Genomic DNA, 72,089 nt, shown 5'->3' on the forward strand with positions numbered 1-72,089 from the left:
GATACGCGACAGGGCCTGGAGGCTGAAGAGATGCGCCCACGGCAGGAAGAAAAAATTTGATGGTGAGGGCAGGCAAGATAGGCGTCTACGTTAGGAAACCATGGAGGTTTTGATATTACTGTAGAGTAAGTATAAAAGGCATTTTCCCCAAACTCACAGATTGTCTCTGTAGTGGTAATATCTAGTTAATATCAGAGTTTTGTGTCTCTTGCTATAAGTTTGTAAAATTTGCTTTCTGGATGCTTTCCTTTGCTCTCTTACTTAACCGCATTGTCTCTCTCACACACTACGTTTTTTTTCTCTGAGATGCTAAGCATTCCATGCCTTTCACCAAGTTGCACCATGTACGTATTTACTTTGTCTATTGACTCAATGTCTGGGTCGAGCCTAGAAGTGGATGTCTCTGTCACGAAGCTCTTGGTCCCCTTCCCTACTCGCCACCTGCCATCGTGTCCTGCCGATCCCCACTGACATCAGCTCCTAAAGCCACGCCATTCTGTCTTTATCCCAGTCAGGAGAGAAGAGTTAATGCCTTTACTTCCGGAACCCGCCTTGTTTAGGTAGAGAAAGGCTTTCTGGTTTCAGAACACCAGGAAAACAGTCTCTATAGAAAATAAAGAAAAAATATTTTCTAACATTCTTACTGTTTTAATTGCCTTAATCCAAATGATATCAATTTAAGACTCATTCCTTGGAGTGCCTGGGTGGCTCAGTCTGTTGAGCGTCTGACCCTTGATTTCAGTTCAGGTCATGGTCTCGTGGCTCATGAGATCGAGCCCCACGTCAGGCTCTGTACTGACAGCCTGGAGCCTGCTTTGGATTCTCTCTCTCTCTCTCTCTCTCTCCCTCTCTCTGCCCCTCCCCTGCTTGAATTCTTTCTCTCTCTCACAATAAATAAATAAACATTAAAAAAAAGACTCATTTTCTGACCTTTTAGAACATATGTAGGAAAAACTTTCTTTCTTTCTTTCTTTCTTTCTTTCTTTCTTTCTTTCTTTCTTTCATTCAAGCAAACTATATTTAAATGCTATGACTCTATTAAAAAATATGGTTGTCTCTCACTATTTAAAAAGAGCCACTTAAAATTAAAAAAAAACATACTATTTTGAGTGCATTAAAGTTTTATATAGTGAGATGATGTCTATATGATTTTGTTTACATACTAAAACTGTCCATGGCATCAGATGATGAAATGGTTAAAAGTGTTACACACGATTTTACTCATATATGTGCGTTTTTTGGTGATTATATGACAATACACAGCATTTTCAAAACAGCCTGAATTTAATAATAAAAGAGAAAACAATAGTTGTGTAGCACATATACAATGATCAGCTACTGATTTATTATTATTATTATTATTATTATTACTATTATTTTCAATGCTTTAGTTATCAGTACAGTATTGAGGTCTCTTTTTATAATGAGATTCCTATGGAAATAGTCACAATTGTTGCTGTGGAATGACTCCAGAAAGGAGACGGATCAGAGATCACTCTAGTGTTGTCAAGCCTATGACTTGAGTCAGTTCAGAGAAACTCGCTGCAAATGGGTCATTTATTGCCGGCCAGGGCATTCTTTGTCTTCCTTATCCTTTTATAGTCACACCCATCTTCTCTCTCCCTGGCCCCTCTCAGCAATTCCCAGTGACCACTGCCATTGAAACCATCGGAAGGGACGTGTGATGGAAACCATGGGGGCTTCTAGAGACAGGGAGCGCCTACTGCGTGCTGTCCAGGGGAGCTCCTCACACGTGCCAAGGGGAAACGAGGTTAAACCATTTTCTCTCACAATGACAAAGCAACGTGCCTTCATGAAAAGAGTCACCTTCTGGTATTAACCTGCACATTTCGAGAGCCATATTTGTATCCCGGAGGGCGGACAGAGAAACCTAAAGTATGAGTTTTACTTCCGTAATGTTTCCCCAATATAACAGTATATCTAATGTTTGATATATTGGTGAACTTAAATTTCCACAGCTTAAAATTGCTTGCAGAATTTAAAAAAGTATAGATTTAAATTGGATTTAAATCTTTAAAAAATACCATTCTTCAAGGTCTTCATATACCAATCATCAGTCCCTGGGGTCCTCAAAGAAACAAAATAATGATTATTTTTCAATGCACAGAGAGATTAGTTAGAAAGTTGGGAGTGCAACTACTTGGTTTATTAATCAATAACAATGTTGAAGAAACAAGATGCTTATAAGGGTGCAATGAATGTAATTCACCTCTTCAGGCACACTTATAAAAGTCAAATCGCTCACAGTTGGCATGCAGACATCCAGAATACGCTTCCTGGTTTCGTGTGGACTGAACTGATTCTTGACTCTCTTGCCCACACGCCAGGGTCTCTGCTCCGGCCAATATCTGTTCTGCTAAGCCTTTACATTCCCCAAATAAGAAAGATGTGTACTTTTAGGTATATTAAAAAAAAAAAAATCAGAGTCCTGAGATTGTGGCAATCAGATGAAAAACGGGATAAACTTGGGTGCCTGGGTGGCTCAGTCAGTTGAGCGACCGACTTGAGCTCAGGTCGTGATCTCATAGCTCATGAGTTCGAGCCCTGCGTTGGGCTCTGTGCTGACAGCTCAGAGCCTGGAACCTGCTTCGGATTCTGTGTCTCCCTCTCTCTCTGCCCCTTCCCTGCTCATGCGCGCGCTCTCTCTCTCTCTCTCTCTGTCAAAAATAAATAAACATTAAAAGATTAAAAAAACGGATAAACTTTAGGTATTTCCTATCAGAGTTAAAAAAAAGGGGGTCGGTAGTGGTTGAGATGTTGAAGAAAAGGGGCACGCTAGTGGCTGCTTAATAATTGCCAAAGTCATGTGAACAAGGACAATATTAACTGACTGACCATAAAGACGTCTTGCCAAGTACTATTTTACCCCGTTCACTTCTGATTCAATCCAAGTATCCGGATACAGCCCCCCTACTTTTCAAACGCTCCCTTTGCGTCGTTTTGTTTTTTATAAAAGACCTATGTTGATTCCTCTTGTCCCTCAGGGCAAGAAACCTGAAGAGAATTTTCATTTCTAGGGACAAAAAGGCTGAAAGGAGAGGAGAGTGCAATGTTGGTTCCGCGGCGAGCTGTCTTAGCGGCAGGTGCACCTGGCCCCGCCCACCTCCCCCAACCACACCCCGCGTCTCAGCCTCCAGCCCCAGGGCTCTGAGCCGGTGTCACAGCGTGATCTTGGTTCGGTCTGGACATGTCAGCAAGAGATGTCCGAAGCTATCAGATATATCTAAAAGAGCTGTTTTTTCTTCGCGGGACTCTGGGAAGGGTGGTGTCCGGGAATGTTGAAAAAGGTTTCCCTGTAAGTTCACGTCAATTGTTTCTTGCGTTGTGTCGTTTTGGCTCAAGGGAGGTTTCATAAGAACACTCTACTTTTGGACAGAGGCGGAGGGGGACCCGTATCTGGTTACCTATCTGTGAAAATCAGTAACGTGCTCAAAACTGGTCATCTGCTGACCTACTTCTTGCCAGCTCTCCCACTGCGATCCGCAGGTAGAGACTTGTCACAGTCTGACCCGCAGGCGTTTCCCGGTGGCTTGCTCCCCATCTTCGGGCCGGCTGCTACACGGGCCCCTGTCTTCTCCACATGTTGCCCCTGTAACCTAGCTTAGACGAATCCTTCAGGGTGGCGAGTCCAAATTCTGTTCCCTACACGTGCACCTTACACATTTCCAAGGTCCAGCCCACGTGCTTCCTCCCGCCTGAAATATTCACGGACACCGTTAGACAGAATATCGTCTTTCCCAACCGCTCCCGGCTCTCTCTCCGGGCCACTCGAATGCCTTATGGCATGTGCGGTTTTGCAACATCATTACTGATGGGCCCGTATTTCGCTATATGCTCCTCAAGGGCAGCGCCCGTAGATTCCTCCTAACACATGTGCCGTGCCTGTGGTGATGGGTCAGAATATTCTTGCTGAGTAAACGTGTTCCCACAAGTAATCATAATAATTCTCACGTGTGCGTGTTTTCATATATTAAACTAAGTATTTCCGCCTTCCCTGACGTTTTCCTAACACAGTTCCTGTAAACCTAAGACTATGAAAGCAGATCATGAAAACCGACCCAGAAGAAAACTCACACCTGTAAGGAACCTTACATATTACATTGTTCAATGTGAGTTATCCTTTCCCAGATGCAGAAGCGAAAGCTCAGAGAGGAACGGAAATTTGCCCAAGGCACTGAGAAATGTGAGACCCTTTTACGTCAAGAGCATATACTTACTCTCAAGGAAAATCCCAAGCTTCTGATTTAAAAGAACACGGATGGGGCGCCTGGGTGGCGCAGTCGGTTAAGCGTCCGACTTCAGCCAGGTCACGATCTTGCGGTCCGTGAGTTCGAGCCCCGCGTCAGGCTCTGGGCTGATGGCTCGGAGCCTGGAGCCTGTTTCCGATTCTGTGTCTCCCTCTCTCTCTGCCCCTCCCCCGTTCATGCTCTGTCTCTCTCTGTCCCAAAAATAAATAAATAAACGTTGAAAAAAAAATTTAAAAGAACATGGATAAATTAGGAGGATGTTATTATACAACCAAAGGTCCTTAAAAACAATGAGAAAAGAGAGAAGAAATCTGCAGACAGGCCCGTGTCTGGGGTCCCCATGGATTTAAGCACAAATGACAACCTGGTCTTCCTTCCTGGGCCACGGCCCCTCCTCTGACTCAGAGATCGGTGGACCCGAGGCCTCTCAGGTGTATCACCTGGGACCAGGGTCACAGGACCGACGGGCCACCCCGAGTCACTCCAGCTGATGCTCAGGAGAAACTTCCCGTCATCGTGTGAAGATTCAAGCAGGATTTGTGGGCCTGCCTGGGCCTTCTACTCGTTTGCAGTGGATTTCTGTAGTCTCGTAATTCTTTTTTTTTTTTTTTTTTTAATTTTTTTTTCCAACGTTTATTTATTTTTGGGACAGAGAGAGACAGAGCATGAATGGGGGAGGGGCAGAGAGAGAGGGAGACACAGAACCGGAAACAGGCTCCAGGCTCTGAGCCATCAGCCCAGAGCCTGACGCGGGGCTCGAACTCACGGACCGCGAGATCGTGACCTGGCTGAAGTCAGACGCTTAACCGACGGCGCCACCCAGGCGCCCCGTTGTAATTCTTCTCTGCAGGTTACACCTTTTGTATTGATGATATACTCACTATACACATCCAAATGCGGAGAGCTAGAGACCATGCGGAGATGTTTCTGGAAGCCCATCCACCAGACACTTAAACGTATTTGTGAACATGTATTCATGACTGCCAACAAGTCCCTGAACTGTAGGCAGGACCTGAAAATTGAGACAGGGAGGTTGAGTGCAGAGGCGTGGGAGAAAGCACACCCCCCTGGGTTGTGGGGGATGGACTCTGGAGTCAGGGTGAAGGATAAAGGCAGAAGGTGTGCAAGACCAAGGGGGGAAAGCGCAGTGACAGCAGGCACGGGAATCCCTGAAAACAAATACAGTCAGCCGTGACTTTCACCAAGGGCTGTCCTAAGCCCAGATATGAGCGACCGGCTCATTCAGTTTCAACCAGGATGTTTTACACAGATGCCTACTTTGCAGGTACACACTCATCAATTCAGGGGTCACAGATGATGGGGACTCACAGATGCCGAAACAGATGGCGTTGGAAGGCACGCGTCCCAAGTGTCCTGGTGCATGAAAGGCAGGTCTAGAAGAGAGGCCACGCCACCGCCCCTCCGCTGGCACGCTGTGTTAACCCCGGCCGCCCCTTGGCCACTTCAAGAGCCGAGCCAGATGGAAATTCAAACTATTGACACTCATTCACTTCCGCCTTCCGTCGACAAATGATTGTTGATTATCTACTTTGTGCCGGGTTCCATTTTAGGCGCAGGAGATGAAATGGTAAACCGAATGGAAACCAAAAAACAAAACCTCTGATATCATGGAGTCTGTGTCTTAGTAGGGGAGGAAGGCCCTAGACAGGTAACTCATGAGTCACTATCAGATAATGATCCGTTTGAATCTGAGAGCACTCTGGAGAATTACCCGAACTGTCTCCGGTGCACAGAGAAGAGATGGTGTTGGGGAGTCAAGGCACAGGCAGGAACCGTGTCTCCTGAGCTGTGAGTTTCCACTTAGATATTGATAATCACCTGCCTCCTTTTGCTTTGCTTTCAGAGAAACTGAGAGTTAAATGTGTGACTCAAATCCTGGATGCCCATCAAGGAGCCGACAGTACGGTTTGATGTATCAAACTCATTACAACATTGTTGGTTTTTTCCCCCCGCTTCAATTTCCTCTTTTTAATTTGATTTATTTAGAAAAATCCCCCACTCTCTAACGTTCATTGGTAAAAAAAAAAAAATTCATACTCCCTAGAAATTACTTATTGATGTTAGTTAGACATGGCCAACTTTAAATAGACAGTGTGGTTGCACATTTAAACGGGAAAACGGAAGGTACTTTGTAATTGAGGGAGTGTTTTTCGTATTCAATTTCCTTAAAAAGTCAGCACAGTCATAACCACCTTATTTTCTGCTTGCTTAACCAAAACTATGAATAAGCCCGATTCTGTGAGCGGGATCTGTTAAAACCTCCAAGAAACAGGTCAAGAGGGTATCGGGCTCAGTCTTTCCCATGGCAGAGCCCAGTGTTGCCAGATTCCTGGCTGATCCCATGTTGAACCACACGCTTTCTTCCCCTTGGAACCACCACGCTCTGATACCATAAGCTCACGCGTTGACACCGCTCTATTCCTCACATTGACCGTCTCCTCATGTGTGTGAGTTTGCTGGCCCTCTGCGCTTAGAATCAGGTCTACACCGAGTTACCAATCCTGACTTCCGAGGGACACCTTCAAATTCGGAAAGGTTGGTGGCTAAAATCAGCCTTAGAAAGGAAGGTCGCTGCCAAGGTCTTCTAGACTTTCTAAAGTAATGGAAATAGAAGTGATCTCTTGATCACCATTAACGTTACTATATTAAGGAGCCAGATGATGGAGCCTGAGAAGGATTCCGGCCAGTTAAAAGTATTTCTTACCCTGGCTATAAAATCACGTCCAGCTGGCAGAACATTCCCTACGGATCACAGGGAGGAACACAGAAGGTCCTTCCCTTCCACAAGATAAATCTGAAATGCCACAAATAACAAAACATAAGAAAGCACTGTAGAGTCGAGAGTAAAAAAAGTCCTCATTATTAAAGGTCTTTATCATCTAGGTAAAAGTTATGTAACTTTTAACTTATTTCAAAAGATGGTTAACCTTGGTTTCTTCACTGTGTAAGTCCATGTTACAACAGGTAGATACGAATGGAATTTAAATGTCAACCCAAAGCCCCCAGACACAGCATTTCCCATTTCACACTGACATTTGATTAAATCACACGGATGCACTGAGAGAGTAAACGATTCCCTTGAAGGATATTCGGCATGCTAACATTTTTGATTTGAAATATTAATTGTAACACACTGACTCATGATGGCGGAGATATTTGCCAACCCGACACGCAATGGTTTTCAAATTCTGATTTCAGAGGGACAATGACTAGAGGTAGGTCCTGAGACGGCATTCTGGAAACTCTTTAATTGACATTTCTGGGCACCGGGAAGAAAAATCTTAAGAGGTATGTGCAAGTAAGGGTGTTTCAAGTGGTAGATGAATCGTGTAATTAGGGAGATATCTGGAGGAAAATGTCAGTCTGTGGGGAAGTGTGTGAACGTGGTTAAGACGGAGAGAGAAACCGCATCGAAAAGGTGCCTGTTTGGCAAGAGAAATAATAACGATCTCAGAGGAAGCCCTGCTCTAAAAGCCTTGGCTCCCTGACTTCTCTACCTGGGCTGCGCGTTTCATTTAGGATTGTAGTTCCTTAGTTTGAGACAGAATCCAAAACACAGAAAGGGGAGATGAGGAACAGCGTGTACAGGGTTTAATTAAAGCCACTTAAGAAAGCAGAGAGCTAACACAGACCCTGTCTGGTTTTCCAACAACTTTAACCTCCCAACTGTCTCCCTAATGTATTATTAAGTTACATAATCAGTACATGTTCTTTCTGTAACACCAAGAGCGTCGCCGTACAGAAGGGAACATGCGCTGATGATGTGTATACACGTGAGTGTATGCTCACGTGGGTGTCCCTAGGTGATGGAAGGCTTTATTTCACCATGGAGATGTTCACATTGTGAGCCGTCACTCATGCTCCATTCCAGCTTTCTATCTGGTTCTATCTATGAATGTATTCATTCGAACATTCATTCGGTATTTTCAGATTCCTAGGGCTGCTGTGCTGGTTGGTGAGGGGCACATAAATACAGCACATTCACCTTCCTCACAGAGCTCACCATGCAGACAAGCGGACGTGTGTACAGAGGATCGAACAAGATGTCACAAGAGATGTGCTTGTGAGCACAGATCATGGAGGTCATTGCCTTAGCTGGTTTGTTACTGTAACAAAGTCTGAAAGACATTTATTTGTCACGGTTCTGGAGGTTGGCAGTCCAAGATCAGGTTGCCAGGGCGCTCAATGTCTGCTGAGGGTCCCCTTCTTGGTTCACAGACGGCCGCCTTCTGCTGTGTCCTCACAGTGGGGAAGGGAGGAGGGAGCTCTCTGGGGTCTTTCATAAGGGCACTAATTCCGTTCACGGGCCCGTAGTATTCCGCGCACAGCAGTCATCATGATAGACTTCCTGGATGAGATCATACTTACTTGGATTTTCAGAAAGGCAGCTTGGCATAATGGAAATAGCCAGGGTTTCATAGTCAGAGACCTGTGTTTAAGTCTACCTGTGAGTCATCTGACATTTGAGGAGAACATTCCTCTGAACCTTCTGTTCACATCTGTCCAGTGCAGAAGCACATATCCCTGAGTGGGGATGTGCACTCAGTGATTTGAATGTGTGACAGGAGAGGTAGAGGGCACGTGGGGAATTCTCAATAACGTGTCACAGAGTTAGCACTAATTATTATTCTAACAGGTAGAGGTTACCAGGTAGCAGGGGAGAAGGGAGAGAAAGAATGTTCTCGATGGAGGTAGCCGGCTATGCAAACCCTCAGATGTGAGAGAGAGTGGCATCTGAGCAAAAGGGCAAAGATTGAGCTATGCTGCCTTCCACTCAAGGGGGTGCTGGGCACAGGGCTGAGCCCTTACAGGGCAACCGGGCAGGGAGGGCCTTGCACAGCGCACCGGGGGAATAAAAGTTGCTGTGAAGACAGCAAGAAACCAATGAGAAAGTTGAAGAACAGAGTGGTGTTATCACACTTCTGTTTGAGAAGGATGCTCTGAGAGTTCAGTGTAGAGAATGGTGAACGTTGGTGAAGCCAGGTCTGGGACAACAATTAGGCGGTCGTGGGAGATGTGGAGAGGGCATCCGGGTCAGCATACCTGGAAAAAATCAGAGAGATACATCAGATACAGCAGAATTGCAAGGTGGGATATGGAGGGTGGTGGAGAAAGGAGATGGAGAAAGAGTCAAGAAGGACTCTTATGTCCAACTTGGCCCATGGCTGGAGCCCATGTCTGAATGGAAAAGAGACATCATGAGCAAGGGAAGAAGATTAATCCACTTTGGCACAGGTGGAGTTAGAGATGCTGTAGGATGTTCAGGTAACAGTACGTACACATCAGGAGCACGAGAGAGTGGTGTGATTATGAACAGAGACTCATGGATGGGCAGAGGGCACAGGGCAATTGCGATCCAAGGCGGGGCTGATACAGACTCATTTTGTTCCTACGATAGGATCTTCGGTGTGGCCACATTTGAATCCAAATAAAACTTATGTTGGAAGGGCACATTGCAGCAGACATCAGTTTGCGGTCACAAAACCGATTTGAGGCTACCATTGACGTTACCCGACAGGCTCCAAAGGAAGCTTTAGAACATTTAATATTTACCCTTTTTCATTCTGTGCCTAAACCACTTGCTTACGAAGGACCTATAATTGCTGAATTATCACTTTTTGGTCTGGAACCTCTCTTCTCATTAGTCATATTAAGTATATGACTATGCTTTTAATGTTGCTATTAGTAAAGAAGTATTTATTATGGAAAAATTCCACTTCCAAACCGTACAAGTAGAATAATAGATATGCAAATCTCTCGAAAAAGAGCTCAAGCCTCGTGTGTCTTGCGCTAAACCCCATACTTCTTACATTTGTGTTGGCTGCCTCCACCTTGCTTTGGTAGAGGAGGACTTGTAAATCAGAATCCATAGTTCCTTCCTGCCACTATGTATAAATGTGTATCTTAGTCTGGGTCATAAATTTGACTTTTATGTGTTTGATAACTGATAAAACAATTCACATATGACTCACAACTCTTGGAATATTTGGGCAATTGGTATTCCTGTCAGGCATTGGGTGAATGAGGAGAAACCCAGAGGAAGTAGTTAATGATCGCTGCCTATCAGTTCTTTTTTTGTTGTTATTAATGTTTATTTTTGAGAGACACACACACACACACACACACAGAGAGAGAGAGAGAGAGACAGTGTGAGCAGGGGAGGGGCAGAGAGAGAGGGAGATGAGAATCCGAAGCAGGCTCTGGGCTCTGGGCTGTCAGCACAGAGCCTGATGGGGGGCTCGAACCCACGAACAGTGAGACCTGCTCCGAAGTCAGATGCTTAACCAATCGAGGTGCCCAGGTGACCCTCTGCCTATCATTGCTAAAGCTTGGCAACACCATGTTCTGGGCCTGTGGCTTTAGAACACACATCATTTTACACGATTTAATTTTCCTCAACACAGTCACTGTATTTTTGAGAACACGAGAAAATAAACTGACGGATTGAATCTATCACCAATTATTGATAGACTGATTCTGTAAAGATCCCTTGGGATTTGCCAGCTGCTGAGATTCAGAGGCAGGTGGAAGCTTGTGCAGAAAATCCACACATGCCCACGGTCTTTGCTCGGGAGCACACTTCCTTACTGGATTGATGAGATGATCTCTATTGCAAGAGGTTCATTTTTCTAACTGACGAGGCATTGTGTTTTCAGTGTTAACGGGCTAGGTTGGCAATCTGGTTCTGCTATTAATTAACATAATAATTAAGAAGACAATATTTTAACTGTATCAGCTCGTGTCTCGCTTGAAAATATAGAACCTGAAACAATAATTTATTTCTAACAATAATTTCTACTACTAGAGAGTGATGTCTTCTAGTTGCGTGTAAATTAAAAAGCTGTTATCGCCAAGAGATGCGTGCACTATCATTGATCAGAGATGTCCATTGCTTTTACCAGTGGCTGGATTATGTCTCTCATGCCTTCATGGGTTTAGAGATCAGCGTTCTGGGTGAATAACACAAAGTCACCGTGCTGGAAGACGTCCATTTCTTCTGGGGCCAACACGACCAGGTACAGCTTACCAGATGTTGAATGGGAGCCCTAGCAGAGGAGTGGTAGACGACGCAGAAGGACAAGGCAGGAAATACCCCCTTTTGGCTCGATCATTCTGTTACTTATTCGTGCCACGTATGTATGTTGCCACTTTAATGTAGAAATACAGGGGGGCAATATTGGGATTCCTCAGTTTTTCTTTCAAACATTTATAGGAACTTTGACTTGAATTTAAAAATATAAAATAATGGCAGGCAAGTAAATGTTGTGTTACATTTTATTTTTATGAAAAATGAAATATCCTTTAAAGGCATTGGCATCTGGTAAACCCAGTGTCTGCTGGGTGTGGTCCCTGTGACGCAGTAGCCCTCAGAGTGTCATTTACACAAGCTCTATTACGGCACTTTTCAAACAGAAGCTCTTTGCCCCCCAGTGGATATTGGGCAATATGTGGGGACTTTGGGATCGCCCCAACTCGAGGCAAAGGTGTTGCTACCGGCCTCTAGTGGGTGGAGGCCACGGTTGCTCGAAACACCCTGCAGTCAACAGGACAGCCCCCCTCTCAACAAGGAATGGTCCATTCCAGAATGCCGATGTACTCTATGCACCATATCTTTGCAGGCAAATCACAGAGTTCACCCTTTGGACCTGTCCCTGTTAGAGTTTAAACGCAGAGCCCGGGAACCTGATAACAGGGGTAGAAATATGCCCCATCTTCCCAGGGCCATATTACGTACAATTTTCCATCTGGCTTCCATGCTGAGGCCCACAGAAGCCCTGAAGAATAGATTTATTGCAGCTTGTGCAGGACCTAGCCGTGGAGAGCTCCGCCTGAGTATTTATTGAATTTGGCACAGGCGCTCGTTTTTGTTGGATGTTTGCGTAGAGTTTTATTAATTCAACTTTTACCGTATTCCAATATTTTCGGTTAATATGGGAGTTTAAAATTCGTGGGCCATCTGCTTTAGATGCTGCAAGGTGTCTGCTACCAAAGATTTGGAAAGATGCAACGCAGGAGATGCGCAGGTTGTCTCAGGAAAATAAATAAAATAATTAAAACGCCGCACTTGCTATTGTCTAAATGAATTTTCAAAACGAATTTTCAATTTTTTGCTAACAAGCCGTGTGAGCATTTAAATCAACACAAAGTGCATTCTGACGCGTAATGTCTACAGAGAGAGGTCCGTATCTGTGTCCTCACATGCGTGCATTTCACAACAGCAAGAATACTTTTCGTTTAATATGGATTTCAGTAGCAATGTGGAGCACATAGGACATTTTAACTTGCTAAGACAAACGTTGACATAGAATCCTTGCACATGCATGTTCATTACAATTTACTGACACGTGTCAGAGATGTCTTTTTTGAGATGCGCTGATTTGGCGAATAAGCTTGAGGGGTGTCCTAGGGCTGGGACACGTGGCATTTGCATGGAGCTTTCTAAGACTCAAGAATTCTGGTAAACTCGGGTCATCTGCTCAAGTATTACTTCTACAGAGATTTCTCTGAAAGACCTTCTTAAACAGAACCCTTGGCCACTCTGTATCTGTCTCACTCTGCTTTTTTTCTTCTTCATTGCATTTGTTACTTCTAACATTGTATTCTAGACATGTTCCATTATTTTCTGTTGTCTTCCCCACTGCACATGTGCACACTCCCGGAGAACACATTTTATGTCCTATTAGCCATTGTCTCCTCAGAAGCTAAGGAGTGTCTGGCAGTAACTAAATGCTACAAGAAGTGTATTAAATACACTTTAGGGAGGGGCGCCTGGGAGGCTCAGTCGGGTGAGCATCCAATCCTTGGTTTCAGCTCAGGTCATGATCTCATGGTTCATGAGATAGAGCCCCAAGTTGGGCTCCAAGCTGAAGGCAGACCTTGCTTGAGATTCTCTCTCTCCCTGTCCCTCTGTCCCTCTCCCCAACTCGTGCTCTCTCTAAATGAAAAAAAAAAAGTAATAAAGGAAAGAAATAAATGAGATTAATTTAGGGGTACATGAGTGGCTCAGTCTGACTTTGGCTCGGGTCATGATCTCACAGTTTGTGAGTTCGAGCCCCACATCTGGGCTCACTGCTATCAGGAGAGAGCCTGCTTTGTATCTTCTGTCCCCTTGTCTCTCTGCTCCTCCTCTGGTCATGTGCACCCTCTCTGGCTCTCTCTCAAAAATAAACAATTATAAATAAATAAATAAATAAATAAATACATACATACATTTATTTTAGGGTGAAGCTTCACAATTTTTATATACACAAGCAATAATAATAATGTTTTAAGTACATCGACCACTTACTATGTGCCAGGCACATTGTGTCAAGTATCTCACTTAATGTCATCATGGCCCGCGGAGGAAGGTGATATTAGTAGCCCCAATTTGTAGATTATAGAACTGAAACTCGGTCAAGTTTAGTAATTTCCCCATCTAGAATGACCAAAAAGGGGCGCCTGAGTGGCTCAGTTGGTTGAGCGTCCGACTTTGGCTCAGGTCATGACCTCCTGGTTCGTGAGTTCGAGCCCTGCGTCGGGTTCTGTGCTGACAGCTCAGAGCCTGGAGCCTGTTTCGGATTCTGTGTCTCCCTCTCTCTCTGCCCCTCCCCTGTTCATGCTCTGTCTCTCTCTGTCTCAAAAATAAATAAATGTTAAAAAAAAATTTAGAACGACCAAAAAGAACGCAGGTAAGATTTGAACCAAATACTTTGATTCGGAAATCTGAGACTCTAACCATTTATGCAGTGAGGCTGACCATCAAGTTAGAGCTCAACTACATTTATCCACGTACTGGAGGTGGTAAAATGTTGCTTGCTTTTACAAAAATCATTTTATGAGTACTGTCCGAAGAATTTGCGATAATGACAATGCTCATGCGTTAGGATTTTATGTATCGTTTCTCTCTTTAAACATGACCAACTTAGCTCTGGTCACCAATGAGCTCTCAAATAATGCATCCTCCAAAGAAGCACACAAACACTGTGAGCTGCGTGTATGTGCATATATTTGACTTCGGAGTCATCCGACATGCTCCTTTCCGGAGCTTCTGTCTGAATTAGAGGCTCTGAAGGTGGGGCCTGTGTAATTCTGATCACACTCATTAAAACACTGGGTAAGGAGAAATTCTTGAAATGTTACACCAGTTGTACAGAAAGAGATCCAGCCGATACATGATTGTTTTATAATTCTATGATAAAATATATGGCATATTCCCTTCCAAACAATTTCGGGTCAGTGATCAATTTCGCCGATGCAAATCATTCTCTCTTGATAACGTCCTTTGTTACACTGCCCCTAGAAAGCCTGGCGATTCCAATAACACTGGCCTGAACTCTGCCTGTGTTGATGCTCAGTTGGATGCCACCAGTCCCACTGGTTTCTCATGATCGCAAGCCCATGACCTATGGGAAACCAGAACACTTTAGAGACTAGTAAAGTTAGTGTTATTTCTTCATTTAGCATCAGTCTAAGTTCGTTTGGATGTCATAGTATGTTTAGCATGCTGCAGATGTGACAAGATGGATGTTTAGAACTTGCTAGAACATTTTGACTTACATGCCTTGAAAGGTTCATTTAACCCCTTATTATTTTAATGATCTTTTAAATATTCACTAATTGACATTAAGATTTTAATCGCTGCCATCCCCACATGAATGCTTCATTGCTTTTTAAATTTGGAGGACTGTTGTTTCTTTGCAGTGTCTGGTTAGCTCAGTTTGGTACAAAAACTATCAAGGCCTCAAGTTTCAATCTGCGTCTTAGTTGCAACCAGTGATCTTCGGGATGTGATTTATTATTCACCATAAAACTGGGCAAGGGCAGAATAGCCAATGAGATTGGAAAAACTACGCAAAACATGTGCAGTGTGGATATTACAGTAATAGTGTATCCACAGTGAATATAGTAATGAATGAAATCAGTATAATATTATTGGACTGATGTTTCCATGGACTGTTGAAGTTAATCTTCCCAACTTCTTCAGTAATATACGTACTTTTCGGCACCTGAGGCTCAGTTGTCTCTCTTCACACAGCTTGCATGTGAATGGGGAAAAAATAATTGAAATTGTGCTGTGCATGTTTTCTGAAATCAATCCATTGGGGCCCTTATTATCTGAAAACTAATGCTTCACCAGAACAGATACATACTGACAAAAGTCCTTTCCCTTCCTACCTCTCTGTTTGCACAGCTCTTGGGAGTTTTTATTTCAGTCAGTGTTCACCTTTATTTATTAATCGCTTTTACCAAGTCATGTCGAAGGAGCTAAATACATAGTGGTTTGGTTAAAAGTTTATCTTTTTACAAAAGCAACTCCATTAGAAAAAAACAAAAACAAAAACAATGAGGCTACATGAGTTTTCTGCCTTATTCTCTGATTCCAAACTATTTTAAATGATTTTTATAATTATTATTAACTGCAGACCCAGTTGAAGCTAAAAAAGAAAAGGTGTGGGAATAAAGTTTTCAGAACTATCCAACTTGTCTCTTACTGTGGCAATAAATCTTACTAATTTAACCTAGAGGAAGATGATGTCATTTTAGGAATAATTTACATTTCTTTGATTATACCTCAAGCAAATGTTGTGCATATGTCAATGATTCTCAAAGTGATTTCCCCACTCGAGCCCTCCCACCAGGGGGAATATCCCTGAGATACTTTCAGAGGTCCTGTAAGATAGAAAGTATTTTCATAATGATACTAAAATGTACACCAAGACCCATAAAATACCTAGGAATAAACTTGACCAAAGAGGTCAAAAACATATACATTGAAAACTATGGAAAGATTATGAAAGGAATTAAAGAAAACACACAAAAAAATGGAACGACATTCCATGCTCATGGATTGGAGAACAAATATTGTTAAAATGTCGATACTACCCAAAGCGATCTATACATTCAATGCAATCCCTATCAAAATAACACCAACATTCTTCACAGAGCTAGAACAAACCATCCTAAAATTTGTATGGAACCAGAAAAGACCCTGAATCGCCAAAGAAATCCTGAAAAAGAAAACCAAAGCTGGAGGTATCGCAGTTCCAGACTTCAAACTATACTACAAAGCTGTAGTCATCAAGACAGTATGGTACTGGCACAGGAACAGACACTCAGATGAATGGAACAGAATAGAGAACCCAGAAATGGACCCACACACGTATGGCCAATTAATCTTTGACAAAACAGTAAAGAATATCCAATGGAAAAAGACAGTCTCTTCAGCAAATGGTGTTGGGAAAACTGGAGAGCGACATGCAGAAGAATGAACGTGGACCACATTCTTACAACATACACAAAAATAAACTCAAAATGGATGAAAGACCTCAATGTAAGACAGGAAGCCATCAAAATCCTCTAGGTGAAAGCCAGCAAAAACCTCTTTGACCTCAGCTGCAGCAACTTCTTACTCAACACGTCTCTGAGGCAAGGGACACAGAAGCAAAAATGAACTATTGGGACCTCGTCAAGGTAAAAATCTTCTGTAAGGTGAAGGAAACAATCAGCAAAACTAAAAGGCAACTGATAGAATGGGAGAAGATATTTGCAAATGACATATTGGATAAAAGTTAGTATCCAAAATCTATAAAGAACTCAATACCCCAGAAGCACATAATCTAGTGAAGAAATGGGCAAAAGACACATGAAAAAATGTTGAACATTGCTCATCATCAGGGAAATGCAAATCTAAACCACATGAGATAAGACCTCACACCACTCAGAATGGCTAAAATTCACAACTCCGTCAACAACAGATGTTGACAAGGATGCAGAGAAAGGGGAACTCTTTTCACTGCTGGTGGGAATGCAAACTGGTGTGGCCACTCTGGAAAACAGCATGGAGGTTCCTCAAAAAATTAAAAACAGAACTATCCTCGGACCCAGGAATTGCACTAGTAGAAATTTATCCAAAGGATACAGGAGTGCTGATTTGAAGGGGCACGTGCACCCCAGTGTTTATAGCAGCACTATCAACAATAGCCAAAGTATGGAAAGAGCCCAAATGTCCATTGACTGATGAATGAACAAAGAAGATGTCATGTACATATACAATGGAATATTGCTCGGTGATCACAAAGAATGAAATGTTGCCATTTGTGGGGCGCCTGGGTGGCGCAGTCGGTTAAGCGTCAGACTTCAGCCAGGTCACGATCTCGCGGTCCGTGAGTTCGAGCCCTGCGTCAGGCTCTGGGCTGATGGCTCAGAGCCTGGAGCCTGTTTCTGATTCTGTGTCTCCCTCTCTCTCTGCCCCTCCCCTGTTCATGCTCTGTCTCTCTCTGTTCCAAAAATAAATAAACGTTGAAAAAAAAATTTTTAAAAAGAAATGTTGCCATTTGCAACAATGTGGATGGAACTGGAGGGTACTATGCTAAGTGAAATAAGTTAGAGGAAGACAAATATATTATTCCACTTATATGTGGAATTTAAGAAACAAAACAAATGAGCATAAGGGAAGGGAAGCAAAAATAATATATGAACAGAGAGGGAGACAAACCATAAGAGACTTAAATACAGAGAATAAACAGGGTTGCTGGTGGGGTGTTGCATGGGGGGAAGGGCTCAAGGGGTGATGGGCGTTAAGGAGGACACTTGTTGGGATGAGCAATGGGGTTATATATAAGTGATGAATCACTAAATTCTATTCCTGAAATCATTATTGCACGGTATGTTAACTAACGGATTTAAATTAAAGCAATAATGATAAGAAATAAAATAAAACACATAATAAGATAAAATAAAATATAATTTGCCTGTTTCACTGTGTTGCTATTTGCTCTGGTGGGTGAAATTGCTAGCGCCTTAGTTAGAATCAAACTGTACTTTTCGCCATTTATTTTATTCACCTTCACGCACCAGGCAGAGAGGAAAAAACAAAGGAAAACACAGTTTGATGTAAGGATCTCCTTGAAGAAGCAGTATTGCATTTTCACACTGGAGATGTGTCTTGTTAATAGTCTATGTTACAAGGAGCGCCTGGGTGTCTCAGTCAGTTGAGCGTCCGGCTGTGGCTCAGGTCACGAACGCACTGATTATGGGTTTGGGCCCCGCATCGGGCTCTGTGCTGATGGCTCGGAGCCTGGAGCCTGCTTCGGAGTCTGTGTCTCCCTCTCTCTCTGTTGCTCCCCCGCTTTCTCTCTCTCAAAAATAAATAAAGATTGAAAAAAAAATTTAAAAAAAGTAGTCTATGTTGCGAAATGATGAGTATGCTTTTAGTATTTCTCCTGCATGACAAAATACAGTGTGATAAACGCTGAGCTTTCAAGTGAATAACTTGTATCTGTAATAATCTAAAATAATGTAAAGACAATTCAAAATGTAATATAGACATATGGATTGTGCACAAAGTTGATTGGTATGGTTTCTGATTCCACTTTGCAACCAGATATCAAACTACCACTTGCTGGGTTTTGGTATAGTATTAAGGAAGGATACCATCAATTATCGGAAAAGACCATTAAAATACTCCTCTTTTTCCACACCTTATTTGTGTAAGACAGGATCTTCTATATATGTTTAAAACACAATAGCATATAAAAACAAATTTAGTGGAGAAATAGATAGAAGAATCCATATATTTTCAATTAATCCAGGTACTAAAGTGATTTATAAAAACACGATAACGTATGCATGCTTGAAGTTGGAAATGATTTCTGGAAATAGCTGTCCTCTCATTAAAATAACATAAATCTCTCTCTCTCTTAATTTCCATGTCCTATAATGATAAACTGAGTTTATCTGCTTTCATATTACTGTTGTGACCCAAAAATTGCTTTATGGAGTATCAATCAACCAGAGAAGAAGAGACAGATGGACAGGATGTGCCATTTAAGGCCAGAGTACTTCAATACTTTAATATTATCTCCCCCACAAGGACAACCAAGAAGGCCCCAGGTTTCACAGGGGAATCTACAAGCTACTGGCTCCTCTTTAAGCCTGGGCTCCTGGATGATCGGGAGGAACAGAGTTTCCCGCCACATAATATGTGACACGCATTGTGAAGGAGAAGTAAACTTCCGTGCATTTAGCCACTAAAATCTGGGGGATCATTTGTTACTGCAGCATAATCTAAATTAACCTAACAATGCATTTCAGTGACATGGGACATGGGACCGAGTGGTGGCCTAGCTGGATAAGTTGAATGTGCTGAAGAGTTTGAAATAGAACAGTTAGTGATTCCTTTATGGCGGGCATGCCTAAAATGATAGGAATACACTTCTTGAGACTTTACAAGGCAATAAGTTGAATTTTTAGAAAAGGATGTATAGCTGATGAAACAAATGGGATGCAAGTTTCTTCTGGAACCTTCTGGCACGTGCAATTTGGGTGCAATGCTACAGGCTCAGACAGAACCGAGTGAGTCCTGGCATGACCATTCAATCACACGAACATGAGGAATTACTCAGTTTTCTCAGCTTCAGACCCTCTTTCAAATGCAAGTAAGACTTTGAAACCCCGGGGTTATTGGGAAGATGATAATAATAAATGAATGAGAACATCGAGAAGATCGTGTAGACTATGATGAACATTTAGAATTCATTATTAGTTTCTGTCTTGATAACCTTTACTCCAAACATATGACCACAAACTTTACCAAGAACTGTAATTATTTCTTACCAATTTGTAACAAAGTGCAATTTCAAGAGCCTGTTTGGTTAGGCACAAGCATGGGTACAATAATCTTTACACGTAAGATTAAACATTCGCTTCCATCTGCAAAGGAGTTTTGACCAAAACTTTATTTTTTTCTAGAAAACTTCCTCCTAAGCCACTCTTACAGCTGCTAGTTGTGCTGTGAGTTCATTTACAGCAGGTGGCCTTGAAATTTTTGGTTCTATTTCCCCTCAGAGCAAAATGTGTTGCTGTTTTTGTATTTCCCATCATTTGGAAAAGAAAACGTGTACTCAGATACCCGGATCCTTTGTTTCTGTTTCTTTGCATTGTCTGGATAAACAGCTCACTTCCTGCTTTCAGGGACCAAGCCCAGAGGAAAACAAGCTCCCACCATCAGCCAGCTCCACGGAACAATGGATCCGGGGAACAATGTCCCACCTGAATTAGGGAAATGTGGCCACCTGGAGTCTATCCCTTTGCGGGCATTGCTTCGCTACAGGATGTGCGTTCTGCCGCTCAGTGGGCTGGACAGAAATAAGACAGTAATGTCCTCTGAATCTTGATATCATGTCTGCTGTCCCCAGGAGGCAACTATACCTCAAGAGTTCCTTCTTCTGGGAAACGTAATAATGGTGATCTGCAGGACAATGGCATAAGTAAGCACGACTCATGTACGACACATGGCCCAGTAAGCCCATAGGAGACAAAATTGTCCTACTTTGAGGCAAAATTGTGGTTTTTTTCAGTCTCACTGAAAAGACTGCATTGTGCAAGGGCTTCTTGCTGAGAAGGAGAACATAGAACCTCAAGGCAAGCCGCTCAGGATGTGTTTGTAAGCAGAGTATGTACTTCTATGGCAGGGAAACTTGCGTTCCTACCTCGGGCCCGACGTCTACCAGATGCATGAAGTATCTCGAACAGTGTCTGGACAGAGGCTGAGGAGTGACCCAAAGAAAGAGGACCATTTGGTGGCCAAAGAGGGGACAGCAGATGGAACCTGGAGAGGTCGGGAGACAGATCAGGCTTTGACACTAAGAGGCTGCTAAGGTGAGCGTCAGATGACAAGAGGATGGGTCAGGAGGTCCCTGCAATGTGCCAAAGGTGTGTGCGAGGAGCTCTGGAGAGAAACGGAATGGAGGGGGGTGGCGGTTAGAGCCCCATTTTCAGATGTCTCTTGCTCTTCTGCCTAAAGATTTAGTTATTACCATATATCCATCCATTACCTTCCAGATTTATGTTGAGGACAACTTTTTACCTCTTTCCATGATTATGAAATAAAACGATTCTCTTGACACTTAGAATTAAAAGGGGCTTATTCAAGGGAGAAAGCTTTTCTTTTCTTCTTTTCTTTTCTTTTCTTCTTTTCAACATAATAACATTTTATAAGTAAATGAATAATAAAAGTATTATTTTTAACAGAAAATATTAAATATGGCATATTTTCTTTTTTTTAAATATGAAATTTATTGTCAAATTTGTTTCCATACAACACACAGTGCTCATTCTAACAGGTGCCCTCCTCAATGCCCATCACCCACCCTCCCCTCCCTCCCACCCCCCCATCAACCTTTAGTTTATTCTGTTTTTAAGAGTCTCTCATGGTTTGACTCTCTCCCTCTCTAACTTTTTTTTTCCTCCCTTCCCCTCCCCTATGGTCTTCCGTTAAGTTTCTCAGGATCCACATAAGAATGAAAACATATGGTATGTGTCTTTCTCTGTATGACTTATTTCACTTAGCATCACACTCTGTGGTTCCATCCACGTTGCTACAAAAGGCTATCAATGGCCAAATTATGGAAAGAGCCTAAATGTCCACCAACTGATGAACGGATAAAGAAATTGTGGTTTATATACACCATGGAATACTACTTGGCAATGAGAAAGAATGAAATATGGCCTTTTGTAGCAACGTGGAAAGCTTTTATTTCCAAAACATGCATGTGATATTAACTTTTGAAGGGAGCGGGGAGGGCGATGCCATTCGCGGAAGGGGCTCTAACGCTCAGGCACGTCAAGGAGACGTCATGCTGCCTGTGAGTGTGTGTAATTGGATGACAAGACAGGCAGCTTACTCGGACAAAATTGCCTGAAAGTTTATCCAGCAGCGTCTACTAGAAACAAGAATAATCTTCCAGCCAGATTCCTGAGCACTCACTATAGATTTTATTATTGATAATAACAATTATAACCCTAAACAGTTAGAGTTTGCCTGATGAGATCTTACATAGTTACAGATTTATTAGAATTCACACATCAACACAAATTTTACATGGGAACAATCAAACCATATGCAAGATGAATTACGATGTGCTGATGGGTTGAAGGACTCATGTAACTAGGACCTGGAATCCAGAGGAAGAAGAGATTTGAGCTTTTGCGCAGCGTTTGGCTTGAGAGAATAAGAATCTCTCAATTTTTTGAGAGATTTGGAGAGATTTTGAGAGATCTCAAAAATGTTGAGTGTTTGTGGACGGAGAAGCATGAAGGAAGGAAGGAGGGAAGGAAGGAAGGAACAAAGGAAGGAAGGAAGGAAGGAAGGAAGGAAGGAAGGAAGGAAGGTGGAAGGAAGGATTTGGCTCCGGAGAACCGGCATTGTGGGACTCACAGGGTTGCACCTGATCCGAAGCTGGGAGGGAGGTCCCATTAGAACGTACAGAGGTGTCTGGAGAAGGTCACAATGACGAGGGGATCACGTGGAGCAACGTTTCCGCGTCCTTCGGGGGAGCAGAAGGGCTCCCCGTGGGTCCTGTACGGCAGCCCAGAACAAAGGCAACTAACCCACGGAGTAAACGTGCGTGCCGCGGGAAATGTGTGTGAGGTGCCTCAGACTTTTTTTGAGTGGCTCTAGTTAACGACTCCTCTGATTTAATATGAGCTGTTAAAAAGAATCACTGCTTTTCGACCAAATTATCATACCCCTAAAAATGCTCGTCAGCCTGTCAGAGCCGTGCCTGCAGCTTGAACCCTCCGATGATTTAACTTTCCCTCAATATTCCGTCTTCTCGTCATAAAAGTGTAGATAAATAACTCAAGTGCAAACAGAAATTCTTTTACCTCTTTTCAGGGAGCTGCTCTGAGCGCCCAGGGCCCCTGTGCCCCTCAACTCTGCAGCACAGTTTAGCGTGAGGATATTGGCTGAAAACCCCAAGCATTCTGCACTAGCAGATGGGGCGTGTGGCCATTTTTGAAAAGGAACAAATGTATGCATTTAATTAGGAAGGGATTTGACAGGCTCCTTTCCTTTGGTTGCATAATTTTGGAGACAATTGGGATACAGTGCATTTTTTTTTCCCTCTCAAAGATAACACTACTGTAGCATTTTCCCATTTCTTCCTTTCTCCCCCCGATGTTTTTACATGCCTGCCTCAGTTTCGGAGCTCATAAATGATATTGTTTATGCGACTTTCTTTTTTTTTTTTTTTTCCCAAGATCTGTGGCAGAGACCGGTCGTGTCTGTGACTCTTCCGACAGGAGACCCACTTGGCATGCAGACACTTAATTTATGGCTGGCCGAGTGCTAACAGCAGCCTGCCTCTGAGACCCCGTGCCTCACCCCACCTTGAGCAGTTTGTCAAGGATGTTGTGAGGCCGAGGAAACGCACTCTTTTCAGGGGGCAGGTCTCAGCGCATTATGTGACTTTTACAGGGGATATTTTAGCGGTACAATCTTTGGCCTTGCAATATAGGAAGAACTGGGGACAAAGGAAACGCCCTTAATGTCAGCCCAGTTCTTGGTGTTGAGCAGCACAGGTTGTACAGGAATCTGTGTGAAGAGAAGGCGTACAGACCCCTTTTCGTGATGTCCTTCATCCACAAGGGGGTCGAACGACGAACCTCGGGCATAAACGTGCCTAAAGCAAGGATGCTTTTGACTCAGCTATTTATTTAATCTGCAAGACAGATACAATACCAACCCTATCCACAGGGCAACCTGAGAGTGGTTGATTGCGATAACATCTGTAGAAAGACTGGAGGCCCTAACATGTAGAGGGCGTTACGTGAGACTTTCACAGGCCCTGGGCTTGGAGGCGCTCTCAAAAGCGTGGGCAAGGCGACCTATCCCTGAAGGGCTACGACACCTGAACGGCACCTGACAGCCTGGGTCTTTTGTCTTCTCCGTGACCTGTCGTCATGTCTTCGTCTGTCCTTTGAAACCTGGCCCCTTATATGGGACGGAAAGGATGCATAGAGTTGAAACTGTGGGTGGGGCACAGACAGTAGATCTTGTGTGCGGGCTTTCCGGCTTCTTCCACATCGAGGGAGATGACAGAAAGGTCAAGGGAAAAATACTGCACACCCCGCTGACCCTGGAGAGTGAAGATAGGCGCATTACTTTGTGTGTTCATTGAACAAATACATATCGAGTAATTGCTCTCTGCCAGCCCCTTGCTCGATATGTTAGAGGGCAGGACAGATACCATTCAGCTCTTCTGAGGCACAGTGATCAGCACACATCTATAATAAAAGAGTAACATATCAAACGTACGTAATCGGGACTTTGGGGAGGAAAACAGGACAGCGTGAAAGGGAAAACACAAGATGTGGGTGGTGGGTGGTCAGGAGGACGTCCCGGGGATCGTAACGTTTAAAATGCGACCCGACGACATAAAAGGAGCCAGCCGGGAGAACACAGAGGGGGCCCTTTTTACACTGAAGGCACAGCACGTACCTAGGTCCCGAGTCGGGGGAGTGAGTCCCACTTCCGAGGAAACACGATGCCAAGTAAGCCATTCCAGAGGTCAGGTCACACGGTGTGTCCTTGGACATGTGAAGAAGTTTCTGTGTCTGTGGACGTGTACTGGAGGGTGACTGCTTGAAAACTGCGAGCGAGGCCGTTGGCTATGAAATTGAGAAGAAATGGATGGGTTTGAGGTTGGCACACACATGGCCAGTAGGACGTGTTGGAGTGAAGGAAAGAGGTTCCTCAGAAATACCTCCGAATGTTGAAGCAAATGTAGGGCAAATGCTTTGAGACTGGTGTGATTGCCCGAGACCAGGTATACTGTGGGGACAGGAGTTTTAAGACGTAAAAGCATGGAAGGATGCATTTAAGAGGGTAGAAATGAGGATTCAGTTTCAGATATTATAACTTTGAAAATCGGAGAGGCATATTGGTAAGATGTCCACTGGGCGCGGGATACGACCTCTAGAGTTGAATTTCGTCCGAGTGTGAGGTGTGCATTTTGGATCTGCCAGTACCTAAGTGGTATGTAAAATTATCCGAGGCCATAAAATAAGAGAAGCATGGAATGACAGGACGGAGCGGGAGAGGGTTCAAAATTCAACTGGCTTCCCAAGTCACTAGGAAAAATAGGAAGAGAAAACAAACAAACGAACAAAGGAGAGAACAGCCATAGGAATCAAAACCAGGAGTATGTGAAATCCTGAGCTCCAAGAACAGCGATTCAATCGGGAGAGATAGTCCAGTGCGTCAAAACTTCCTGAGAGAATAAACAAGAAGAAATGAAATGGCTTCAAAATATAATTTACTGGATTTGACAACATGTGAATGTCTAGTCACTTTGTCAAAAGCCATTTCAGGGGAGCCAGCAGTTAGAGGGAATAAGGAAATGGGAGGAATTGAGTAGAAAACCCACTTGAGAAGCATGAGGACAAAGTGGCTACGAATTGAGAAAAAGGGAGGTGGACATTTGGAAGGAGGGAGGTGGAGCGATGTAGTCATAGTGGATGGCACTGTGAGGCCGAAAGACAGTTGTCTGGGGGATTCCAGAACGTGTGCACGTGGGCTTATGCAGATGAGTCCCTCAGGAGCCAGAGGGCAAGCACGCAGGAGGAAGCACAGCGGTATCCTCAGCCTCCGTGGATGGATTGGCCATCCGTCAGCAGAAGGAAGAAGTCCGATGGGTGCAGCATGGGTAGATGGAGAGACGTCTAGAGCAGGGGTTTCCAAAATTCTCACTACCACGAACACCCTTTCATTTTCCCTACACAAGGCCCATCATTTAAAATATTCTATGTGCAACACTCACTTAGTTAATTCCAGTAGCTTCTTTTCCCCTAAAAAACCAATTGGGTCAGCGTGCAGCGTAAGGTAAAATTTTGCTAAGTGTGGAAATATCTGCTCTTACGACTTTAGCTTGTTCTTGGCCATCGCTGTGGCTAACTTGTCTCTAGTGTGAGTATCGCGGTCTCAGAGGCAATTTCGCCGCTCAGGACGGAGGTAAATAGGAAGAAGGTGAGCATGTTTTCAAGCGTTTACTCATTTTTGAGAAAGAGAGAGAGAGCACTAGTGAGGGAGAGGCAGAGAGAGAGAGGGAGACAGAGAATCCAAAGCAGGCTCCGTGCTGACAGCAGAGAGCCCAACGCGGGGCTCAGACTCACAGACAGTTGGATCATGACCTGAGCCGAAGTCAGATGCTTAACCAACGGAGCCACCGTTGGACTTCTGGGGTGCCATCTGTGGGTGGACCGCCTGTAACCATGACCATCACATGGTGCCACGTCCTCCGGAGCTGTGATGTTGCGTCTTTGGGACAGTGAGCACAAGTCAGAGCGACTCTCCTTCACATCGCTCTCAGCGACCTGCTTGGGGGAACATGCTGTTTCCTTTCCTGAAACTCTAGCCTTTGCGGGTTAGAGGTTCCGGTGCTGTCAGGGAGAAAGCTTCCATCAGGGAGCATGTGTGCGTCCCACTAAATTATAAGCTACGGCTGCTACCCAGGCACTCGATGCTCCCCGTGGAAAAGCACCAGCAAACACAAAGAGGAAGGAGTTTAGAGTGAGGGACTCTCAGAAATTGTTCTTCTCCTTTCCAAATTTTGAAATTAGCGACTTATATGCAATCCGTCTCCAGGAACTTATCTTCAGAGCTAAAAATCATTCTGCTTGACCTCACATAGAAATTCCACGGTTGGTATTTCATTTTAGACTTGAGACTTGTGGCTCAGAATAGATGACTACGTTTTTAAGAGTTTCCTTTTGTCGTAATTCTTAATATGAAGATGATAGACTTGGGGTGTGTTTAGAAAGTGAAATGATGTAATACACTATATAAAATGATAGACACATGATGCCTATATTTTCAGCTCTGATTTCAGGAACACAGAAAAACCCAAAGTGTGGAAAATCTTTAATTTCTGGCACCTATCATGAAGTAGGTTATTTTGGATATTAAAATGAATAAAAAATACCAAATTTCCTCTGATGGCAACTGTGAGCATATTTTTAAATACTACTCACTGACAGTGCAACATGTTCAAAATGGTCTTTAGCAGGTGTTCTCCTGAAGCAAAAGCTGTGTTGCTATAAAAAGCAAGTAACAGGAAATGGTTACATTAAAACAATGTATAACAATACCGAAATATGAGAAGGAGAATGCACCGTGGATAATCGTGATTTGACTCTTTTGGTGCCATGATGTTTTATCATCCACACAAAAGAATAGTTTATTTTGGGTCATAGTTTTCGCCAAGATCTAAGTGAGTTGTTTTCCTAATTTGAAAGGTAGAAAACTGTCAGTGATAAATCATGAAAAGTAAAATAAAAAATAAAATAATGGAAATAAGTTATAAACTGTTGATGTAGTAATATACAATCTCTAATATCATGTTTTTATTGAAAGGAGCAGAAGAGAAATACTCTTTGCAACCTGCTTGGTTTTTCATTGAGTTCATGACGGGTAAACGTGCATATTAAATATAGCTCAACAGGGGCGCCTGGGTGGCTCAGGTTGGTTAAGTGACTGACTCTTGACTCCAGCTCAGGTCATGATCTCACGGTTTCGTGGGTTCGAGCCTCGTTTCAGGCTCTGCGTACTGACCTTGCAGAACCCGCTTGGGATTCTCCCTCTCCTCTCTCTCTCTGCCTCTCCTCTCTCGACCTCTCCTCAGGTCATGATCTCATGGTGTGTGAGTTCGAGCCCCGTGTAAGGTCTCTGGGCTGTCATCTGAGAGCCTGCTTTAGACCCTCTGTTCCCCTATCTCTCTGCCCCTTCCCTGCTTATGCTCTCCCTCTCAAAAATTTGAGAGAATATTTATTTTATTTCTCAAAAATAAATAAACAAAAAAACCCAAAAAGACTATCCTGTAATAATAGCCTGGAAGAGAAAGACAAATCCCTAATTGCAAATTATCCTCTCATTTATATCATCATTGAACTAATTTTACTTATATCTCAAAAGCACATAATACACAAATAACAAAAAATATATATGTAAATGGTATAAAACAGATGGCTAATACTTTACCATATAAATGTTATATCCTTTTTGTTATAAACATCCATATAGTAGCTGTAATAATAACAAAAATAATGATAAAAATACCAATTAAGTAAAATATCTTATTAGAGACAACCACAGAAAAGGAAAGAAAAAGAGAAGGAAGGAAAGAGAAAGAAAGAAAGAAAGAAAGAAAGAAAGAAAGAAAGAAAAAGAGAATGAAAAGACTTTTACTTCTGACTAGAAGAGTTGAAGACTTTTCTTCTCTCAAGCAAAGAGCTAGAATACTGGAAAACTTTCAGATGCAAATACGGTCAGATCTTGGACAGCAGGCAATGCAGATCTGGGATCCTGGAGAAAGGGCAAAACATTAAATTAGTCCCAACAGTGTTCTGGCTTTGTTCTTGAGATACTTTCTGCACACATTACCAGAATGGGGAACCAAAAATAGCCTAGTATGAAAGGATACTTACTGCGTAATTCAATTTACGTATAATAAATCTATAAACAATAAATCCACTCTGTAATAAAATTCAGTTGTTCCCCGGATGTGGTAGCAAGAGACTTACTGAGAAGAGAAACAGAAAAATTCACGGATGACCTGGAAATATTCCATTACTTCAGATGTGCCGTGTTTATGCAGGGGTGCACATCCTCCTAACTACCCAGCTGCATTTAAAATAGGATTCGTGGGGCTCCTGGGTGGCTCAGTAGGCTAAGTGTCTGACCTTGGCTGAGGTCACGGTCTCACAGTTCATGAGTTCGAGCCCCGCATCGGGCTCTGTGCTGACAGCTCGGAGCCTGGAGCCTGCTTTGGATTCTGTGTCTCCCTCGCTCTCTGCCCCTCCCCCGCTTGTGCTCTGTCTGTCTCTCTCTCTCTCAAAAATAAATAAACATTAAAAAAAATGAAAACATCGCTTCTCGGCCTTTTGGCTAAGATCAAGTGTAAAAAAAAGAAAAACAAACATGGACACGTGGGGTGCCTGGGTGGCTCAGTGGGCTGTGTCTGACTCTTGATTTCGGCTCAGGTCATGATCTCACAGTTCCTGAGTTCGAGCCCTGCATCTGGCTCTGCACTGACGGTGTGGATTCTCTCTCTCCCTCTCTCTCTCTCTGACCCTCCCCTGCTTGCTCTCCCTCTTTGTCTCAAAAATAAGTAAATAAACTAAAAAAATTTTTTTAAACCAAAACTATAAATGAATATAAATCAACAATTAATCCAAGTGTTAAACGACTGTATGCACCAATAAACTGTAAAAAGTAAATAAGGAGAAATTAGTGAGTTATGACAGAAAATTAGTAGGACTGACAGTGCAGCCAAAAATAAGTTTTGAAATTTTTAGTAAGTGAATGTCCAACAAAAACAAAAAAGAAAAAGTATCAACATATCATACTGAAATTGATTAAGGCTATATAACCTAAGCTACAGAGGCATTTAATAATTCAAAGCAAATGTTGTACATAGATAAATGTTAGCCAATTTTAAATATTCACTTTCTAATATAAATTTAAATTAATGAGACAACACAAGACACGTGCTAAATATTAAATGTGGCAGTGAGCACAGAAATTATTTTCAAAGTTTGCAATGAAGTGCCTCAAAACTACACAGGTACATACAGGATTGTGGGTTAATTCCAATCAAACTTTATAGAACACATAAGTCACATCCTGTTTCAAAATAACCCAGAGAATTAAAAAAGAGCACAGGGTGTTGTATGGAAACTAATTTGACAATAAATATCATATATTAAAAAAAATAAAAAAATTAAAAAAAAAGAAAAAAGAAAAAAGAAATTGGAGTTCTCTTAGATTCATTTTATGAACCATAACAAAAATGTGACCAATGGTATAACCTATCTTAACAATATGGATTCAAAGTCGTAAAAATGTTACTAGATGCTGCTGAAACCATACAATAAGACCAACTGAGATTTATTGCAGGAAAACAAGCCTCATCGAACATATAGGACCATCGCAATGCATCCAGTAGGTCAACAAGGTGCCACAATACGTTGATAAAATCAGCAAGTATTTTTTTTTAGTAGCTTTATTTAATATCCTTCCCAAGCCCTACAACACATCCTCTGAAAGTACACAATTCAATGCTTCTTCGCATATTTACAGAGTTGCGTGATTATCTATTCACTATCATCCTTATCGACTTTTAGAATATTTTCATCGCTTCACGCCATTCACAGCCTTACCTCTTTTCTGCCAAATTCCCCGAGCTCTGGGCACGCTAATCCGTATTTTGATTCCATACATTTGCATACACTGGGCATTTCATATAAATAGAATCATACCATACACAGTCTTTGTGACTGACTTCTTTCACTAGGCATAACGTTTCAAGGTTTTTTCATGCTGCAGCTTGTATCTGCGTTTCATTTTTTATTGGAGAATACTATTCCGTTGTACGTGATATCCGCATTACCTATCCAGGATCAGACAATGGACATTTGAGCTGTCTCCATGTTTTGACTGTTACGAAAAATGCTACCATCAACATTCGGGGACAGGGAAGGATGTTTACGTGGATGTTTGTTTCCAAATCTCTTAGAGAGATACTTGGGGGTGTGGATTTAGAAAGTCATCTGATTTCCCTATGTTTGGCATTTTGAGAAACTGGCCAACTGTTTTGTAAAGTGGCTGCGCTTTCCAATTTGGTTGCTTTTGTTTCTTTTTCTTGCCTGACTGTTCTGGCTAGAACTTCCAATACAATGTGGGACAGCCTGGTGAAACCGGGCAGCCTTGATGGGCCGATGTGCTCCTCGTCTTAAAGCTGTCAGTCATTCAGCGTGAACGTGTTAGCTGTGGCATTTTCCTACATGCCCTTTGCTGGGTTAAGAAAGTTCCTTCCTGGGGCGCCTGGGTGGCGCAGTCGGTTGAGCGTCCGACTTCAGCCAGGTCACGATCTCGCGGCCCGTGAGTTCGAGCCCCGCGTCAGGCTCTGGGCTGACGGCTCAGAGCCTGGAGCCTGTTTCTGATTCTGTGTCTCCCTCTCTCTCTGCCCCTCCCGCGTTCATGCTCTGTCTCTCTCTGTCCCAAAAATAAATAAACGTTGGGAAAAATAAAAAATTAAAAAAAAAAAAAAAAAAAAGTTCCTTCCTGTGTCTAATTTCTGAGTGTTTTTGTCACGAAAGAGGTTGGGTTTTCTCAAATGTTTTTTTTTTTTTTTTTTTCCCTTTTTTTTTTTTTTTTTCTTGTATCTCTTTGGATGGTCATGTGGCTTTTGTTCTTTATTTTTTTAATGCAACGCATCAGAATTGGGTTCTGGCTGTCGTAAGAACCTTGCATACCCGACATAAATCCCACGTGGTGGTGGTAATCCACACGATCCCTTTTATGTTCTGCTGGATGAAATTTGCTGGCATGTTGTTGAGGATTTCTTGGTCTGCAGTTTTCTTTTATTGAAGTACCTTTGGTTTGGGAACAGGAAAATTCTAGACGCACACCATGTGCTGGAGAGTGATGCTTCCTTAGATTTCTGGGAGGATTTTGTGAGGGACTGGTATTAATTCTTCCTGGGATGTTTGGTGGAATTCGCCATTTGAATTGCGAATTCGGTTGGGCAGTGAAACCATTTTAGCTTTGCTCTTTCCTTCATGGGAGGCTTTCATAGGAATAATTCGACACTTTCCTGTGGTGGGTATGTTTGCATTTTGTATTTCTTTATGAGTCAGTGTCGGTAGTTTTGCATTTCTAGGAATTTCTCTTTTGCATCCAAGTTGTCTGATTTGTTGGCGTAAGTTGTTAGTCGTATTTCATCACAATCTTTCTGAATTTCTGTAAAGTCAGCCCCAGTGTCCCCTCTTATGTTTCTAATTTTGATGGTAGATGTCTTCTGTCTTTTTTTCTTGGTTTGTCTTGCTGAAAATATATCAAGTGTGTTGATCGTTCCCAAGGGCTTACTTTGCATTTTCTTGATTTTCTCTACTGTTTTTCTTTTCTTTATTTCTTTAATTCCTGCTCCGATCTTTACTTCCTTCCTTGTTTTCTTAAGGTTTATTTTGTTTTTCTTTTCAGTGTCTCAAGGTAAAAAATGGTAGGTTATTGATTTGAGGTCTGTTTTCTTTTTTAATACAAACATTTCCCATTGTAAATTTTCTCTGAAATAGTTTTAACTGCATTTCATAAGTTTGGTATGTTTTGTTTTCATTTTAACGTATCCGAAAATATTTTATAATTTCTCTTCGAGTCTCTTCTTTGACCAACTGTTTTTTTAAGAAACATATTTTATAATTTTCACATACTTGTGAATTTTTCAAATTTCTTTCTCATGGTGATTTCTGGTTATATTGAAATTTTAGAATATACTTGTATCCATATCTATGTCAATATTTTCAAATTCAGAAGTCTTGTTTTACAGGCTTGAATGGATGTTACCCTCTGGAGTCCTCCATTTATGCTCGAGAAGAATTTGTATTCTGTTTTCTTTGGGTAAAGTGTTGTGTCTGTGGTATGTTAGCTCTGATTGGTTTCTATAGTGCTCAAGTCTTACGTAAACTTGTCAATAATCTGTCCAATTGTCTTGTCCAGTATTTAAAGTGGGCTATTTGTGTCTGCAATTATTACTGTTGAGTTTTCTATTTCTCCCTGAATTGTTCTGTTTTTGATTCGAGTAACTTAGAACTCTGTTGTTAAGTATATGTGTATACACACACACACACACACACACACACACACACACACACACACATATATATTTCATTATTATGAAATGTCCTTTGTCTCTCTTAAGAAAGTCATTGTTTTATGGTCCAGTATGTCTATTGCAAGTTTGGCTGCTCCGAGTCTCTCATGCTTTCTTGACATGATATCATTTCTGATTCTTTTGTTTCCATATCTGTTTCTTTGATCCTAAAGTATGTCCCCTGTAGAGCAAGAGAAGAAAATCATCAACTTTATTAAAAGAAAGTTATAAGTGTCTAGTCTAGCAAATGCTTCTTTAACATGATAAAGAATACCTACCTCAAGCAATTTGCTAAAATCAAGCGTCTTCACTGAAAAAATACAAACATGTCTTCTAAATACAGAACCAAGAAAAAAATGAATACTGAAGCTGCCTTGTAAAATGGCTACTCTCTGGTCATTGGCTGATGCTGTAAGATTATTTCTTTTTTTCTCTTTCTTTCTTTCTTTCTCTCTCTCTTTTTTTAATGAGAGGGACAAAAAGTTTAAATTAGGAAGAAAAAAAAAAACTTCATCCCATTTCTAGTACTCCAGATTCCTGTTTCCTCCTCTGCTTTTCTTCATAGTTCCTATAACCCCTTAGTAGTAGATGCTATTCTATTTGTATTTAACTTATTTATCAGCTGTCTGTATTCTTCTACTAAAATGTTAGCTTCAGGCAACAAGAACTTTTCTGTTTTTTTTTTTCCCTTCTGTGCCCCAACGCCACAGACGGAGCCTGAAACATAAAAAAGGTTAATAAAAAATGTGTGCAATATGTGGGTTATTTGAAGATGAAATAAATTCTACCCTAGAAAATAATGAAGTAGATCAACCAAAATTGTAGTAGAATACCAAGGTTCAATAAGATGGTTAGTTTCAAATAGCTATAAAAACTAGGGAATTTCTTATATGTAAAAATTAACTTTTGCAAAAATAATGGTTCTCAGCAGCAAGATTAAACGTGTCTGAGAATGAACCTAACTGCAAATACAACAACATGCAGAGGAAACTTCAAATCAATATCAGGAGGCATCTAAAAACTCAATAAATAGATGCACCGTGCTCCTGAGTGGGGAGAATAAATACTGTTTTTCTCACAAAATTAATCTATGTATTTAGTGCAACCACCTTGAAAATCCCAATGAATATTTTTGGAAGCATGAGGAAAATCCCTGAAGCCCACCTGTGATAACGAATCGATAAAAACATTCGAGAAAAGTCATGATTTGGTGGGGGAAGTGGCAAGATTTGCATTCTGTGTATTATATGATGCAAATAAGGATAATTAATAGCATGTTGTCAGGTGAAACTGTTGCCTCAATAGGCAGGCAGATCAGTAAAAAGGGCTACGGTGTCCCCAAGCCATCCACCTGCACACGGAAATTTATATGATAACGTCATTTCAAATCAGTAAGGAAATATCAATTATTTCAACCCGTGACAAAATAGTATAGATTCTGAACATGCGCTATTTTCTAAAATTACTTAGAGATGGATGAAAGATCTAAATGTGTAAAACAAGAAATGAGAAAATTATGATTTTTAATATAGGTAAAGATTCGTTTCATCTCTGAAACCAAACTCCAAAGCAGAAGCTGTAAAGAAAACAATGGATACTTTTGTGTGTGGAAAATGTTCAAAAACAAACGGATTGGAAAATGTGTGTGCTGCCTGTGATTGGCAACTTAAAAAGATCCTGACAATACATAGAATCTTTCTAAGCCATCAAAACAAGTATGGACCCAACTGACATAAAAAAGGAACAAAATACGTTGGGAAGTCACTTTTCAGAAAAACGGAGGTCGGCACAGCATTGCTTCTAGATTCCCCTAGAAGGAGCGGGTTATTGGAATGGGGCTGTAAGGTTTGCCAGTGACAGGCCTGGGACACCACAACCTTGGGTCTCATACCTGATCAAGGAGTACCTGGGAGCTTCCTCAGGGACCCGGCAAAGCAGGGGTGATTTACCCACAAAGCGTTACATTTGCTTCTGCCCCGTAACCAGCTGGCCTCCCCTAAGGCCTGTCTCCTTGGCTAAGTTAATCAGAAAGATATAAAAGGTATCATTGTGTTCGTTTCTCCCAAATCCATCACCCACCTGAAACACTCCATTATATGAAAAAGGAATTTCTCACACCATGCAAGTGATCAATAATCATATGGCCCAGTTATTAGAAATATAAAAAGGGGCATTTTAAAACTACTCCAAGGGCAACCATAAAAGAATACCGCCCTGAATTGAGAAAGATGAGCGGGTCCAGCTTGCACACATTGCTTGTGTCTGTGTCAGCAAATGTGCTCATCAGAGTCATTTACAGATTTATATCCTAGTCCAGTAAAAATGGCATATTCTTTACTTTTTTATAAATTTATAAATGTTTAAAATGTTTCTTTGTTTTTGAGCGCGAGAGGGACAGAGGGCGAGTGGGGGAGGGGCAGAGAGAGGGGGAGACACAGAATCCGAAGCAGGCTCCGGGCTCTGAGCTGTCAGCACAGAGCCCCACGCGGGGCTTGAACCCACAAACCGCCAGATCATGAGCTGAGCCAAAGTCAGATGCTTAACCGACTGAGCCCCCCCGGGCGCCCCGCATATTCTTTAATACATCCATTCTACCTGACACATTAATGAATGGGGGAAATGTAAGAATGTGCAGAAAGTTGAGTCAGAATGATATTAATTGCATGAATAGCCAGACTTAGACAAGACTTCAAATGCTCTACCAGTGGACTTGTACAGGGGTATAAACTGAGAGGAGACACTGGCCAACCATGCAAAGCATTATTGAAGTTTATAAATTAGCATGGAAAGTAGCCATGATACATGGCAGAGGGAAAAAATCCGTTTCAAAATTACATGAAGTTTGTTTTTATTTTACAAAAACGATCGTATTTACAATGTCTTAAGATTACTGCTGACACTTGCATCACACCGTTTCTTATTTTTAATATTTTAAATGATCACCTTTACTTTAATAATTTTAAAGTTCTTTTTCAAAATGCACTCGTTACATAAAAAGCCACCTTGTTAAAAAAGCGCGGCTGTGTGTTACAAGGGATACGTGTTTGCCCAAGACGTTACGTGTGAACTATTCACAATAACGTAAGGGATTACTGAGGAAACTGGTTTTGTGACTTTTAGTCTATTTCTGTAATTTGCTATTTACTAGGAAACACTTACTATCACCGGGTTTACCGCTATCTTTAACCAACAAGTGGTCCAATTTTCAAATGCGTGATATTCTCAGATGATTACTTTCCAGAGTCGCAAACGTCCTGATTGTGAATCTCATTTTAATTCCCATCCTGTTCAGTCCCGTCTCCCTCCTCTTGGCGATTTTCAAAGAGCTCATGCTGTCTTCACGTGACCTTCGGCTACGTTGATCATCCACCGATCATTGTGATGAGGAAAATTGATTTAAAAACCGTTCTAAAACATGATGATGTGCCATGCAAGTTTCGTTTCATTTTTAACAATTGTCTCTAACAATTTCTGTGTGAATTCACATCTTGCCTGCCCCCCGGGAGAATACTCTTCTTCGCCCCTGGGAAGGGTAGCATACAGATGGAACATTCACTGTAAAGAGTAACACGCCTCTCGAAGATCAAGCAAACCCTAGCACGGGAGGAACTTTGCAAGGGATAACACCAGCTGACGCTGACGCGGCCTGTGCTGTTTAAAACGTTCTCTCATCTATATAATTTGAGCCTCTGTTTCAATCGCGAGGCTTTATTGTTAAGCGCAGACTATACCCAATGAAAGAGACCTGGGGAGCGTTCAAGCCCATAATCGGTGATCGCAAGGACTAAGCTAAGAAAGCAACAATCATAATATCTCTGTTGTTAATTAAAAACTGGGCTCAGAGGGGTAGCGCGATGTCAGAGGCCCCGCCTGCTGTCGGCAATGGTTATCTGAAATCAAGTCAAGATGGGAAACTGAATATATTTAATGTGATTATGTGGTATGTCCACTCGCTCCTGTAAGTGTGTTCAAGAGATAGAAATAACGCCTTCAAGGTGTGTCACCTCCATCTTGGAGACGGACACAAAAGACACGGGGTGTGATTACGATGTGCTCTACTGGAGACGTGCACAAAGTGCTGTGGCCGCACAGGGAAGCGAGCTCTGACACACACACACACACACACACACACGCTCACACCCACCCAGGCACAGGCTCTCACACTGTCCCACTCTTCCCCACGGCAAGTAAGGTGGGACCAGAGGCTCCACAGGGAAGATGTGACCTGAATGGGTCTGGACAGACGGCAAAGATGAAAAAAACAATTTTTTTTTGATGTCTATTGATTTTTTGAGAGACAGAGACAGGGCATGAGCAGAGAAGGGGTAGAAATAGGGGGAGACACAGACTCCGATGCAGGCTCCAGGCTCTGAGCTGTCAGCACAGAGCCCGATGCGGGGCTCGAACTCAGGAACCTTGAGATCATGACCTGAGCCCAAGTGGGACGCTTAACCGGCTGAGCCCCCCCCGGCACCCCCAGACGACAAAGATTGTTCGTGGGGACATGGGGTTGGTCACTCTTGGGCAGAGGGAAAGGGTTCCAACAAAAGAGCCGAGCTGTGACAGCAGTCCACCGTTAGTTAGAGTCCCAAAGAATTCCAAGAAACAAGGACAGGAGGGGAGGGAAGGCCGGACTCTGGAAGCCAGTGGAGACCCAGAAACGCCCACCCCCCGCCCCCTCCATAATTCCAGCCATGGACCCTGCCCCGCTCCTCTCCTCGGAATTCCTCACCACAAGGCGAATCACACGGTTTATTTTCCCCCCAGAGGGGCCTGGCTTTTGCTTCGGTCGTTAATGAATCCCGAGTTTCTACGACGGCGCCGGCCATGCAGGAGGTGCTTAATAAATGTGTTACAAACGCTCTGGATAAGAGCCCGAATAAAGGTACCTTACGGGTTCCCATTCTGGCTGTATCATTAGACGGCCGTATGGGCTTTGGCGAGTCTGTCTGAACTTTGATTCTCCCCCTTTAAAAAATGGGAAACTCATGATGGGAATACTCGTAACAGCTGATCTCGGGCGACTGCTGGGGAAGCGAATTACACAGGCAAGCCCTCAGCCACGCGAGTGTCCAACGGCCGCCGATGCGAGCGGGACGGCGGTGCCGGTGACGATCAGGACAATGGCGAGGTCACCAGGGCGTGCCCGACTTCCGGTTTGGGCGGCGGTGGCGACGGCGGTGCCATCGTTTTGCTTTCTGGGGACCGAGAAGACGCCTGCAGTGGAATTGCTTCCAGGGTCCGCCCCACGGTCCGCTGGGCCGCACCAGCGACCACGACTGATAACCGGGCCCAGAGCTCCTCGTCTGGAAACGAGAATTCACTCGCAAAGACGCAAACCCGCGATTAGCTGCCTGCGATAGGCTCCCGGTGCCTCCCAGCTCGGACGCGGGCAAAAACGGCCCAGGGTGCTGTGCGCGTGCGCACACTTTGCTCCCACGTGTGCCACCGATGTCCCGGATGGAGCACCCATCTCCGGCACTCTGTTTCCGGGACCCTAAGTCACGTGGGCGTCATTGCTGGTAAGAGCCACTGCCACGTGGGCCGCGATCCGACCCGGTTTTGTGATGCACTTTGGATAATAACTAGGGTCTCTGGCCTTGATCTCTGCGGGCCCCGGGTAGAAGCCCGTCAGGTCACGAGCGATCTGTCCTCCTGATTCACACAAGCCCTTTTGGATCATTTACCAAGTGGATCCTCTAAATTCTCAAACAAACAAACAAACAAATTTCTAAGCCAACAACGAGTTTGCTCTCTCAGCAGCGGGGTCTCCAAAATACACAGAACCTGCTGTACAATTCATCCAGCAGGGGGCACCCGACCAGTGAACAGGACAGACCCCCCCCCCAGTTATCCACACCTGCTTCTGGAGGGGCTCCCAGGGGGCCCCACCTCAAACAGGTCTGCGTGAGGCGTTGTGTTCCCCGTCCCCCAAACCATCGTCTGACTACCCCTTCTCACCTCTCTCCCCCCACCCCCAAGTATTTGCCCCATGAGGTCGTAAGCCTGTTATTAGCCCAGACATGGGGGCGGGGGGTGGGGAGCGGGCAGTGCATGAACCGAAAGAAGAATAGAGGGAGCAGATGAACTGTCCTGGGGCCATCAGGGGCTTTGCCAGGAAACGTGGCCAGAATTTCTCACAACCTCCTAGGAAGCCGACTCACCTGGAAGAGGGTAGCAAGGAGGGCGTGCATTCGGTGTCCCCTCTTAATGTCATTTTAAGGTCACCCGGGAGGAGAGTCTGTCCAGCCGCTGACTGCGCGTAAGAAAGGAAGGCTGTGTTCTCAGTGACACAGACGAGTTGTTCCACGCATGGTCCGTCGTGGAGACGGGAGCTGTCACCATGTTTTTTGATAGCAAACCCTCAGGTATTGAAAAGCCCAGCTCCTCGGTGTCTGGTATCCTGAGACTCAGCTTGTCTGAGGCGCAGTGTCACGGGAGACCCTTCTCTTTGACGTCCCCCCCTAGGGCATTTCCTCGCCTTGCTCATCTCCCGTCGCACCTCCTCTTGGGAGGCACGGGCCAGCGTGGGGGTGACACCCTACGCTGCCTCCTAACCGGCCGCCGTGGCTCGCTGTGTCTCTCGGCTCATGTCCTGCTCCAGAAATAGAAGCATTTAACGCAGACCAAGCCCCTCCAGGCCCCCTCCCTGACTCCCTGCCCGCGTCCCTTCTGTCCCGGAGACACACACAGTTGCAGGTGGACGACCTCCTCTCCGGCAGTTCCGCAAAGGTCAGAAAACTGAGACGCAGAGAAAAGAAAATGCCAACCTGGGAATTACTGAATGTGTGTCCGTGCAGAAGGCCAGGCCTTTTAGAAGATAAATATCACAGATGGAGAGAGTGCTCGGGGACCTTTGTGTTGTCACAGTTTACTGCGAGATTTATAAAGTCCACGCTGCTGAATCTGGCCTCCAGTTCAGCACCCGGACGTCCTCGAGGCCCAGCTTCGTCTGTTTGCTGCCCCAGACCTATTGCCTCCCTTCCTTCCGCCTGCTCCCCATTTCTGGGATTTGGGGTTCCGTTGACCCCCGCTGAGATGGAATATTCCTTGCTGGGTTTTTCATCTGTGGCCAGGAAGTTGGGGTCATTTTCTGAAGGAAAATAATTTGCCTTCTAGAAGTTTTTAGTAAAAGAAGAACTCTAGAAAGTAGGTTTTGTGATTATCTACGTCTGGGAGAAAACAATCAATTAGGTCAAGGTCTCTGCCACTAATCAGAGGCAATACCAGAGGAAGGAATAACCAGAGGAAGGAAAAGAAGTGGCTAGGCTACATCCGGTAGCTGAAATTTGGGAAATTTCCTCTCAGTTGGATCAGAGAGGAATGTTCCTCAGGAGGGTCACTCGAAACACATCTTGCACGTTGGTACCTGCAGTCGTGTGTCTGACAATGTATTCCATTCTTAATACCGACCTCGGCATTTGGAGCCCCGGGGTGTGGAGTCGGCCAGGTGTGAACCTGCTTTCACATCAGGGTTGCTCAGACTTGGGGGCCCCACAGGACAATGGGTGTGGTTCGTGACTCCGCTGTTTCCAATCTACGTGGTTTTGAGGGTGATCACTAGAAATCACCGAACTTCACAAAGCCCCTTGTCTGCCTCGCTTCCAGGATGGGCGTAAGGACAAGCCTACACCTTGTGATCGTTGGGAAAATGGAATAACGGGATACAGGCCACATACCTACACTGTGTCCCTCCCGTCCCCAGGTCTGAATTTCTCCTGAGAGATCAGACAGCAGAAACATATGGAACTGAGGGCAATGGCCATAACTGGCATCCCAGCTTCGGACACCTGCCGTGACATCCATACCGATCCACTGCTTCAGGCCTCTGTTTCTCGATGGGCCAGACTGAGCCCAGAGTGTAAACCAGGATCCCCTTAGTGCTGAAGAGCGTCTGGAGAGGGAAACGGAGTCCTTCTGTGAAAACCAGTAACATTACTGCTGCTTAGCGTCCACAGTGATCAATCGTGATCACGCCGTGTTGGGGACATAAGTGTTTTATTTGACAGCTAACTGCAGGCTAACGAACACACAGAGCAAAGTTTTCGTGTAAGCGTCTTAAAAGTTACTTCCCTGTGATAGAAGACCAGATAAACGTGTCGATCTGCTTTCTTCTAAAAATCAAAATGCCTGTCAAAAATCATTCTCGTCCTCTCTGTGGTTGAGTTCATCAAAACTTTGCAGTAATTTGAAACACACTGAGAATGTACTGATTTTACAATAACAGTGGTTTTCCAAAACGGGCTGATGCCGACAAAACATTTGTCATCGGCAGAGTAGGGGTAACGTTGGACCAGTGTGTCTAACTTGAGGGCCTTTGTTGACCTTTCGTGCGTAACGTTGGGCCAGTGTATCTAACTCGAGGGCCTTTGTTGACGTTACAATTTTTGACAATTTATCTGATATTTTTGTTGTGTTTTGGTTTTATTCTCAAGTGAACCAGACAACTTCACTATGTATTCTCTTGAGATCCAGGGGAAATTGTCACCCTTGCAGGCGTTATCTTCAAAAAGAAATCCTTATGCTGCACGAAAATTTTTTGTAACATTCAACTTCTTAGACTGTTAATTCCTAAGTGGTAGTTTATCTTCTTGGGGGAAAAAAAAAACCCTCCTAAACGATGTTTTGCTCTTAAGATGTCACACTGGGTGGTGAACGGTGAACCTTACCGGGGCCAGGGGCACATACGCTAAAACAGAGATGCACTGGGTGCGTGCAAGGGTGATTTTTCTCCCACACCATTCCGCGGTGAAACATCACTGCCATTTTAATTGCTCTGAGCCTCTGTGCCAGTTCCAGTCATATTTTTAATGCCCAATCGACCATGAAGCTCAGAATCTTCACTTCATGGCCTCATCAACAAATTGATCCCTAATTTCCATATGATTAAGAGAAAAATGCCTCTTTTGTAAGAGACTAGCCCTATGTCCAGCAAAGTTGATACATGAAGAATAAGAAACAATTCAAGTTGGCTAATGAAAAATTTAATTTCTCTTCACAGAGGTATGACGCAGCCAATCGTCCACATTCACAGGGTTTATGTTGCATTTTCTGCCATGTCAAGAGAGGAAGGAAAATGGAGCCATGCACTTGGGTTGTAATTGTAGTCCTCCTCACCTGGGTGTGGTCGTGCACCTGTAAGAGCTTCGTGAGTTCTCATCCGCCCTCTCCTTTCCTGGACCCCAGCTGCTGGAGAAGCTTTAAAAAATATCTCTCATGAGGAACAAATGCCATTAGCGTGAAGACTGTCTTCTATGGTTTTGGGGCAAGATATTAAGGCAGACATTTGCATTTTTCAGAGACAGGTGCCAGAATGTAGCGAAAGAGAACGTAGTAAAAGTCTCCAAATGAGTGCCAAAGGCTTTTTACTCGAAAGAATGTCTGTCGAGTCTGTGCACTACATACAGTAAGAAGAACCTTGGCCCCTGGTGACCAAAATAGGGGTAAGAAGACTGCAGTTCAGCGTCTGCGTGGCCCATCTCCTCTCCAGGTGAAACAGTACAGAAGAGGGGACCATCCCCTGCCCTCTCACTGCTGGCACTCCGGTGCAGCTGGCCGGGTGACTGCCTGGTAGGTCCTCGAGGTGGCCGCTGTTATCGGGGCACCGTGGAATCGCCCGGATCCGAGGCCTGCAGAAAGTTCACCGATCCCGATCTCCTCCTCAGGCGCGACTCCAACATCGTGGAACATTTTGTGTCACTTGGCACTGTGTTTATTCTAGAAAATGGAATAGAAGAACAATTTGTCTTGGCCTTAAGGTATTGCCATTTCCCTTTCTTACTGATTTTGTAAACCCAAATATAAAATATGCAACTATGTGAGGGTATGGGCGTTCACTTCACTGAAGTTATCACGGTAGTCATTTCGCAGTGCATAAGTCCATCCAATCGTTATTGGCGCACTTTAAACTTATACAGCGTTATATCTCAGGAAAACTGGGGGGAAATAAAAATGTAATCTTGCTTGAAAAGGCAAGACTCACTGATTTCTGAAGATGTTGATTTCCTTCGGGCCAGCCACGTAGCCTCTTTGAGCCAAAGTTCCTTAAACTGCACAAATAAAACACGGGGCTGGTAGTCTTTCCGTGTATTATAGGCTGTCGCATCCTCCAGAGTTGAAAGGTTGGGTGTAAGTGGTTTCACTGGGAACCGTGTTCTGATGTGCGCTTCTCCAAAAAAAGAAAAGAAAAGAAAGAGAAGAAAACCAAGAAATTAATTACAAGCCATGAACGACAAAATTAGAAACAATATACACACGCACGTGCACGTTCCCGCACACACACACTGACCACTGCCAGGGATTCAACACTGTTTAACTTCTCTCACGATGCACAGAACCACTAGTGACTTAGAATGTCCTGTCTGCAGCCTTCCGCCTTTCTCTCTGTTGTTGAAATGGCCAGGGAAGCAGGCACCAGCCCCGTTTACTTACACTTAGAAAACTTCGGGGTTTTCTAGAAGTGTTCAAAGATTTTTTTTTAATTATTATTATTTCCTTGAAAAACAGGATTTCTGGGGCTCTGCCTTCTATTGGCTCAGAGATGTATTTTAATAGACCCAATGTATACTGAGGACGGGTCTCAGATTTGGCCTCCTGCGTGGCCACCCGAGATGTATTTATTTTTTTAATTTATATTTTTAACCGCCTTTGCCCCCGAGGATCTCATTAAAGTGAAAAATGAGCACAGGGAAGACCCGGGCTGCCAACGTTGGCCTTCTGTGTCCAAGACAGAACTCTCATCGTCCAGCACGCTCCTGGAGGCCAGACAGAGCCTCAGGGCACTGTGCAGAAATAAAACAAACAGATGGAAGTTTTGTTTGCATTGAGGGTCACGGGGAAGGCTGACCGCTCCTATAGATTTCCTTCTTTGTACCTTAAAAAAACGAGGGTAGGTACAGAAAGATAAGGGCTCTGGGGCGCCTGGGTGGCTCAGTCGGTTGAGCGACCGACTAGGGCTCACTCAGGTCATGATCTCACAGTTCGTGAGTTCAAGCCCCGCGTCGGGCTCTGTGCCGACAGCTCGGAGCCCGGAGCCTGCTTCCGATTCTGTGTCTCCCTCTCTCTCTCTGCCCCTCCCCCACTCATACTCTGTCTCTCTCTCTCTCAAAAATAAATACACAGTAGGGGCGCCTGGGTGGCGCAGTCGGTTAAGCGTCCGACTTCAGCCAGGTCACGATCTCACGGTCCGTGAGTTCGAGCCCCGCGTCAGGCTCTGGGCTGACGGCTCGGAGCCTGGAGCCTGTTTCCGATTCTGTGTCTCTCTCTCTCTCTCTCTCTCTCTATGCCCCTCCCCCACTCATGCTCTGTCTCTCTCTGTCTCAGAAATAAATAAACATTAAAGAAAATTTTGTTTTTAAAGAAAGGTAAGGGCTCCGCGTGCCAGCAAAGGGCAGGCGACCAAACAAAAGATAATGCAATAGTTTCCTGTGGCCAGTAGTGATGCCCATGATCGTAACATGCAATTAAATGCAATTAACAAGCTGCGCGACCCGGACATAAAAGCTGGAGATGGAGGCATTCCAGGATTGCGGAATCTGGGGCGAGAACTAGCAGGACACCGCCTCGCTGTTCGAAAAGGTCCATAAGGCCTGAGTGAATACATGGTGAGTCCTCTCCTAGCAGAAAGAGAGATGATAGCTTTCTGTCTCCTCTTCTCATAAGGGCATTAATCCCATTATGAAGGTGGAGCCCTTACTACCTCATCATCTCTTATAGACCCTGCCTCCTAAAAGCATGACCTTGGAGGTGAGGGCTTCAGCCTACTGATTTGGGGGCACACAGACATTCAGTCTTAGGTTCCTTTAAATTGAAAATGGGCTTAGGGGTAAGCCAGGAGAAGACTGTGTGATAGGACTGTTTTCGGGAAGTAGGGTTTAGTGGTCCCTATGTCCTTCTTCTGGACGTCTCTGTCAGTCTGAATGCCTGGTTTATGCTTGGGGGTTTCTAGGGCATTCCGAGTTACTTAACTGTTTTCATTTGGAACGGCCAATAGGGGGGCGACAACCAACGGCGATGAGAATACCGGTATAATAGCAATCGAACTCTTACTCCAAGGCAAGTATTGCGGTCCACACCTCATATGAAGTGCCTCACTACACATTCACATTCCCTTTGGGACATGCATGTCAGGAACCACGTGTAAGGAATAAACACCCTGAGATAGGCATGTGTTTTCACAGGAGAGAGCTAAATGGAGACGTGAAGAGGTATGTCTCGTAGTGGACCATTAGGTGATTTAGTAGAGCCAGGAGGGCACTGTTATTGGAGCCAAAGAACAGAGGCCAATGCCCCCCTCCATTTCTAGTCCTCTCTGTCCTTTGTGTCAAAGTCAATTATGCCTATTGGAATGAATTCCTTGACTCTCTTACCTTGAATGTACTTGGCTTCCTTAAATCATGGAACCATCGCTTGGAGAAAGGCCCAGGGAAGTCCTCTTGCCCATATTCCCAGACTGCGCCCCGTGGAACCAAAGTGCGTGTGAACGCGTTCGGAAATGGCCATGCATCCTGCGTGTTCCACGCAGAGTGCTGGACAGAAACACCAGGATGCTTTAATGCCTCAGCAGTTCCCAAAGCACTAAGCTCTATGTTTATGGCATGTGATTCACTGGTTCACCATAGAAATGACGAGAACATGAACAGATAGGGATTTCTTCAAGGTAAACCGGAAAATCAGGGGGAGAGCAACGGATTGTCTCCAAATATGCTATTGATCAGTGCCAAATAAAAACCCGTTTTCTAGTCACCTCGAATACAGACCTTTTGAAGAGTTTAATATTTAGTTGGCGATATTGTCAAATGCTATAGAGAGACATTTTTAAGTATATGTGGATTTTATTCCATGGATTTTCATATGATTACAGTGACTTCTTCTTTTTTCTCTTCTCCTCATTAACAGGCACTTTATTCATTTGGTCTCGATATCAAGGTTAAACAGAACTCGACTGCACTTCAGCCTTGATATTCACAAGGTTAAACGTAACATATGCTCCGTTCTTGGGCCCTAATTACGCTCCTAACCATTTGCCTCGTGTATCATAACTCCCGAGTATGCTGTGAGAGGAAGAAATTAGAAATTTAACAATTTTTGAAAGACTCAAAATCCAATTAGATAATCATCTGGTTTATATGCTAAGTCTTCACAGTGAAGCACAATGTAGAAAAATGAGCTGTAATTGTTTTGGGAATGTTCCAGAGACACCAGAAAGACATCATTTACAATAAATTATTATGGCTTCCTTTTCCTTGTTGTTTCTTTATGTATTGTAATTACAATATTGATTATCTCTGAAGGATTAGTCCACGACTAAGTGAACATAACCTGCTTTGCCTGGTTAAATCAGCAAACGCTACACGTTATTGATTCTTCACATTTTGTACCAATTACTAACCAGAAAGTAACTGATCACACATCCTGAGCTTATCGGTAGATATTTTGGATTTATGAGAATTCCTTCATGCTAGTGTGAAACCCATTTTCCCCAATGCAGGTGGAATGCTTCACTGGATAAACAATTCATCGAGGCTGGCATTTTGTTTTTTTTTCTGTCTGCTGAGAAACAAACACTGGGAAGACCTATAGAAACGCACAGGTTTTAATATTCACACTCGAACCCTGACCAAGTACCATAGACATTTAAGGGCAATTCTAAAAACTTGCTTAGTATTTCATCCCAGAATTTCCCTGAGGAAATCCCCAGGTCGGAAGCACTGTTTGCACACTCTCATTGCAAGAACGTGGAGCCTTGAGTTTCAGATTCTTCTTAGAAAAGTGGCGGGATAGCCTGACGGGGGAGCGTGGCAGATTGACCAAGATCACGCACTGCCAAGCCCCAACCGAGGGCTCACGATCGTCTGTCCACTGGGGGCAATGCGGTGGCTTAGTTTGAATTTGTTGTTCAGCTGGATGAAAAGATAATCCTTAACTCTGTAGCTATTTTTATTTATTTAAAAACATTTTTTTTTCAACGTTTATTTATTTTTGGGACAGAGAGAGACAGAGCATGAACGGGGGAGGGGCAGAGAGAGAGGGAGACACAGAATCGGAAACAGGCTCCAGGCTCCGAGCCATCAGCCCAGAGCCTGACGTGGGGCTCGAACTCACGGACTGCGAGATCGTGACCTGGCTGAAGTCGGACGCTTAACCGACTGCGCCACCCAGGTGCCCCTGTAGCTATTTTTAAATGACTTTCCTGTTCAAGTGAAAGGAGTCCTCCCCAGTCAAGCAGGTGCACTGACATTTAATGCAAAGACTACCTCTGGGGCAGAAGGAATTATCCATAATTCAGGGTCCTTTATGCAGACTTCCAGGAGCCTGCGAAATGGAAGTCTTTTCAAATGGTTGCATCACAGACTCATTTTCACACTATAACCATTTCCTGGGGTTTCCAGGGTGTCTTTAAGTTTATGTATTTTGAGAGAGAGAGGGAGAGGGAAGGGTAGAGAAAGGGGGACAGAGGATCCGAAGAGGGCTCTGTGCGGACAGCAGAGAGCCCGATGCGGGGCTTGGACTCAAGAACTGCAAGATCGTGACCTTTGCTGACGTTGGGCGTTCAACTGGCTGAACCACCATGGTGTGGTGCCCCCACACCGTGTGTCTTTCAAGTTCACATATTTTCGCTTCTTCTTTTAAAATGCCCTTAGGCTAAACTTAATATGCAACGTATTTAAAAGCATAAATGAACCCACTCATGTGATTTAGAGTCATAGGTCATGTTTGGTTTTATAGAAAATGACATCATTTATTTTTTTGAGTAAGAACATTGTAGAGTTGCCCAGCCACAAATTGTAGGTTTTATTCCAGATCCTCCACAGCTACACTGAGCCTTTCCACTTAAATTATTTTTTCACTGGTGGAAGATTGAATAGAGCAATAATCTTCCGAAATACTCTGAGGAGACTTTACGTATAAGAAGTCTAGAGAGTTCTGCAAATCCTTATTTTTTAAGATCGATATAACCGGTGCAGGTTGGTCATGTGTGCATACGTACACACACATCCATGCATACACTGGTGGCCTTTGTTGGTGGCTGTGCACGTCGATGTACCTCTTGTGGATAAAAATGGCAATGGATAGCAAGAGTCTTTCGTATTTTTACACTTTGACAACCCATCAATTGCACTCTTAGCAACTGATTCAAAACTAATCATTTAATAGAAAAATCAGTGTATGCAACGGGCATGCTTTCCCAATACTATAAATAGTAGTAAAATATGCAATATTGCAATACATTAAAATTATGATGATGGGGTCCATATAGCTGAATGGAAATTGGGACACTTTGTTCCAGGAAAAGAGTAGATATGCTACTGATTTCAACTACGTTAAATTATATATATGTTACATATGTATATTACTTACACATTAGCATACTGAATGCAAGTTCTTGTCTTTGGCTGGTAAGATTACATTAAGCATTTAAAACATAATACCTTATTTTGTTTCCAGGTAAATTATTAATTTTAAAAAGATAAGTGATTGGGGCGCCTGGATGGCTCAGTTGGCTGATCATCCAACTTCGGCTCAGGTCATGATCTCACGGTTCGTGGGTTCAAGCCTTGCATCGGGCTCTGTGCTGACAGCTCGGAGCCTGGAGCCTGCTTCCGATTCTGTGTGTGTGTGTCTCTCTCTCTGCCCCACCCCTGCTCATGCTCTGTTTCTCTCTCTCAAAAATAAATAAACACTAAAAAAAATTTAAAAAGGTAAGTGATGAAACACTGGTACTTTGCGGCTAAACATTATTATAAAGCAAATAAATTTAAAAACACTAACAACAACAACAACAACAACAAAACAACCCGGCATCATTGCATTTTTATTTATAACATGACCACGAATGTTACTCAACGTTTTCTGAAAATTGATCTGCGTAAAAATCGTGAGATAGGACGTAAAATAAAAGGGCAGCGTCATCTGCCTGAAGATCAAACTTGAGGTGCTGAAGGGGAGCAGTGGAGCCCTGACTTCTGTCTTCCCAGAGCAGGGCTGTCAGATTTCAGTCCTCTGCTCCTGACATGTCCGTGCCCAGCAGCCCACGTGGGGGACGTCCCCAGAGGGACACTGCTCTTCTGCTTCGCAGGGTGCATCAGGAGCCGGGAGTGTTACTGATCCGACACAGGCACCGGGACCCCGCGGGACCGGATGTCCTCCAGGCCCGTCAAAGGGTGCACTGTTCCAAGAGGAAAACCATGCAGGAGGTGAAGTGGTCAACGTGTTAGAGAAGGACTTAGAAGGGCCCTCCTGGCAAGAACGCGCACAGGCACGCTGGAGATGTTACAGCGGCCGTGAGAAGACTTTACAAGTACGCAGAACTTCGATTCGAACCAGGGGAGCCCTTTACAGAGCGAGATTTCTGTTTCCACTGTCCGGAAACCCGGCTGGATCTCTTATCACGGAAAAGAGTAAGTTCCAAAGGCCGCCCCTGAACGAAATCGCTTTCCCCCGCTGACAGTGGGGTGAGGGTAGGTCTTGTGTGGCAGGCAGGCCCTGGCCAGTCCCTCCGGGGATCTGGGAAAAACTCAGCAAAATGATCAAATTTTTGTTTTGTGGAGAGGAGGCAGAAACCCTCCCGGCCTGCTAACATACTCTCGCCTCAGGAGTCTGAAGGAAAGATGGGTCTCAACTTGTCCCCCACTAGGGACCCAGTCAAACCCTTGGTGATTTTCATCAGCTGTCAGGAGCGGGCAGGTAGTTTTGCAAGACGAGGCAGGAAATGAGGCTATTAAATTACAGCCTTTCTCCGAGGGGCCCTGCCATTCACCTCCCCCTTCCTACAGATGTTCTATCAAAGGAAGTCATTGTGGCCATTTATCTTGCCAAACTTAAAATACCTTCTCCAGAACTAATTTTTCCCTCAGTACTTGAGGTCTTTGTCCTCTCTGTCTTGCCTCCCTGATCTTGTATGGATCTAAGATTAATTTGCACTAGCCAGGAGTTCAACAACAAAATCAATTTCAATTGGGTCAGACGGGGTCACTCTGGGCTCGGCAGTGTGAGGAAAGAAATAGATGGTTATCATTCTGGAAGCACAATGCTGAGGGCCGGTAGGAAGAGACGGAAGGGTCACATTCCCATAAAAGCAGTAAATAATTCTTTCCAAAGCACCAGAAACAACCAGGAATTGGGCTTATTTTCCATCAGTGTTTCCAAAAACCATACATGAGCAGGTAAACTATGCCCTCGAGGAAGTGGAGAAAGTCAGCAGGTGACATTGGGCACACCTTTGGAAGGTCTGCCATTGGGCTCATCACTGGTACAGCCACTGAGTGGGTCTCCTATCCTCCTCTTAGCTCATCATGCGTTTAAATTAAATGCATATTTTCCTTATAGGAATGTTCTCTGGCAATGCCCACAAAGCATCTTAAGATAGGCCTTTATAGGGCAAACGTCCTAGAAACAAAAGCAACAATGGTTGTGTTTGTCTCCCCCTGCCCCCCTCCCCAGCCCCGTCACTGAAAGGTGCCATCAGTAGAAAGGACATTCAGGGAGTACATGGAAACAAAGCCAGGTACATCATTAGGTTTTGGCGTTTTACTTGGTCATCGAGGTCAAAAAATCAAGAATAACAAGATTTTCTCTGTTTCTTCCTTAAAAATATTAAAACATATAATGGTTCTTGACAGTTTACTTAGTATAAAAATGTACCAGTGTCATAGAAAATATTCCTTATTACTCTTTACTTTTCTTTTTTTTTAAGTCTATTTATTTATTTTGAGAGAGAGGAAGAAGAGAGAGTGCATGTGAGACTGGGAGGGGCAGAGAAAGAGTATGTGGGGAGACGGAGGGAGAGAGAGAGAGAGAGAGAGAGAGAGAATCCTAAGCAGGCTCCACGCTGTCGGCACAGAGCCCAACTTGGGGCTCGATCCCATGAACTGAAATCATGACCTGAGCCGAAATCAAGAGCTGGACACTTAACCGACTGAGCCACCCAGACGCCCCACCCTTTACCTTTCTTAATTCAAAATGGATTAGTGGACACCAGTCGTGTAGAAATGCACTTGGTGGGTATTTAGAACAAAGAAGAGAAGAATGAACCATGGGTCTTGTTCTCAATGAGCTGTATCAGAACGGTCCCACACCTAAGAACTGGGGGATTGATAAAATGAGATCCCTTTCAGTTGAAAAAAGATAATGTGTTTGTTATGTACACGTATTATTGTGGGCAGTTGTACGTATAATTTCATTCAACTGACACAGGGGATATTGGGAGATGGTTGAAACTGTGGTTTCAGTTGCACAGATCAAAATCCATCCCAGCTAATTTAAGCAACAAGGGCTTTATTTTAGGCTGCCGATCGTCAGAAGGACTGAGGTTTTGGGGTGGAGCCTGGCAACACTCAAGCTGGAGCCATGAAGGGAGCCCCTGGCCCTGCCACACTCAGGACGTCGAGGCTGATGCATGAAGCCATGGGGCAGCCAACGCCTCCCGGAGCACGTCGACAGAATACGGGGCTCCTCCCCTTAGATCCATTGGGAAATCCAATATTCCGAGTAAATCCGATCGGCAGGACTCCCAGCACCTCTAACCTCAGCTTCAGCTCGTCTGAGAAGTACAGTTGTTATTTTTGGAGCCTCTACACTCCCGCAGGGGGTTGGGTCAGCCATCCAGCATTAACTGCCACACTGGCTATCGTTCCAGTTCCCACGGAAGGGGCAGAATTCAGGGAAGGTTTTACTAGAGCAAATATCTTCTCTGGCCCCGAGATAGCGGGGCTGTGAGTCCAACACAAGCCTAAAGCCTCACACCATTCCGTTTCGCTGTGCAGCCCGCTGAGCCAACAGGGATCCAAGGATATGGCGGGTTATAAAATCCGTAAGTCTAGGGGAGGTACACACAGCATATGTGGGCTAAGGAAGAGGAAGATACTGGTTTTGACTGGGGAGGAGGAAAGGCCTGGAGCTGAGAATCACAGAGGCGTTCAGACGAGTCCGGTCCTTGGATGTGTTCTTTGAAAGCTGCCTAGAACCTAAGCATGCCCGTGAACGGGAGAGATCCTTCCGGGGAGAAAATGAGCACAGTTGCTGTGTAAAGGGGCTGAGGCAGATCATCGGGACAAAACACGCGTCTCGTCACAGTAAAGGCAAAAGAGGGGGAGGGGAGGGGGAAACGTGTGACACATGCACACCCTGGTCCCGTTGGGCTTTGGTCCCGTTCGGACGCCTCAAAGCTCCGGGAGGCTTTGAGCTTGGCGTCCTCAGCTTGATGCTTCGGGAAAATCAGTCTCTTTACCTGCGCTCCTGATAACGGAGTACGGTTTTCCCACAAAATCTGTTCCCAAACAAACCAGAATTGGCAGCTGAGCAGGTAGCCACGACTGGACTTGTCTCTCGTTTGACCTGGACGCGTGGAAGGTGATTCTCGGCTAGAAAGTTAGGGTCCACGTGGTCTGATGCACAAGTAACAACATTCTGCGGCCTGCAAGCCCCTCGATTCGACCACCGATCGTGACCGTATCAAGTGTAGGGAAGGGAGCCTCTGGAACTCACAAAAGGGAGAAAGAGATCGAGCAAATGTGAGATGTGACCATCATGCGTTGGTGACTTTCTTCATGACAAAACATACATAAAGGGCTGTGGTCCCGTATTCGGAGGGGTGTAAAGATAAAATGCAGACTGAGCCCGCCTCCTAGCCCTCCCGAAGGCACTCGGACTTGCTAACACGCCACAGGCCGTAGACGTGGGGACTGAGGAACCGAGGGGGGATCCAGCCCCGAAGAGGCCAGCCCCAGGTGGCACGGTCCTGAAGCCAAGTCACGTCTCCTGGCGAATATAGGTTCTGCCCAAGGACATTCCAGAAGCAGGGAGGCCGCGAAGAAAGAAAGAGACCCCCTCGAAAGGAGAGGTACCTATTCTGTTAGGTGTAGAACTCGTGTAAGGCACACTGCTCTGCCGGAGACATGCACACACACACTCCTACACGTGTGTGTGTGCACACCAAGCGCCTAGAATCGATAATGGCATAACAAACAAAAGCTGGACCCTGGCACTTGTCCTCGGCCTGGTGCATTTACAAAGGGCAGTGAGAGCACATGGCCACAGGAGAGTGTCCCCGGGGCTGGGCTTGGGGAGGTCGCCCTCGTGCCGGCCCTTTCCCTGGTCACCCTGGACCCAGGGCGGAGCCAGAGTTACAAATGAGAAGGACAGGGGCGCCTGGGTGGCGCAGTCAGTTCAGCGTCCGACTTCAGCCAGGTCACGATCTCGCGGTCCGTGAGTTTGAGCCCCGCGTCAGGCTCTGGGCTGATGGCTCAGAGCCTGGAGCCTGTTTCCCATTCTGTGTCTCCCTCTCTCTCTGCCCCTCCCCCGTTCATGCTCTGTCTCTCTCTGTCCCCCCAAAAAAATAAACGTTGAAAAAAAAAATTTACAAATGAGAAGGACAAAATGCGAATGCTTATTGATGGAAGTGAGAACAGGAATAAATTAATGACTGTAATGGGCCTTTTATTTTTTAAGTTTTCAAAAATTTTATTAAATAGTATTTATTAAATGTTATTTAATTTTTATTATTTTGTTTATTTTAGAGAAAGAGAGAGAGAGACAGAGCATAAGCAGGGGAGGGGCCGAGAGGGAGGGGGACACAGAATCCGAAGCAGGCTCCAGGCTCTGAGCAGTCAGCACAGAGCCCGACACGGGGCTCGATCCCACAAACCACGAGATCATGACCTGAGCCAAAATCAAGAGTCAGATGCTTAACTGACTGAGCCACCCAGGCGCCCCTGTAATGAGCCTTTTAAAATACACACTTGCAGGGCTCCTGGGTGGCTCAGTTGGTCAAGGTCCGACTTCGGCTTAGGTCTTGATCTCATGGTTCTTGAGTTCGAGCCCCGCGTCGGACTCTGTGCTGACCGCTCGGAGCCTGGAGCCTGCTTCGGATTCTGTGTCTCCCTCTCTCTGCCCCTCCCCTGCTTGCTCTATCTCTCAAATAAATAATAAAACATTAAAAGAAATTAAAGAAACTAAAATACGTGCTTGTGACCGCAGAACTTTGTCACTCACCACAGCCATGCCACACCCTCTTGGCTCACCTTGTCACATCCTTAGCTCACCTTGCTGACGGGCAGGGGGTGGAAACAGGAAGGACAGTCGAATTGCTGTCCGTCAGGGACAGATGCAGGGACATGGAGAGAGAAGAGAAGCCACAGGGCACCGCGCGAGCATGTGGGAAGGAGGAAGGAGGGTGCCGTGGCCGTGAGCAGATCTTTCATAAAATAAGACAGGTTTTCAAGGATTTTATGGCTCAACATTTATTTCCGACGCGCGTCCTTCCTCTCTGTCTCTCTCCAGGTCTTACAGGAAACGCACCATTGTGCTAAGGTGACACCAGACGTGGATGCCCGTGTGTTGGCAGGAAGCCCACGGGCCCCTGGACACACCGGGGGCTCCGTATCTGAAAATAACGATAAAGTAAGACTGGGGAAATATTTCCTTTAAAGAGAAAACCGGAGAACTCTCACAAATCCCAGGAGACCAGCAACGCTAAAGTTGGCAACGGTCTCCGGAGTCCCTCGTCTTTCGCGCGGCTGACGCAGTCGGGTAGAAGCACCCGGCTTTCTCCCCGGGCCCCCACACAAGGACAGGGCCTGGCGCCACCCTCCTCCTTTCCTGACCCGGCTGGCTCCTGTGTCGACAGAACATCCCCACTGCATGAAGCAAACCGCGGTGCTCTTTAAAGTACGTGGTTTGAAAACGTTAAGGTGCACACACGTGCGTGTGCCTATGTGTACGTGTGCATGGTGTGTATGCCAGAACCTCTACAGACGCGTGTGCACACACACGCACGCACACACACACACACACACACACGCACACACTGATATATACAGTTTCAACAAAGCCTGTCATCAAAACATGACTGCACTTTAAATACACGGAATTTTTGAAGTGATCTAATGATGGCAGGAGAGCAGAGGAAGCAGGGACCCCACACACTGCCGAGAGGAAGGGGAACGCCTTTGTGGAAGCTCATTTGATACCCTTTGCAGAAGCATTAGTCATACCAGTGCATGGAGAGATCTTCTGTTATTGGGATTTTATCCTAAGGACAAATAAGTACTTACGTACAGATCTACCTACGAGGATATTCACTGACACTCTGTTTATAATAACGAGATATTGGAAACAACATGCTTAATAGACATTTGGTGGTGCATACTTAAAATGGGATATTAAGCAGTCTTTTAGGATTATATTATATTTATAAACGTAGCCACATATAAAGAATGAAATCAAAATAAAGCTTATAAAACAGGTTGTACACTATGAATCCCTTTATATTTACATAGGCATAAAGATCTGGAATAGTGTTTATCGTAATAGCTGTAATTATTTTTGAGGCGAAGAGACTACAGCTGATTTTTATCGACATTTCACTTATGCGTGTTTTCAAATATTTTACTATTAACAAGTATATTGATGTATGACTACGACGGGCTGATATAATTGCTTTGTGTTACATATCAGCACTCCGCTGGTCGCCTCGGCAGGAACTTCTTCAACTTCCTCTTTTCCTTAACATGCAAGCTCCTTCAAAACCTGGTCATAACTTTAAAAAAATCTTCATTACAGTTTATATCAATATCTTGACAATACATTTGCAGCAATGACATGTTCTTATGAGACAAATCTCGTAAAGCTATAGGGAACCGAGATGAGTACCTTACCAGAGTAAAGGGTACATTGTCAAGGGCTGTCATTAAAGGGGGAGGGAATCGTTGCCTGTCCTAGGCACAAAAAAGTTACATTACTAACAATCTGGAATTCTCATTTGGAGGCCCTTTCTGCAAGAAACTTCTCATATGTTGGCATACATGTGCCTATGTTTTAAAAATTTTTAATGTTTATTTATGTATTTAGAGAGAAAGACGGAGAAAGGGGTAGACAGAGAAGGAGAGAGAGAATCCCAAGCAGGCTCTACACTGTCAGCACAGAGCCCGATGTGGGGCTCGAACCCACGAACCATGAGATCATGACCTGAGCCGAAATCGAGAGTCGGATGCTTAACCGAAGGAGCCACCCAGGCGCCCCTAAGCGATAATGAATTTAGCAAATAATAGATAATCTAGGTATTGAATATGTGGTAATCCTACTCTTATTATCTCTCATAATTCTCTGTGTCCTTACTCTGACCGCTTCACTCTGACCTTGTTCGTCCTCACTCACCAACTCATCAAAACAAGGATAAGGTAGACCAGCCGAAGAAGGGCTTCGTAAGGCTGTGCCCCGGTGTTGATGGGGTGAAGGACAAAGAGCCGCGTGTCAGCCTGACTCACGAAGCAGGATCATTACCATCATCGTCATCGTACGAGAAAGTACAGCTCTGTACATTAGTAGGAAGCCCTGTTGCCAAGATCTCCCATAGGTTGATTTATACACGTCAGACAGCAGCCCTGTAGCGGATACTCTTACTGTCTCCATCTTACGTATGAAGAAACGGGGCCAATGGTACACATCCAGTAAAGTGTCCAGACAGTCTGGCTCTGGGACCTGATGTTCGGCCACCTCTTCTATCTTAGAATCACTCTGAAGATAACCCAGGAGAGAGACTTCTTCTCAATATGCTCCCGTCATTTGATCGCGTGTTTCTGTTGTGACTTTATAAAGCACAAGGACACTTGGATGGGAATGGGAAGGGGTTTCTACATTCCCTTCAGAAAAGATTGGATTCGGGTGGACCCAAGTTGAAAATACCAGCCTTGCCTCTCATTAGCTTTGTCGCTTTGGCCACAGAAAAGTGCCCCAGTTTTGTCACATAAACTCAGGAAATAACAAGTATTTCGTGAAAACAAATAAAAACATCTATGAAGAGTCCTACCATGATGCCTTACAGGAAGACCATAAGTGCGTGGCACCTCCTCCAAGAAGTCCACCAGGAGCTCAGAGAGGGGTGTGCAGTGACCTCCCACAGATGGTGCCCCTGGAGTGCCCACCCAGCCCCACTCCTCGGGACTTCATCACAACACAGTCCACCATTCACTAAGCTCAGCCGTGATCTCACTGTCCACTTTTCATGCTGTGGACTTGGGGGTCTTAGATTTAAGCATCCTTCCAACACTTTCTGGGCACATCTGGTTATTTCCGCCCTTAGGTTTATTTTTTTCCTCCTCCTACTTGTAAATAAGGTATCGTTATAATTGTGTCTGTGCAAAGGCTCACTTGCCTTGCTCTCTGTGGCTACAAGGTAGGACCTGAGCCAGTCTGAGATCCAAGGGGCAATTCTCCCTTTGTGTCACCTCTTCCACTAATACACGGACCAGGGAGACTGCACGACTCCCTTCACCACCAGCAGCAGCCAGGAGACTTGGCTGTCGTGAGTTTGGCATTTCTTCCCTCAGTTTAATGCTCCTTTAATTCTTTCTTTTTTTTATAGACTTGACAAATTAGTGTCTCATGAGATGCTTTATCCGCAGTCAACCGTCCTTCATAAAACCATGACACTTCCACATCTTTGCGAGTTGCCACAAATAACAAAATCCACGTTTACAAACATGTATCATGGCATCCGGTTGTAAACACTTGATGGAAAAATGAAAATACTCCTGAATTGATAGAGTCTTCAAGAATATGTTGGCATTTTGTGGGGCACCTGTGTGGCTTAGTCCATTGAGCGTCTGACTCTCGATCTCAGCTCAGGTCTTGATCTCAGGATCGTGAGATCAAGCCCTGCATTGGGCTCTGAGCTGGGCGAGAAGCCTACTTAAAAAAATATTATAGTACATACATATATATAGTCATTCTGAATATATTCCTAGCATTCTAAAATAGACTGGAAGGATACAATGCCAATATCATGGTAAAAATATACATATATTTTTTCTTTTTAATATGTGACTTAAAATTTTTTTTTTAATGTTTATTTTTGAGAGAGAGCAGGGGAGGGACAGAGAGAGGGGGAGACACAGAATCTGAAGCAGGCTTCGGGCTCTGAGCTGTCAGCACAGAGCCCGACGCGGGGCTCAAGCTCACGAACCATGAGATCATGACCTGAGACAAAGTCAGACGCGTACCCCACTGAGCCACCCAGGCGCCCCTAATATGTGATTTTCTACGGTCTTAATTTTTTTTTTTTCTATCATGGTCACTTAGGGCTTCTATCATAATGTAATCTCATCTGCAACACGTGCTTTCAAACCCTAAACTGAAAAAATTTCACAAGATCTTACGTAAGGGGTGTGATAGTTTGCGGGACTCCAGAAAAGGCGTGCAGGAAAGCAGGAGGGCCGTCTCCTCCTCTGGTTCGGTGCTGCTCTCTTGCAGACCGCGTGTGAGCTCCGGACCTGGGCTGGAGCTGAGTGCGTGGCTTCCAGCCAACGGCAACAGAGCGCGAGGTTCTGGTACCGTGTTTCTAAACAGAGCCAAATTAAACCGCATTATTGTACCGTTAGTGATAGTACAGCTTCCTAGAAAATTAAGTGTTTTGTTATTACAGGAACGCACTGGCAATTAGTAGATGTGCTTGATTTAAAATTTTAATATGCTTATTCAGTGTTAATATTGCATGATATTATCCCGCACAGCTTCTGTCTTTGGCGGTTGTGTTTCACTAGAACAATACCTAGAGGCAGAAGTGATTGACACACGTACAATAAAAAATCGTGTCAACAGCAACGGTGGGTGTTTGGTTGTTTGCGTTAGAAGAGGAAGAGCCTTGAAAAATGCGCCCGCTTATAAGAGGAGTAACGTTACCCTGTAAAAAATGAGATCAGTTGGTTGGAAACACAAGCTTTTTTTTTTTTTTTTTTTTTTTTTTTGAGTTAGCCGTGTGGGAATAAAGAAGAAGATGTGCCAGAGGGAGGGACTGGCCACTGAATGCACCATTCTGCCCATTCACCAGGCCAACCAGAGGGCTTAGCTGGAAGTCCGACTGCAGGAGTTGGGGACTTGCTGCTTTTGAAGGGTTGTCTTCTATCATTTTGTTCACGTTTATTTATTTACAAAAATTTTTCATGTTTATTTATTTTTAACAGACAGAGAGAGAGACAGAGAGAGAGAGACAGAGCATGAGTAGGGCAGGGACAGGGGAGACAGAGGATCCTAAGCGGGCTCACTTCAGAGAGCACAGAGCCCGAAGTGGGGCTCGAACTCACGAACGGTGAGATCATGACCTGAGCCAGAGTCAGATGCTTAGCTGACCGAGTCACCCAGGGACCCCATCAAGGGTTGTATTTTAGATGAATGTACTCAGCTGTCCGTCTCACCCACATGATGCCAGCATTGACAGAGTAAGACACACATCTCCTGCCTTGGGGTCTTCTCAGTCTGATTATAGGTAATCCATGAATGCAAAGGAAAGGTAAAACCCTAAATCACTGTCACAAAATTCTCAGAAATTCCCTATATTTGTGTCCCTAATCCCTGTGACACAATACACCCCAAACTGGATGTGGGGTCTAAACCTGAATCCTTGGCATCTTCAGGAGCCTAGATGGTCCAGCTAAGGAGAATTAAGTGTCTCCGTGGGACAGGGTCCCCTAGATGAGCAGGAGGAGAGGTCATGCCAGAGGCCCAGCAGGAAGAGAGGTCATGCCAGAGACCCAGCAGGACGAGAGGTCATGCCAGAGACCCAGCAGGAAGAAAAGTTATGCGAGAGACCCAGCCGGATGAAGGTGGTTCTTGGGATGTCATTTCAGGGCAGGAAAGGTTAGCTGTGGTGCAGCTGGCTTTAGCACATCCCATGGCTGCTCAGTGGAGCTCTTGGGTGGTGAAGTGACTGTCTTGACAAGGGGCCGGGGTGCAGCCAAGGTGTGGCAAGACCCTCTGTACCTGGGTCGCCACTGGAGAGAGACCTCAGACAGAGTGGTGCTGTCCTGGGCTGGCTTCCTGCTCACAGCCTGGGGACTGGGCAATCAGGACGGTGACAGGTGATGAAGAAAGGAAGGAATTCAAGAACGCTGAATAGCGCAGAAAACAGCTTGAGCTTTGCAAGGCAACTTGTATCGCCACAGAAAGCAAACGATCAATGCAAAAGCAAGGGCAAACCACAATTGAGACAGTCATAGCGACAGCCTTCTGAACTCAGGGAAGATGTCGTGGGAGGAGAGTGTGAATTTCCTCACTGTGTGTCATGGCGGCGGAGCTCGGCTCGGTACCGCACAGAACTCTGCTTGATTTATACCAACTTCGGTGAAATAGTTGTCGCGTTGTAACTACGGAGCAACGATACTGAGGGAACCACTAGTAAGTACAGAGTCTGCAAAGAGCAGGACAGAACGTCGCAGGGGCCTGGGCTGGAGCTCAGAGGCCGACATCTTGTGCCATCCATTTTCAGTTGCGCGTGCTTCCAAGGCCGTACCTAAAACCATGAGAGTAAGCCACTTGGTACTTCTATGCAAAAATTATGTTGATGATCACATGTTACGATGCATACATAATCGTCTGAAAAGCAGAAAACACAGGGTCAGCTGGTCTTTTTTTACTTCACTTATTGTAGTAAAACGTATATAACATAAGATTGCAGTTTCAACCATTTTCCAGCGAGATTGCTTTCATTCCCCATATTCCATTTGCTTTCGCAGCCTATAAGGTTGCTGCGTGAGGCATGGTCCACGTAGTGAACAAAAATATGATTATTTTATTTTGCTTGCGGGACAGGAAATGATCAGTTGTTGAAAGGAATCATTTCCAGGCAGGAAGATAGGATGCTTTTGCCCAAAATTAGATGTGGAAGCCTCGTCAAAAGTCATGTAGTTCAACTGAGGTATAAATAGATTAAATTTCTTGCCAACACCACACATTTAGGTGGTAGCACATGATTCCGTGGAGCTTTATGAGCTAAAATTTAAATTTTTTTTTTACATTTATTCATTTTTGAGAGACAGAGCACAAGTGGAGGAGGGGCAGAGAGAGAGGGAGACACAGAATCCGAAGCAGGCTCCAGGCTCTGAGCTGTCAGCACAGAGCCCGACGCAGGGCTCGAACTCACAAACTGTGAGATCATGACCTGAGCTGAAGTCAGGCGCTTAACCGACTGAGCCACCCAGGCACCCCTTTATGAGCTAAAATTTTAGCAAGACCCATAATTTACCTACTTCAGGGAACACCATGAGTTATCTATAAATTAGTGGTAGCTAGCGGACTTGGAACCAGGGTTTGGTAAACTGTTCTGTGTATCTTGTGCTTGGGTGGTGACCTTGACTCAAGGTCAAGTCATGGGAGTATAGATCAGCAGAACTTTTTTTTTTTTTGAAAAGAGCATTATAAAGTATCCACAGTAATAACTTTACCATAAGCAGGGCTTTTTAAGAAAATGATTCTAGCTTCTCCACAGTCTGATTCTGATACTGAAAAGCATCATGGTTTTGTCCGTGTTTTAACTTTATTGGAACTGGGGTTAGCCCTTTTCTCTCCAAGCCAGGGCCAGACTGCTGAGGTTCAACCCAGGCAATCCCATGGGGTCCCACACTCAAGTGGACCCCAGGCTTCGTTAATGCTGGAATTCTTGATAATGGCATCTCTGAGCTCATGTTTTGTAAGTGAAGTCCAGTGGGACGGTATGGAAGGCAGGCGATCAGAGGATTGGCAAACAACATGGTCTAGCATCTTGCCACCTCATTCTCATAAAGTGTCGGTGATGCCGGCTTGAGCACAGGATTCTGGACAACCCGAGCTGGTAGGTGTGGGATCTCAGTGAGACTCAAATCAATACAGGCTAGGCATAAGTCTACTACTGAGTAAATGGGGTCACTGACAGCCCAGGTGGCCATGCTTTCTGTGAAAACCAGAATTTGCTGGAGGAAGGTAGTGGCTTATAAGGGACCGGGATGGGGCGCCTGGGTGGCGCAGTCGGTTAAGCGTCCGACTTCAGCCAGGTCACGATCTCGCGGTCCGGGAGTTCGAGCCCCGCGTCAGGCTCTGGGCTGATGGCTCGGAGCCTGGAGCCTGTTTCCGATTCTGTGTCTCCCTCTCTCTCTGCCCCTTCCCCGTTCATGCTCTGTCTCTCTCTGTCCCAAAAATAAATAAACGTTGAAAAAAAAAAAAGTAAGGGACCGGGAATGACCAAAGAACCCATCGTTTAGTCTTCCTTTGTCATTTCACTTCTCTGTGTTGGCCAACTACTCAGCACTGAAAATAATAGAAGGAAGGAAGAGATTGGTAGGATATGTGAAAATCAAGAAGTGACATAAAAACAGTTGAGTTAGTTTTCCGCTGTGTTTCCACTGATTTGGTGAGAATGAAATATGAGCTATGGAATATGAGTTGTGCGATTTTTGTGATTCCACATACAATGAAATGTTCTGGTATTTGCATCTAAAACTTTACAGTTAGCATTGTACAATATAAAGATGAATGATATCTGCTAATAATTATAACTTAAAATTTTCTTTACTGAGGGCATTAAAGAAGCAAATAAAATTGCTGTAAGTTGAACAAGAGACCACAGAAGAAAGGGAAAGATTTATATTTTAGTTCTTTAATGGCAAGATCTTTTTCTGCTCTTTGAACACGGGGCCCACGTTTTCATTTTGCACTGAGCTTTGCAATTATGCAGCTGGCTCCGCTCAAAGCAATGTCAGATCTGACGTTGTTGAATGTTAAATGTGGTGATATAGAGGTGCTGATTTAAGTACAAGCACAAATGTTGCATCAGATTCTAAATTAGTCCTTCATTTTTTTTTTTTAGTGTTTTAGTGCAAATAAAAAACACAAATTAAGTTTGCCTTCGACACATCAAACATTAATAAGAACAAGTAAAATACCACTCTAAATATGATTTTATTTAATGAACATAGCTTTAATTTTTATCAGTCCCCCAAACTACCTCCCATATAAATGTAAAACATGATCCCTTTTAGTGATGAGCGGGGCCTTTTCTGTGTCAGTCTGGGGACGTTTCCTAGTCCCATGGTTATGCCTCCTTCTGTTGTCTACGGACCAGCCTCCATTTTGATCTTCTCTCGGTACCGACAGGATGAATATTCATTTATTAACTAGCTCTCAGGCACCCCAATTTCTACCTTTAGCTTCAATCTAAGCAAAGCTATCTCTGGAAAGTTTTATACAGGAGTTATTTTTTTTTATGCATAAAAATAAATACTTAACTTTCAAAATAAGAAAAAAAGTATGTAAAGCTCCAGTTGTATGTACTGCAGGAAATCCTTCTCCCACTTGATTTCATGTGCATATTTGCTTAGGATGGGCAGAGGTAAAAATTAGCGTGCCAACTTTTTGATCGTGTGCATTTTGTTAGGACCAAAAAAATAAAATAAAATAATAGGTTGGTTTGCGCCACTTGGCAGCCCACCCCATCATTCATTTAAAATCTGATGATGATTCTTATACAAAGGATTTTATGTTGATGATTTGCTCTGACAAAGGCCTAACCAGAATTGACTATGAGCAACAGGCGGGAAGAGAGGAGTTAGCCAGGGCTCTGCCCGCCTCCAGCCACCATGGAGAGCTCCCATTGGCTCTGCGGCACTTCCTGGAGGGACTCTCCTCCTCTGCCTGTTTCTCTGGGAAGATTCTCTCCTCCCAACCTGCCCCGACCCCATGGGTAGTAACCACTGTTAAGCAGAGAAACACGCGTTTCAAGGAAAGCAGCCTCACCTCTTCCTCAGAGTTTCTCCGGCGGTTTATTTCAGGGACGGACAGCTCTTTTGGAAGATTCTCCATGGTGTTGAGCTAAATCTTTTCCCTTGAATATTTACCCCTTGGTCCTTACTTCAGTTTGGGGGGGAGGGGAGAGAAGAGCTTCCGGGATTGTTGCACTGCACTCTAGCTTTTCAACCATCAAATATAATTATGCGTGCCCCGCCCCCCACGCCTCCCCCAGGTTAAGTGTCTCCTTCGCTCCTCTCCCAGGACAAGCTCATCAGTCCCCGCTCTTCCTCTGCTTCTGTGTTCTGTGCACACTCACATCTCACAAGGAGAAGGAAAAAGCTATTCTCCGGGTGCCAAGAAAACGCTGTAGTCATCGTCAAACCGGTTCTAGCAATGGATCGGCTTTGCAAACACATGAATTATTTTGCCTTTTGCTCATGAAAAGCCAGCCCTGACTGTGATGTGCAGGGTAACCAAGAGTGGCCAGCCCCCGGGCCAGTCTCTGCTGCCTCTTGCTTTGGGGAAGACGCTGATCTGATGAAATCCAGGGACGTGGCATTAACTAATTCGGGGGAGTCGTGACCTTCCAAAAAGCAAATGCAAATGCATTTTTGCCCCTGACTCCAAACACATGCTCTGCACGCAGCTAGAAAGGAGGTTTCGAGAAGCCCCTGTGTGCCCGTGGTGAATCCATGCTGACACACACAAGCATGTACTTTTACAATCACATTTTCTTGCCTCAGACAGGCTATTGGCTTCTCTCCTTTTACTGTAAATGACCCAACTCAAAGCTTGAAGCCTTTCCAAGATGGGTAATTGGAAGATTAACAATTTCACTCTTGGTTAATTGGCAAGTCAGCATTTCGTTGGCATATTCAGCTTTACATGCAGACACCTTTATCTGCCGTATGAATTCGCAGTTTTCCTGAACTGAAAGCATTTCTGCCGCTGTGCTAATCCACAGAGGAAGGCGCTTTTTCGGAGCAGAGGAGTTCAACCAGAGGCCAATCTTGGAATATACGTGAGGAAGGGAGAGAGAGCAGAGGAAGAAATCTCGCTGTTCCATTGGAGAGAAATAAAAATAGCTGTGAATGTCATCATTTTCAAATTGGTGCGAGGAACTAGGAGACGTGACCCAAATACCAAGCGGTGGCAGACTGGCCCGATAAGGGCCTGATAGGCGTGTGATTAGGCGTTATTATCAGCCCCAGGAGGGCAGGGCAGCACATTGCCCATCTGCTTTCTTTCCTTTTCTTTTCTTTTCTTTTCTTTTCTTTTCTTTTCTTTTCTTTTCCTTTTTTGTTTGTTTCTTTCTTTCTTTCTCCCTTTCTTTCTCTTTCTCTCTGTTTCTTCCTCTCTTAATTTCTTTCTTTCTTTCTTTCTTTCTTTCTTTCTTTCTTTCTCCCTTTCTTTCTTTCCTTCTCTTTCTTTCTTTTTTCTTCCTTCTTTTCTTTCTTTCTTTCCTTCCTTTCCTTTGTTTGTTTCTCTTTCTTTCTTTCTTTCTTTCTTTATCAATTATTATTATTATTATTATGGATGTCTGATCTTATTTATATGTTACTATTAGAAAATCTCATTTTGACTCAGGCTGAGAGGTAGGAGTTCTCTGAGAGGACAGCCTCCGTCTCTTGGCCAAAAGCTTAGTCTATTTCATAGCCTCTTTTCTATTTTTCTTAGCACTTTCTTCTGCAAGCCCCACCTTTGCAGGTTTGTCTAGAAGGGAGCTGGGAAGCCAGGCACATCTGTGAAATTGTAGGGGAGATGGTGTGGGTGAGGGGGATGAGCATTTCCCCAACCCGGGCTGTCTCAAGTACGGTTTTCTCTCTTACAGAAAAGGAGCTGAGCTCTTTGCTTACCGTGATAACAATGGAACATCTGCCTGTTTCGTTTCATTCCAGAAATCTGAGATTCTCAGCACGGTCCCCTCCTTCCAAAATGACAGCTGATACATGAATGAAAGACCATGCACTCGAACTGGGAGCTTCCCACATCGCTGAGGGCACTGTCTTCACTTTGGACCCCCGGACCCATGCTGCCGCGGGGCTGTGGGAAGGGGACATGTGTAGATAGACATGTTGCACATCTGCAATAATGACAGGAATTTCGGATGAGAACTAAGATACAGATTTTCGACTTGAATTTTCGTAATGGGAAAAATTACCCATCATACGATAAGGCAAAAATCGCATATATGTTTTTGAGAGTGGATGCTTTACGCAAGTCCTTCTTCGCTCTTTCTTCTAGAAGCTGCTGAGGGCAGTACATCTGCGCTGAAGGAACCAGGCCTTCACTAAAAACTTGGTTTTATAAAGGATGACTTTACAGGCAACTGAGCACAAGATGTGCACCTGCATGTCTGCTGGTCAGGACCCGGGGGCGGGGACTGGGGTCTCTCCCAGCTTGGAGCCCCACAGAACGTGGTTGGGGGCTGTAGTTTTGGGACTCCTGGAAAGTTCTCTGCTTTGGGGGAAACAGTGAAAACCAGACACTCTTGACGAAAGGAGTTGCTAGTTTGAGTGACAGGACAGAGACAGGGTGGTTGAAAAGCAAGCTGAGGAGGGGCGGCTGGGGGGGCACGGGAAGAGGGTCAGTAATGGCAGGAAGAACCGCTTCTCCACCGGCAGACATTAAGCTTCCTGTCCTCAGGGGGCCGGCGGCCTGCAGCAGGGAAGGAGCTCTTGAGGGAAGGGCCGCCATGTCAAGGTGCACACTCGTGATGACGGCCACATGGCAAAAGGTGACTGAGCTCCACAAACCAAGTGTTTCCCGCGTTGACTTCAACTTGATTGCTCTCCACAGACACTCTCCGGGTTATTCCCGAAGGCTTTGTTTTGATTTCAACATAAAGTTTCAAGTCTCATCTCCTCACCCACTTGTAAAAGAAAAACAAAGAAATTGTGTTCCAGTATTCAAACAAATTTGGCTACCATGCACAAGTTATATGCTCTCCAAACCTCTTTTCAATACATTATGGGTTTGGACACATGCATTAGAGTTTATTGTTTTATTTTTTGTTAAATTCCAATCTTCCGGTCTGGCCACAGAACTCTGCAATCCTCCGCGTCGCCTTTGCGACATTCCACGGTAAACTCCTCCCTCGGTTAAACTGGAGTCTGAGATCTATTAGGAGGTTGAATTACAATTTTACTGGATGCCATCCAGCAACCCACATTTTCTTCCTTTTCATTTTGCTCTGATGATGGTTATGACCATTGTTTTTCCTGTTTTCCTTTTCTCTGGAAGACCACGCTCTTTCTCCTCTGCATCGGTACTTAATGCCACCCATATCAATTAACAGTCCCCAAATGCTTCCCAAATAATTATCCTTTCACTATGCCAAAGACGGGCCAACAATCTGTCAGAAAACACAATAACATCCATGCAGAAAATATATATACATACATACATATATATATACACACACACACATATACATATACATGCACACACATATACATGCATATACGTACATATACATATATATATGTATATATATAGCTATAATCTGTATATCTGGAAGGACTGGAACACCCCTGTAATGGGACAGGTAATACATCTGCCTTGCTCCCGTGTGTGTCCCCTGTAGAATTTAACTTAGTACACCGAACATACAGCCAGTGCTTAGTTGTTCACACTTCATATATATATACATATATATATATGTATATATATATGTGTATATATGTATATATATATGTTTTAAAGCATATATAACATATATATATATATACACACACACATATATATATAAAGCATATATATAGAGAGAGAGCGGAATTACTGGGGAGTGGGGAGTGTAACTCTGGGGTCAGACTGACTGCTTTCGGGGGTGCTACCGAGCACGGCCAAGGTCTGGATTTATGCTCACCTTCCTCTTCAAGGGGAGACACAGTTTTGAGGCACACGCCCAGTGTGACTGGAACAGGCCCACGGTGTGGCTGGAAGTCTTGGTGCCTTCTGTGCCCAGATCACCGTGTTCTTTCGGCCCGCGAAACGTCCTTCGGGGCAGGTCGCCGCCACGGGGTCACGCATCCCCTCCCTTGGGGTGTACACGGCGGATTTTTCGCCACGTTCGTCGGAGACTGAGCCTGGGAGGCGAGCCTGGCTGGCAGTGCTCCAGCCCGCACACCGAACGTGGGTGGTGCCGCCTCGCAATGGCGTGTTGTTCCTGCTGCCGTGACAGCTGCTGGGAGACTGTCTATTACCATCCCGCTTTACGAAGATCGCGGCATGATGAATCACCAACTTGCTGTGCGGCAGCGATGCGCGAACTGCGGTGGAGGCAGCGGTAGATGGGGTAGCATCTGGATTCCAGGTGTGAACGCGTGTGGTGGGATCCTCAGCAGTTTCACATCTAGAGGAACACAGCCCGAGTGCAGTGTCCCCCAAAGTTCGCGTGCTGTGAGAAAGGAAAACACATTCTGTGTTTTGAGACCCACGTCCTGCCACCGTTCACCTCTAAGGAAGAAGGGAACGCATCTGAAAACTCAGGGGACGTTTTTGAAATTTAAAGCGAACTTGAAAGGGAGAGTAATTGTGCTGTCCTCATCCTGTTCTTCCGGGTAAACATTACATTCTATTGAGGGAGGTCGTCAATTGTTCAAAAACCCAAATAAGGTGACAAGAGCCGAAAGCTCAGACCCTTCTCCCTGGGAAACGCACACGGCGTGCGTAGATACTCTGTGTGGACTCCCGGGTTGTTTGGAGTCCCTGATGTTCTGATTATTCAAACGCTTCTTCCCGAGATCTAAAAAAAGGCCAGACGACTTGAACTTAACAGATGTTTGACGAAAAACTCTGGCAGGGCAAGAACTCCAAGTCTGGTTTCCTGGGTCCCAGGGCACAGCCCCCCCCCTCTGGCATGGAGATGGTGAAAGAAATGAGTTTCCATGGAAGAGAGCGGACAGTCACAATGTTGCACCATGTGCCACACTCATCCCCTTGAGGGCTCCGTGGATGCTCGTGGCCCCTATTCTGCTCGTGAACCAACAGAAATATGGGCTAGGCTCTGAAAATATAATGGGCAATTCCCTCATGACAACTTCTCATCCAGCAGCTGTTCTTTGGAGGAACAGAATCTAGAGGAATACGCACTAGCGGTGAGAAAGATCGCCTTAGACACAGACTAGTAAAGTAGGGTAGGCGGCCTACAATCCAAGGCTGCGTGCCACTGGGACTTTGCACCTGCACCTGTGTATGTCCCTTGGTTTTCAGCTCACAAGTACCTTGATGATTTCTGCAAGCGTCTCTTCCCCATCTCTGTTTCCCCATTAGGTTCAAAATGAGTCAATAGTTTGCATTTTTGTTTTTGAGATCTGTACGAACTGGGAAGTGCAAACGAGCACATGTCTGTTGACTTGGAGAAAACCGAGTGCCCTGTGTGCTTGAGTGAAGGGACCAGAACTCGCTCAGGAAGCACAAGGACGTGGCTGGTATCTGAGACTTTCTTCCGGGGATGATTGTGTCCCACACCTCCTCTTTGGGCTGACTCCATTCTTTGAGAAGCTTCCTTGTTATTCTTTGTATGTCTAGTCCCAGTCATGGTGACCTCTGCCGCCATTCCAAATTCTGTAATACTTACACGTTTTCTAGCAGATAAGGCCCCGATGTGTTAGCCAGCACTCAGACCCCTTCACAACACAGCACCGATTTGTGTGAGTCCCACACCTCAGTAGCCCATGCACGGATCGCTATTTCAAGCAAACTCTACCAGGCCCTAAAGAAGTCAAACCTCATCATATTTCCTCTGAAACTGTCTTCCTTCCTCCCTCTTCCTTCCTCCTTCTCCTCACTTCTCTAAAATTGCTGTTTCGGGGCGCCTGGGTGGCGCAGTCGGTTAAGCGACCGACTTCAGCCAGGTCACGATCTCGTGGTCCGTGAGTTCGAGCCCCGCGTCGGGCTCTGGGCTGATGGCTCGGAGCCTGGAGCCTGTTTCCGATTCTGTGTCTCCCTCTCTCTCTGCCCCTCCCCCGTTCATGCTCTGTCTCTCTCTGTCCCAAAAATAATAAACGTTAAAAAAAAATTATATAAAATTGCTGTTTACATTTAAGATACATTTCCAAGTCTATCTGGAAAACCCATAAGTATGCCCGTGCTATCTTAAGCTACTGGGATGCCTTCCTCTGTTGAAACTACTTTCAACATCTGTATCAATATCATCTGTAGTTATAATCTGGAAGGACTGGAACACCCCGGTCCTGGGACAGGGAATACAGCTGCCTTGCTCCTGTGTGTGTCCCCTATAGAATTGAACTTAGTACTCCAAACATACAGTTGGCGCTTAATTTGTTCACACATCATTATGTCATTGAATTCCCGTCACTACCGTGGAAGGTCGGTATTGCTGGCAGCTCTTTGAAGATGAAGAGGAAGATCTAGGAGGCTAAGGTAATTTATCCCGGGGGTGGTTTTCTTTGAGGACATTTCACACCGGTTGTGCCTCTAAGACCTGGGTGTCACACTCCGTGGTGCTGTTGTGTTGGAAGGAATGGTGTTGGATGGTTGCTCAAGTGACAAGAGCAACGAGGAGCCACCTCTCTGCCAAGTGGTCGCAATACTCTTGATTTGCAGCTTCCAGAGCCCAAAAAAGTCACGTTAAGGACACAACGTATTACTGTGTCGTCTCACAGTATTAACTTTTAAAGATTATATAATTGACTTCCTCTGTGTTAACAATTAAGGACAGACACACAATCAAGTCACGGAAACATCCCCAACGCTGCAACGGAGGAAGTGATCCCTTGCGGCTTGGCCATCCAGTGCCATCTGCACATTTCCAGAAATGTCGTTGTTGCACCCACTTTCACTGGGTGACCAGCAACCCAGGAACACTGGAGAACGGTGGGAAAGAACTCACCGAGCTGCAAGACTGCCTCAAGAGAGAGAAAGATAATGGTGCCCTTTGTTGTTTGGGATCTGTCCCTTTAGCAACTGGAATACGATACTCTACCTTCTCTCTCCTTTTGTCTCTCCTCCTACCTCCTTTACCTCACTCTTCTGTCCACTCCTTCCTTTGGCCTATACGTTTACCAAACATTCAGAAGTTCTTGGTAAACTTACAGCACTCCTTTTCCTAAATACCTTACGAATTACAGCATGCTGGTGACAGAATAATGCGAAGAGAGACTGACATACGTTATCTACAAGCTTCACAGACTGTGAAGTGAAGGCTTACCATTTCCATGGTGAATTATAAGGAAATGAAGATTTCTACTATTTTGTCTTACTTATTCAATTGATCAATTTTCATGATGAATGTGTTTTTTGAACTAGACGATGCATTTGTTGTTGAAGAATGAAACGTGCCCTAAAACATACCCATGGTTTTACAATTGCATGTTGCTGCATTCAAAATGAGTCTTGTCACTTCAGTAAAACAAATTGCACCTCAGCCTGGAAATATCCAAAATTAGACCTACTAATGTGATCCGGATGACATAATTCCATTGCCTCACAAATTTTCAGATTCACAAGTAATTGATGCACAAGGTCTGCCTCTCTTCCCCTTGGATACAGACATAGCCCTCATCGATGAGATCCGTTATTTTTAAATATCACGAGGATATGAATATAAATGGTCAGAGATCACAGAAAAGAGTACAGAAGTCATTGCACAAGATTCTTTACTTTCCATCCTAGAAGAAAAATAAACATGTCATTAAAACCAATCATCCTTTCATGTGTTCTTACTCCTCCACAACTGCTTTGTCGGGTGAAGAACACTGAAGAAACCAACAGGTAGGGTTGTTACATGTGCAACCACACGTGTGTATGCGCACACATGCACACACGTGCACACGCACACGCACACACTCACACGCTCGGTGTTGGGTTTCCAGGCTCAGTGACCCTCTCCCCTCGAGCTCCAGCTCCAACACCTCCCCCGCTGGCTCTCGGGTGTTATAAGTTCCACCCCTGCCCTCGGCCCCACCCCTCAGGTGCTCTTTCCAGGTGCTTCTGCCATGACCGGTTCTCAGCTGTTTATAACAACTTCTCTTGATCCAAAATCACACCAAACAAGAAGAAAAGCATACTTCGGGTGTCCTCACTGGAAACTGATACTACAGACGTAGAACTTGTCCGCTGACCCTGGGGTGGGCAGAGGAAAGACCTTAAGGGGAAACATACCTGCACCTGAGCCCTGACCTGCTCTCTGTGCGCGGTGCTAACTCGGGTAAGTCACCTCTGCTGTTGGGGCCTTGGTTTCCTCTTTCATTTAAAAAAAAATTCTCCTGTCTGCTTAAGCACTCTTACGAGGACCAACTAAGTTAGAGGGGAAGACGCAAGTAAGGGGTCCTTGTCCCCTGGGACCCACTCACTGTGTGCGCAGGGCAGAGTCACGGCGACTCAGCTGACCCAGAAAGGGCGCCACTGCCTCAGTGATTTAAAGCCCCTTCCTTCCCTCCGTCAGTGACAACCTGTCCCAGCGGTGGCCACGAGGAGATGAGCTGCTGGAAGCAGGAAATAGAGCCGAGAGCTCTGTGCCAGGATAAAGTGGACCCCAGAGAAGAGAGAAAACAGCTTTCCGATGATGATAAGCAAAATGCTTCCGAGTTTAACTGTTTGGAAAAGCAATTTCACAACTATGACATAATGGTGAAGTATGATCCTCCGATGAAAAACCTATAAAGTATCATTCCAACCGCCAGCTTTGGGATGCATTTTATAATGTTTGTGGTGGGTGATTTACTAGATATGAAAGTATCTTTTTGTAATATAAAAATTACATGAAAGCTATCATCCCACCAAGACTGCAGCAAACAGTTTTTGTGACACTGTGAAAATGCACGCACCTCAACAG

The 72,089-nt window shown here is 44.5% G+C and overlaps 2 long non-coding RNA genes across 2 annotated transcripts; one reads left to right on the top strand and one right to left on the bottom strand.

Annotated features, from left to right (window-relative positions):
• Nucleotides 1-23,746: 23,746 nt before the first annotated feature.
• LOC121044049 (uncharacterized) lies at nt 23,747-38,233 on the bottom strand. The gene is made up of 3 exons (XR_005797081.1): nt 37,648-38,233; nt 28,297-28,413; nt 23,747-24,190 (listed from the first exon to the last, which is right to left on the bottom strand). It is a non-coding gene; the product is annotated as an uncharacterized LOC121044049 (long non-coding RNA).
• Nucleotides 38,169-42,574, top strand: LOC121044050 (uncharacterized). The gene is made up of 2 exons (XR_005797082.1): nt 38,169-38,280; nt 41,760-42,574. It is a non-coding gene; the product is annotated as an uncharacterized LOC121044050 (long non-coding RNA).
• The last annotated feature ends 29,515 nt before the right edge of the window (nt 42,575-72,089 follow it).

The sequence above is a fragment of the Herpailurus yagouaroundi genome, unplaced genomic scaffold, assembly GCF_014898765.1.
Source record: "Herpailurus yagouaroundi ecotype Mexico unplaced genomic scaffold, PumYag 188, whole genome shotgun sequence".
Lineage (NCBI taxonomy): Eukaryota > Metazoa > Chordata > Mammalia > Carnivora > Felidae > Herpailurus > Herpailurus yagouaroundi.